This window comes from Oppia nitens, unplaced genomic scaffold (assembly GCF_028296485.1).
Source record: "Oppia nitens isolate AA-2021 unplaced genomic scaffold, nextdenovo-longstitch-racon4-pilon3 scaffold18_pilon_pilon_pilon, whole genome shotgun sequence".
Taxonomy (NCBI): Eukaryota; Metazoa; Arthropoda; class Arachnida; order Sarcoptiformes; family Oppiidae; genus Oppia; species Oppia nitens.
In genome coordinates, this window is record NW_026533197.1 from 630,830 (window position 1) to 702,918 (window position 72,089).

The window sequence follows — 72,089 nt, forward strand, 5'->3', positions numbered from 1 at the left end:
GAGTATAGTTACCAAATAATCAATGTTCACCTGAACTCTTGTAAATATGCAAATTAATGTTTTATTAATAATGCAATTCTAAAATAAGTTAAAATAAAAACTAAATTATTTATATTAATAATTGCACAAAAACTTAATTAATTTGTATATGMAATTATAGATGATTTGATGGCATAGTGTAAAATGTCCAGAAATAATATAGTTTAATTTGAACACTATAGGTCAGAGCTGCTCCTATTTATTGAATATATATTATCTGAATATCTCTGCAAACAAAAGCAATATCTAATTCAGATAACCCATAGCCCATCCGTATAACTAATTCATCTAATAATCAGTGATCAGTTGATATATATTAGTATTGCCTTTAATTATGTTTCACGTGAATTAGTATCTCATTTATTGAGATCTTGACATACCTTTGAGGGCATACACACTGTTTAAGGCAGTTATTGTATTAAACATAAACAAGTATTAATCGTAACAGTAATACAAGTTATTGGCAAACGATCGGCACCGACATCTCATATATTGTATATTTATATAATGTATAGAATATATAATTCTAGTATATATTCAACAAGTTTTTAAATATGTCAGCATTTAGTCATTTATTATAGACTGAGAGCACAAACAACACAATTTTAGTTTTGACATATAATCACACACCCAGTCGTTAATAAGTTCAATACATTAACATTAATATTATAATTATATTACTACTAGTAGTTACAGTAACACTCATAATATGCTCATTAAGTTTATTGTATTTGAAAATCAAAGTTTGTCTATTATAAGACAATAATTCTATATTATTACAATTTATAACAACAATATATAATATACTGTATAAATCTGTACCTCAACTGTATATTTTATAAATTTATAGATACAGTACAGTGTAATGTAATACCTGTATGTATAATACTGCATAACTACTGTACATGTATTGTACAGTATATATASAGTATATAAAAACAATAGTTATTGACTGTATTGTAGTGCACATCAATGCTTTTTTGTAATATTTTTAACAAAACATATAAATAATACATGTTTTCCTAGAAATATAATTACATCATATTTTATGAATTACTACAATATTTATTTACTATATATGATAATAGTTACTATACTTTAAATAAGCAGCAATATTATATTCAGTTACAGATTTCAATGAGGGTTATATGAATGTATGCGTGTGTRTGTGTGTGTGTGTGTGTGTGTGTGTGTGTGTGTGTGTGTGTGTGTATGTGTGTGTGTGTGTGTGTGTGAAATAGAGAGAGAGAGAGAGAGAGAGAGAGAGAGAGAGAGAGAGAGAGAGAGAAACAGAGGATGAGAGATGACTGAAAAATCCGGGCATAAAAATGTATGGTTGAGTTGAGTTCGCGTGAAAGCAATCATTGACTCGTTTCCCCAAAAATCGCGACTAATTTAACGGCAAATTACACCACTTTTTTAGTGAAGAGTATATCTGTGTGGAGGTGGAGATGACGATACCTCCTATGGTGTATATCCCTATGATTAGAGCACGTATAACATATGCAAAACAAAAATAACATAATGTTTGCTTATTATGTTTTGAAGACATTAAGCTACAACTTATATTAGTAATAGCTTATGTAGGTGATTATCATAAACTGTAGTGTACTATCCTTACATACTGTATATTCAAGTAGTAGTGAKGTATACTCCGTGAACACCGGGCCTAAAGAGTACCGGTATGTGATATGATGTATATATGACTTGGTTTGTGTTTTTCAAACCCAGTTTTTTCTTGTTTAACATTTTCTCAGAACAATCACATAAAACAATAATTTTCGTAAATTCATATTTGTTGTACAAAAACATTTTAAATCTGTGTTTTAATATTGGGGTCATTTGCCTACAATATAATTAATAGTCATTYAAAAAAGGAAAGGGATGTAAAAAATCACTTCTATTTTAGAAAGTGCTTCTTATGTTTGATAGACAGTAAAATATAGTACCGGTCGTTACAATACACGTGTATTCACCACAAAAGATAGACTTTATTTTATTTTTTATTATATTTCTTGAAGAGTAAAATTTATTGAAAAAAGTAATGATCAAAATTGAACAAAAAATAAATATAAAAATATTATCTGTGATATTTCAGTCCAATGGCATGTATTACAAAACCAGTCGTCAATTACGATGATTGTCTACCCGTCCTTTAAACCATGTCCACAAAAATTTCATTTTTATATAATTTTATTTGAATCTTTTAAAGCAATTTTRCATTATTGATAGATATTATACTTTATATCAAAACTATACTTTTTCTCTCACTTTTCTCTTTTATTGAAAGTAAATGACACCAGAAATCACATGAAATTATGTTTTTGTGAATATTGTTATATTGAATGGTAAGGGCAGCGGAAAAACTGGGCATAAATTTCAAGTCACAGCTCACTAAAAAAACTCAATTTTATATGTGTTTATAAAACATAGACATCATTGCATAAGTTATGTTATATTGTTATATAATTTTTTCCATAAATTTTAAGTATTATAACTACTGTTCAGATCTTGTTTGCTAAAGGAATGTATAATTTTAAGGATTTTTATACAACAATATATCAATATATATGATCAGCAAAAAAATTTGATCGTTCAATAATTAGGATCGATCGGCCCATTTGCTGATCTACCTGTGCCTTAAGTATTATTGTTCCCACGCTTTTTGGCGTTTTTCTCTAATTTTCAATACATTTTATATGATAGGGAGTCACTACACTCTATCAATTGGGCTCACATTTTGATCATTAATTCATTCATATTTAACCTGAACTACCGTATAAGTTAACTTCACTACAGGTAGAGTTGTGTATAAACTTTATTTCATTTTAAATTAGGGAAAGTTAGGATATGACAGAAATATTTATATAGACTATAACTTATGGATAGCAAAAGCGATTGAACTGCAATACATTTGACTGGAACCGTACCATTACATCAATTATGGTCACAGGTTTAGACAGATATGGTTTATATGACTTTCCATTGAATACAAGTGCTCGACATTTGTCAAGTTATAGAACTGGACTTGACTTTGAAAAAGACATCTAATTTTAAACGACAGCAATAGAAAGCAAAACTATGTTTAGCCCTTAAGTCAAAAAGTGTCTGAATTTCAATGACAATTATAATCACATCACAGCATTGGTAGTCATAGTAGTGGTTTGTGTTACAAAATAAGTCTTCTCTCACTTCAATCTCAGTTGTAATGTCTATGGTTTGAATGTTTAGGTCGGGTCATTAAATTGCATAACAGTGCTGAAGGCTTGGCATCAAATAGAGGATAAGGTATGGATTTGAAGTGATTGTCAATAGAGATAGTCATAGAAAAGTCGCTGTTAAGCACACAAGTCTCGGTGCCGTATTTAATGACAATTGCGGCACTCATATATATTCACATAAACGACCAACTGTCCACTCACATTGCAGACTAAGTTGTATTAGTTTATGTTTTTGTCCTTTTTATAGTAGTACTTCTTAACTACCTGTCCTCTCATTCAAGTATACGTTTTAAAATAACTTATCGTTTTTGACATGACTGTGCTTTATCAGTGATAAAAAATGCTTCATTATGTTACCAATAGTTAGTCCGGTGCCCACAGCACTAGCCATTGATGAAGCAATGATAGGGGCGCAGCCATTAACTAATTAACAATTGAAGCAAATATACATCAAATCACTAAATTATTTSTGTTATTCCCAGAAATCTAAATAAATAATGAAAATGCTTTGACTAAAAAAACACAAAAAAGTTTCTGTAAATAAACTTTTAAAATATGTGTTGACTTTTATATTTTGTGGAAACGTTTGCTGTTTTTTGGTGAAATAATAGAGATAAGGATTTTTTTTAGTGACATTTGCTATTCAATTGACAAGTGATTGTAAAATCATATACACAGTAGACATGTAGGACTTGGCTAACGTTTTTTAAAGTAAAAAACAGTCGTGTTTTCTGACAAACATTTAACGATTGAAATATTTAAATTTTTAGTTTTTGTAAATTGCAATTTAATTATATATATATTTTATGTAAAAAGCAACTGTTTTTGTATTATTTGTTTGATTCATTTTTAAAATTATATTATAAGTACAAAGAAAATATTATAAAATAGGAAGTCATTGATTTTGGTAGTCATTGGTTTGCAAAATGATGAATAAGATACTGTAAAAGCATCTGCACTACGATTGAACACCAAATTTAATATAATATCAATAGATTGTGCGCTTAGTTATGCAATCATCTTATATCACGTAATTTTATCAACCAAATACTGCATGTGTCGACACTTGCCCAGTGTGTCCGTGCGATCCATTGAAAGACATACATAATAAAAGTCAATATAATAGGAAAACATCTGCAAAGGACCAAACATAACATTATCGCCAGAATAATAAGTAATATTAAAAATAATAGCAATATTAGAGAATCAAAAAGTTATTACAGAATTACTCTCTTCTTAAGGAATGTAATGCTAATGGAAATTATGTCTCATCTGTTCAGACCATAAATAAGTTAGTGTTTTGCTTCAAAGCTCAGGGATGCCAATGACTGAACCAAATGGTAAAATAAAATAATGCCTTAAAGTAGAGTTTACTTTATTACTGATATATGTCTCACATAATTATCTTATAATTAAAGGGAGAATCAAATTCAATGGTATGGTATAGTTGTATATATAATATGTATAAAAGATTAATATATACAGTAGTACAGTATATATAAAATTGAATAGATTGTAGCCAACGGTATGTCCAATAAGTAATAAATAAGTGGCTCTCATATCAAATAATTTTAAAGCAATCACTTCTGGATATATATTAGTCCAGTAATGTGTTAGTGTATATGTTTAGCTAAGAGATAATGATAATGATGGCAAAGATGCCAAAAATCCATCATACCTTACATAACATTACCATTAAGTATCACATATAATATACTGTAGTATTGATGCCATCATTTTTTTGTTGGCATCGATATCATAGTCCCCTTTGATCACATGAATTATGCCTTTAGGCCATAAATATTGGCCAATGATAGCAACTAAAAGTAATTGTRTTGTGAGAGACTTGTGTTTGCACTGCTATTTGGACGGGTGTTTGGATGGTTGTTCTCGTTATAAATTCAATAATCCCATTTCAATCTCTCACACTATGATTTAAAGTGTCACTTTATATTTTTGCCTTTTATTTTTTATTTATATACCAATATTTATAGTGGCATACAATCACTACTTATAAAACACAACATCCAATGCTGTATATATACACAATAATATACTATACTGTATATACAGTGCTTATCAGACCTGTTTGTTATTGATATGAAAATCAAATTGCTTTTGGGCTCTAATTATGCATTACATCCATAACACGCTACTCATCCATTCAAATGTAGACACAGATGTGCCAACTATGCAGTTGCCGACCCTTTTTAACCCAACCCTACCCTCTTTTTTAAATAAAAATATACGCTTTCTTACTCTATTTTTTTAATGCTACTGTTTTATCAAACAGTTATTATGAGCTTATATTTTATTTTAAACTACTGTATTTCAAAAGGTATGGCTTTAATGCATTGCATAAATTAATATTTACTCTCACAGAATCTGATATACAAATAATATATTAACAAAATTATATAATAAACGTAATTTTAATGTATTTTTAGTATAGATATTTGTAGATCTAGTTTATCATCAAATTTAATCTACAAAAAATTGTTTTCAAAAATTTAAAATTAATGCATCATTTTGTTTGAAATAATAATAATAATTATTATTATTATTACTRTATAACTAATAAAAAATATGTAAGCATTAAATAGTCAATTTTGGAGACAACTATAGTTTTTAATGACTAAATGAGCGAATTTTGTAATCAATGGGTTTTATATAATAAAATACAAAGAAACTTAAAGGTCTCAAAACTTTGACTATTCATAAGGTATACTCTAATACCAGAGCCAACACTTAAAGTATATACMACTTGTGCTACACTTATGTAGCACTGGCTTTATGTTTGAGAAGAATGCACTAATTGTCTCTCTCTCTCTCTCTCTCTCTCTCTCTCTCTCTCTCTCTCTCTCTCTCTCTCTCTCTCTCTCTCTCTCTCTCTCTCTCTCTCTCTCATACAATGTAATACTATGCTCTGGTATCACCTGCCGTATCATATACTCTATCGATATAGTACGGTGTATGGCATGCACTTTGATCCACAGGTTTGCAGGTAACTAATACAAAATATATGAGTGCAATAACATAGTCTTATGCTATACTTTTTTCAAGTGCTCGTTAATACTTTAATTTTATGCCAAAAGGCAGACCCAAAACAACACATCAATCGTTTTGAGTGTTGTGGCCATCATTAGTGACGAACAKATTTTTTGAAAACATCAAAAAAACGTTATATATATTACATTACATTTTACTAGACTTGTGACTTGTTTTTCACGATTTAATGGGATCTTTATACTAGAGGACCATCAGTTAAAAAATTAATTTACAGTACATTTATTTGTTATCAGAATACTTGACATAAATTTAAMATTAATAACATTTATATATTTAATAATAAATATAATAAATTTTTGTAAAAAATGAATCATATTTTTTATAATAACATTATATTATCAATAAATACAATAAATGATATAATTGAAAATAACATTATTAATAATTTAGTCAACTAAATATWATTAATTTTAAGACGAGTTCCTTAATAAGTATATTTATCTTAATAAAAAAATAATATGAATTAAATTTATAGTTTAGTTTAATTTTTAAAAATTTAATTTAAAATAATATTATAGTTTATTTAAAAAACAAAACAATTTAGAAAATATTGTAAATCTCAATAATTAATTATAATACTTAAAATTGTTAATAATAAAACATGTAATTTAATAATTACATTATTTTTATACCGGTATAACACATAAAAGATTGGAAAAATCGTGATAAAATTTTGAAATATTTTTACACTAGTTTATATTTTTGCTGAAATTATAACAAATATTCTCTCTCTCTCTCTCTCTCTCTCTCTCTCTCTCTCTCTCTCTCTCTCTCTCTCTCTCTCTCTCTCTCTCTCTCTCTCTCTYTCTYTCTCTCTCTCTCTSTGTGTSTTTCTTTCTTTCACTCTCTTACTATATATACATATAAATATACGGTAAATGTCTATAATCTAAAGGTATATTATTAAATAGATACAAACAGTATATGTAGTTCATATAAAGTAAAATATGTTATAAAAATATACTAATAGAGATAATCTCTACATTTTGATTATATGTCTCTAATTTAGATGATGTTGTGTTTTAAAATCTTATGTTTTGATATTTATTGCATTAAGGCCTCCAGTAAGTCATACACACACACACACATACACATACACACACACACACACACACACACACACATCATACACACACACACACACACACACATAAACTACCATTAGATAAAGGACTGTCGACTTTGCACAATCATCTATATGACTATCACTTTGTGGGAATAGTGTAACATAGAGTCCAAGTGCTCTCACAAACATAGCTTTGAAAATAGTAATCAGTTAAAAGTCGTGCACCGACCCAACCGACCCAACCTATCCCAGAGCTACTGTGCTTTAGAGAGACATAAGACATGAAAAATATGATTTCGTGAGATTCAAACTCAAATTCTTCATTTCATATGATGAATGAATGCAACTAATCATGTATTGAAACCAATGCTACAAATTCGCCACAAAAATCACTTTTTAGTTGTCTTTTTTGATGCCATTATAGAAATATATGGTAATCCCATATATAATGGGTCTTTACTATTGATTTAGTAACAAAAATAATTTAAATAATTATTAGTTTTTTTTTGTTATTTGTTATCTTAGTTTTGTTTGTCTGTAATTTTATATTATTGCTTCTGCTTTTGCTTACCTCTGTGTTAATGATTTACTGTTTGAGAAAATAATAAGAAAAACAAAATTGAAATAAAGAAAATTGAAATAAAGAAAATTGAAATAAAGAAAATTGAAATAAACAAATTTTTAGTAAATAAAACTTCAGATTTTAAAATTAAATTATAAATAAGTATGTATTAAAATTCACATAAAAAAATTAGGACCAAAAATACTGTACTATAAATGACACATTATTTGTTTTGATTGCAAATGTGCTTAAATATTAGGACTTATATTGATTTTACTGGTAATTATAAAAATCAAAACATATGATGCTATTAATATTTCCAACAAATTATACTTCAACTATATTTATGACTTATACTGTAGTATTTTTTAAACATTTTTTTATTAATGAGTTAAAATAGATTTAAAAACTTTATTTTCTAAATTTGTTTTTTATAAATTTATTTATAAAGTAAAAAGTAAACAAAAAGTTTAATTAATTAAAAAATTATTATTCAGAAAGTGTTTGTAATATAAAAAAGTGATATATATTTGATTTTATAACATAATTATAAAACTATCATTTAAAACATGATTTTTCACTTATACTACATTATAAAAACATATACAGCACTCAAATGATATACGATGTGAATCAAGATTTCAGATATAATATATAAAATATGACTTTTTTTGTTTTTATTAATTTAACGTAATTTTTATCTCATTTTAATTTACGCTTATATTTATTATTTAGATCCAGTATTTGAATTAAAAGTTCAAAACTTATGGTTTTCTCATAAAGTACAGGGACTGACATGTTTTGATGTCAATAAAAATCTCATTAAAATTGATTTAAAATTAACTTAAATTGATTGCAGTTTTATATTTACTTATAAACTTTATTTGATATTTTTTATAAATTTATAAATTTTCTCTCATAAAATTTTTTTTTAAATAAAGAAATTATATTAAAAAAAATATCAATGCTCTCTACTTATATCTGGTAATCATTGCATAACATTGCGATACAGTATTATATATAAAAGTTATTTTAGTAACTATATTATAACACTATATTATAAAAGTGTATCATATGACAAAATTATAAGTTTAGTCAATTATTGACATAAAATTAAAATAATATTAAATACAATACTTTAATATACAAAATTTTGTTGAAAATAATTAATTTTTAATTAATCAACATAGCATTATATTATTGTTGTTTACTTTTATTGCATTAATATGATTATTATTATAATTTATTTTAATACTAATTTAAAATATATTTAAAAAAATTAATAACAGGTCTATATAAAAATTATTATATAATTTTATACTTAAACAGTTATTTTGATTTATAAACTGTGATATTCTACTAACTTTATAACACATAAGTAAAATATCTCTATAAATATTTTTTTATATATTTAAAATTTTTTAATGATTATAATATACTGTATTTAGTAAAAGTTATCTATGTTATGTTTTATTAGAAATAAAATATTTTATTAACAACTGAGCTTTTATGTCAATAAATATGAAAATTATTATATTACCTTATAGTTCAGTTATTGAAAACTAATGTTATAATGATGAATTTTTGATAAAACCTTATTTAACTTAAACATATTTAACTTAACATATTTAACTTAACAAATTTAACAGATATTTTATAGAAACTTTTAAAATACATAAAATACTAACTTATTGTCAATAAGTAAAATAAACTCATATAATTTGTATTAGTTTATATGTGCAATTAAATTATATAAAGTTTGTTTATTGTATAAAGTATTATTACAGGTGTTATACTTATTTAAAATAATGTATAAACTTACTTATTTAAAATACAGTGTGTATAATATATACAAGTGCTCTACTGTAGTCCAGACTCGAGTCATACCTATTTTTGACGCCCATTGTTTGTATCATTAAATTGATGGCAAAAGGTCTGGCGCAAGCCATGATCAGGTATGTACTCATTGATCAAATGCACTGATAGTCTAATTGGCACTGGGATTGGCTTTTGGAGATAGTAAAGCATACAATAGAGCAAAACAAAGATTTTTCAGCCATACCTCACATGTATATCCTGTGATAAAGATTTTTACAAAAATAACTGCAAAATTATATCATAAAATTTTAAAATATATTTTTGTATATTTTAAAACCATATATAATATTTATAGCATAAATATATTGTACACACAAACACTGTACTAATATGATATGTACTCATATATTGATAATAAGCTATTGAGAGATAAATCAAATATATTATACGCTCAATCACTCATTTATTATATAAATACAACATTATGTTTTGTTTGAAATATAAACTTAATTGTTATGTAATCATATATTTTGTGCATTAAATGTTATTTTATTTAAAAAATAAAGATTTTTGAATTGTTAAAAATGTAATTTTCTGACAGCAGGTGAAACCATTGTTTTTCATCTGCATATTACTGTTATCTTTATAGTTATGGATAGTTTTGAAAATATACATATTATGTTATGTATGAACTCAATTGCAATTTCAAATATTGTCTTTTTAATGATAAATTTATTTAACTTATAACATATAAAATTATAATTTTTGTYGATAACAAMAAAATTTGTACTGTATAATATATATATATATATATATATATTCAAGTAAATTAAACTTTTCTGTGGATTTTGAGAAAAGTTAGAAAAATAATATTTATAAAGATATAATCAAATTATAACTAAAATAATTTTTATARCATCAACAAATACATAATTTAATCATATAACTTTAAGTTAGGAAAATTAATCAAATATTTTATTTATATTTTTTGATTCAACAAAATTGCAATACATATAATCACTTGTCTTATTGAAGACAAAACAATTGGGTCGACTTATATCACGCTATATATTCCAGAAGCGTTCAATTGGTATTAAATATAATAATAATATAATGTATAAAACTATATCAATTGTAAACATATATTAAAAAATATATTATTAAATTGAACCGATCAAAAGTTAATCTATAGATAAATTCTAGAGTACAGGCGTTTGATTGTAATTTATATTTTTATTATTGATAGCACTGTTGCTCTTATGAAAAGATATGAGCTTTCAATAGACACGCACTGTTATACAACTTATTATATATAAGTAAATCAGATATACAGGTATCATATATTTCATATGTTGTGCAATATATTATCAAATAATATATAGTAAACTATATAATACTAGATATATTGTAATATATAATCAATGATTTTAATGAACCTCATTATAACCAATAGTGTTTACATGTGATATCATTAGTACAAAATATGAATCGACAAAGAAATATAGTATTTATTAAATGACTAAACTTTTTATTTTATTACTTTATTCATATACTAATATATTGCTTTTATTTCAATTATAAACATTATTATATAAGGATAACAACTTTTTCTCGTCAATTGAATTTCACGACAAATGAATGAATAAATTACTTTGTAATTAGTTTTTTATATTATATGATATTTGAAATTATAATTAAAAAATAATTTAAATTTTATTATTATATATTCCAATAAATGACCTTAAATTAAGATTTAATGTTTAATAGAAGTTTTTATGTTTCTTATTATACAATAGATTGATTTTTAAAAAGAGATATACTGTCAACACTTATATTGTATAAAAAATGCAATAAATGTTTCACTATGTATATGATATATTAAAAATAAGAAACTATTATTAAGGAAAGATAATTAATATAATATATGTTTTTAAAATGAAATTTTAAAATTGAAATTTACAATAAATAATATACAAAATTGTATGACTTGTCTAACTCAGGGTGTTTTAAATAATGATTTTTGTTAGTAATTGTTGGTCTCTGTGTATAACACACACCACTACTATCATTAAGCACGTGAAGTGCAGCTGGACTTTCAGGACTTACAGGACATTCAAAAACAAGAGTATTCATCAACAATGAGATATATATTAAAACAGAGACAGGGATTGTCCACTATTTATGTTATATTTTTTAAGAGACTAACAAAATCAGGTGAAAATACAAATACTAAGAGAGTGAGTGAGTGAGTGAGTGAGTGAGTGAGTGAGTGAGTGAGTGAGTGAGTGAGTGAGTGAGTGAGTGAGTGAGTGAGTGAGTGAGTGAGTGAGTGAGTGAGTGAGTGAGTGAGTGAGTGAGTGAGTGAGTGAGTGAGTGAGTGAGTGAGTGAGTGAGTGAGTGAGTGAGTGAGTGAGTGAGTGAGTGAGTGAGTGAGTGAGTGAGTGAGTGAGTGAGTGAGTGAGTGAGTGAGTGAGTGAGTGAGTGAGTGAGTGAGTGTGAGAGAGAGAAAAAAAGAGAGAAAGAACTATTATAAGAAATATCATAACATGTAAATCATTGATAATATATAAATAGCAATACTATAAGTACTAAAACAGAGAGCAGGTGTGCTCACGATCTATGCCAGTGTTTGCTACATATGATAGTCTTAAGCAATGTATGGCTCAATATCTTTATCCCATATTTTTCAGATCACGATAATTGTCAGCTAAAACTGTTATTTAAAGTTTTCAACTACTGTTGAAAACATTATCTCACAATTCGTCTTAATTTTCTCTTTCTATTATTCTCCATACCTGTGCTGATAACTGATAAGCAATTATATAAATATTCGTTACACAAAAAGGTATCGCCAGTACTCGTGTTTCAAAAACTGTGTGCCGGTCCTCGTGTTTCACTATTTTATATGTTTTACTTACGATTATTAAGGAAAATCGAGACCAATAAATGTTTGTTATTAAAATTGTTAGCAATTCAAACATACAGTATTGGTCCCACTTCTAGCTATTTGATACTTTTTTAAATATTTTAAGCAAATGTTTATTGTTATGCAAAAATCATTGAAATGACTAATAATGATTTAAGTGTTTTTTATTTTATTACTATTGCGTAAACTTTACATTACTTATTTATTTATTTACTTATTTACTGATTATTATCCATTGCAGTACTTTTGAGATATTCAATGGATTTTACTCAAACAAAAAACTAAATCTGATTAACGACTAATATATCCTTTTTTGTTTTTAACGACTATTATCTAAAGATAAAACAATTATTATTTTAGATAAATTAGATTTATTTGAGACAAAGTATGCAAATATATATATAATTTCTTCACATTTATTCATTCAAAGCAACAAAATGATAACAAAGTACAGTATAATGAATTTACAGCATTTAATATTGAATTCTCTGGCAATTATTACCTCAAATCTCTGACGGCTGTCCACTAATACTATACGTTAGAAAATTAGACATTTGCTGAGATATTATATGTTTGTAAAGTTTTTTAGGAAATAATCATATGTTTTGCTTAATCTGCTATATATATATGTTATGTCTGTTGAAATTATTGTTTTGTTTTATGTTATTATACTTTATTTACAAGGTTTTTGCGGGTGAAGGCAGTACCGTATTAGTCATTAATACTTATGTTTTGCAAAAATGTTAGTTATATAGTATAGTAACGGCCGGTTCTCTTATGTTATAGACTTTTGAGATTTTATACTAAGTATCAAACGAGAGATGAGAAACATTTTTTCTGCTAAATTGTATTACAAGTATTAATGTAATAAACAATGAAAGGGCTTACTCTCTCTCTCTCTCTCTCTCTTTCTTTCTTTCTCTCTCTCTTTTTTCTCTCTCTTTTCTCTCTCTCTTTCTCTCTTTCTCTCTCTCTCTCTCTCTCTCTCTCTCTCTCTTCTCCTTTTTTCTGAATGAGTTCATAGCTTTTGATACAAAAAAGACTTACCGCTCAATGAATAGGAATGTATGTTTTTCGGGAGTGATTGAGAGGAATGGGGTTGAAATGGTTGTGCACTGGAATTTGATGTAATATTTGCTGTCTTTATAATTATTTTAATGATAATAAAGTACACCAAAGACATAAAAATACGTTAAGTTAAAAGTCATTAAATGCATAAAAAATATTAGCCTAATAGCTGATGGAAAAGTATCTATTTTTAACATTATTATTATTATTTTATTATTATTATTTTCTTTGATGCCRTACTTTAACTTTTTAATATTTCTTAACTACAGGTGCTTACATAACTATTTTATAAAATATTTGGTTGAAATAAATGTTGTCGTTATAGTTATTTCTATCGTCAATTATACTGTATATTATTAAACATATGTGAAAAATTTTATGTAAATATATATTGTATATATGGACTTAATGATTTATCACTATAATATTGATTGAAAACTAATTGATATTCATTATGTTTTTGTTTTATTAATATTAAGTTTTTGCCAAACAATCCACAGGAAAATAATTGTAAAACTACTGATTATTATCCAAATTGGAAATCAATGACATTGAAAATCATTGACTACTTTTTGGCAATTTTTTCAATGCTATCTAATACTATACTATTAACTACCTATACAAATAAAAATGATTTTTATTTTAAGACACGGTTAATAAATATTTATGAAAATTTAGAAAAGAGATTTCAAATGTTATCGATATTATTTGAAAACAGGAAAAGTATTAAAAAGTTATTAATATTTTTTTATTTTGTTTGTATCTCATGTCATATAGTAAATATTGTGTAACAAATATTGTAAAACAGTTTCTCACACATTATATTTCAATTGAGAGGCTATTGGTATTGAATATATGAATAAAATTAACATAATTATTTTTATCTAACAATTGACTTTTTTCAACTTTATGTTTGTAGCGAAATACTTGTAATTTAAATTATGTTTTCACTGATAAATTGTTATTCAATTATTCAAATTATAAAACATTTAGTGGTCGAGACTTTTGGGCACTCTTTYTATGGATGACTGATATGTGAGACTATAAGACTAAAAAAGAGAGAAAGAAATGATTCAAATATGTTAAATATAAGTGTGTCTTCATCTTAATCATTGTTTTCATTATTATACAGTATATGTTTCTAATAAACCTTTTAGGGGATAGTAGTTCAGGTCATCCAAAATTACTTTAAAGAGTTTTAAATCACTGGCTTTCAGATTATAGTATGTATTATGAAAATAATTGCAAGAAAGTCAAAGACAAGTGCAGTACTTGAATATGTGATATCAAAAGTCTGTCATTAGGGAGACCTATGATCGGTACATACACAYAGACAGACAAACAGACACACACACACACACACACACACACACACACACACACACACACACACTAATAGTTTATATGTATTGCATTTTGTGGTATTTCTTGTCTTGAGATGTGGTGATGTTTTGCCTCTGTTTGAAACTTAGAGAAAGAGAGACCATAGATAGTGACGCCACAGATCAGTAGCTCTAATGATAGGTTTAAACCACAGACCATCACAACAACATATGAGTGAATATATGGTATTGAGATTGCAATGGTCTCCATAAATATATATACATTTAATATATAGCTATGAATTATGATTGCTATGAGTATTATTGCTGCCATACATTCAAAGCTTTATGGTTTGAGGCATATATCTATACATATAAACTATCAAATCATATATTTAACTGTTGAAGAGGTATAGTATCAGTGAAGGCAAACTTATTTTTTACAGCAGAGTCGATGAGATAACTACTACTCATCAGCAAAGATACAGTTTAGGGGCTTTGAGAGAGAAATTTATGAATAAATATAAACATTATATTTCTCTCATATTATAGCCCATGGCTTAACAATTGTGTGACAGAAATAGAAACGACTGCTTTGTCTGATGATTACCGGCGCTCCCATTGGATGTCAATTATTTCATATATTATTTCATTTCTCTTTAATTTATATAACATTATATATGTGTATCAAATTATATATACAGTATATATTCCTTGTATATATATATATAGAAAAACAAATGTTTTATGCAAAAGTATAATAATATAGTACAGTATATTATCAATACAAGTATTGCTTATAATAAACTTTAATTGTTATTTTTATTATATTTTAAAAATCATAACTTAATATTAGGAAAAATTAAGTAAAATTTATTTGTACTCATATGTATAATATAGTACTTTATTATAAAATAATATTATGGTACATATATTACTATAATATATTTTCAATATATTGATGTATATAACAGACCATTTATAGCAATATATATCCATTTTATATTGGATTGTGCCATAAAATTTTGTGGAAAAACAAAATAAAATACAATAATTGAATATAATATACATTATATATGATATATTTTGAGATTTTGAAAGAAAAATCTAAATTAAATTACTATTTTTTCAATGTAAACGTGAGAATCAATGAAACAAAAGAGTCAGTCCTAAGAATAAGCACATGAAGTGTCGGCACGTTTTCTCTATCTCTTCCCTCTCTTGTAATTGTAATATCTGTCTGTGAGCTCACCTTTTGCTTGTCGTCTACCAATATATGGATAACCCATAGCACAGGTAATCACACACATAAACACCGGCAGTGAAGCGTAAGAATCTTTTATTATTTGTAGTTATAAAATGATATTTTCTATTTAAAAAATCTCTGTTTGTGTGAGAGACCTGTCATTAAAAACTATTCATTTTTCTGGTGTGCACTCGGCGTCTATAATAAAAAAATAGTTTCTTTATTTTGTCAAACACTTGCATAATATCGCAAATTTTTGTTATTGGATGGTATGGGACATAGATAAGTCAAAGTCGCACCAGTAGTCCTTATGTTTGTGCCTTATTTGTGATGAGCGTATCATTTGTTGAGCGGCAACTCAATTAAAAGTTATTAAAACTTATCTCGTGTTGAGTCGACAGTCATATCATAATTATATACAAATCTTAAGTGAAATATCAATAATGCCGTAAAGATAGTAAAAATAAAACTTAAAAATAATGTATAAAATAGAGTCATATATATAATGCCTCAATATTTTCAATTATCGTCGCCTCTTTACCTCCATTTCTACTCTCTATTAGTTGTCCTTTCATTATCATTGTATATAATACCTATCAAATCGGGAGTTAATGTCGATGTGACAAACAACTAACTGTGCTTCACTATTGACTAACTAACTAAATGCTATATCATATGAGCCGGAAAATGCCTGTCTCTATGATTGACAAAACTGGGAGTAATATAGCATTTAATTGATTAAGCCTTCGAGCTAAAAGTGCAGAACACAGCACCCAATATATATAATATACATTTTTACTAAGTTATAAAAAACATATACTGTTTGTATTAACTAATAAATTAATATACTTTATTAATATATAGATATTGTAATCGAGGTCATTGTGAAAAATTGTTATTAAATATTTGCAATAATATAGTTAACTATTGCTACTATAAGAGAAATTGCCACTTAATTGTTGCAAATGTTGTGACTCTTAATAATATATTTGAAATTTTGAATTAGAAAATAGTGTACTGTATTATTAATACTATAAAAAAGATTTGTCGACAAATGTTTTTTAATAGTTTTAATGTTAAAATTCATTAAGTTTTTCTAAAGCAACTATAACTATAATACTGTATTTACTATTATTAAACTTTAATATACTGTATTGTTGTATATTTGTGTGTTTGTGAAATTGAAAAAAATATGTAAAGATAAAAATACTTTTAAATAAAAAATATTTAATTTTATTTCTTTAAGATATACTTTACGGTTATAAACCTGTAATTCATAACAAAAATCCTTCAAAGACAGGAAAGAGTAGAAACAAAGGAGCGCTTGAACTTGAAATTTGATTCAATTAAATATATAACATATATTGATATTTATATATTTCATTAAATCATTTAGCATTTAAATTTTAAATTAATTAGATAAATATTTATTGTTACTTCATTAATTTATTTTAAATAATTGTAATGTTATAAATATATTATTACAGTATTTAATTTAAAAATTAATAAAAATATTTTCTGATGTAAAKAGTAATAAAAATTGTAAGATATTATAATCAAATGCATTGATCCGTACATAACTTAAAAGTTTGTGTTATTTGAATAAGTAAATTATYTAATAATAAATTTGTTTATACATGATATTATATATATATTACAGTAAATTTATTAAATTTAAAATATAGTAAAAAGTCAATAAATATATTTAATGTTATTAAACATTAAATATATTTATTGACTTTTTACTATAATAGAATATCTATATATTTATATGAATGCATAAAAGTGTATACTGTAATATATATATAGTGAATATACATATAAATATATTTATGATCTGGCAATTAGTATAAATATAATATATTTTTTATCAATAAAATAACACAAACACATGATTAGTTTACTTAAGAATAGATTTTCTAAATAAACAAATTGTTTTTATAAACGAATTTTTAGTTTTATTTTAACAAAATTGTTTTTTAATATATATTTCATGATTTTTCAATTGATTTCTTAAATCTATTTAATGAGTTATCATACCTTAAGTAAACTAAGAAATATTGCATTTATAGTATATTATATAATACTATATATAAAGTTATATATTCGCATATTATCCATTAAAAATAACATTCAATTACTGTTGCTATTTTTCATTATAAATAATTGTGTGCTAAGAAAAAATGCAAAGTATATACATATATATATATATAATAAAACAAGAATAATAATAATAAAAATTCATTTCATTTGATGTAATAATATATTTGTTATATTAATATTTATTTCAGCAAATGACTAACAATAGTGTTTAAATATTGTCGTGTATTTTCAGATTATTATAACTATAGGATAGGATTGATGTGAAAGAAAGAGAAATACAACAATAATTATATAGGAATTAAAGAAACTGCAATCAAAACAGTGAATAACATAAAAATTATTATTACTGTTTATACTGTTTAGAAAAAACTATTGTTTATAAAGACYAGAGATTCAGTTAACGAGAGAGAGAGAGAGAGACTTTGTTGAAGTTTATAGACTTTTGTTATATAGCATAATAAAAGTCTTATAATATGATATTTATATTGTATTGTATTTTGAATTGCATAACACTTGTAACATATGAGTGCAAAATAGTTTTCTTAACAAATAAATTACTGTAACATTAGCTTTAAATGCAATAATTTTTTCAAAGAACAGGTATATAATTATAAACGCAGGCTTTTGYAGAGAGAGAGAGAGAGAGAGAGAGAGAGAGAGAGAGAGAGAGAGAGAGAGAGATGTTTGCAAGTTTAACATTGTATAACAAATAAAATAAAGATAGACAACCAAATGAAAACAATGTATTAAAATTACTTTGCTTTACAATTTTAAAACCCATATAAAACAAAACTTTACTGTATATTATCGCATTCTCTCTCTCTCTCTCTCTCTCTCTCTCATTTTAACCGCTATATTACTTATACTTGTAATATAGTAATGTAGAGTATAGTGAATATAAAACACAATAATTATTTTAAATTTTCAAATCACTTTATTGTTTTGCTTCATTATTACAATTGTTACATAAAATTTTGATTTCATGCTAACAAAACATTTAATGGTTTTATTGTCAGGATTTTACATTTTAGTGTTTCTTTCTCTATCTGTTTCAAAAAGCACTTTACTTTACTGGTAAGTCATGAGATAAATAGAGACCGAAAATTACATTATACTATATRTGTAGTGCAATAAATTGAGAAAATTAAATGATAGCAGAAATAGTGTATTAAAAAAATATTAGAGTCTCCAACCGCTACACTAATGGTGAGAATTTCTATAATTATTTTTAATATAAAAAATTATATTTTTTACTATATATGTATATAACTTTACACAAAACGTAAAGGGATTGATAAAAAAGTGATATAATAAGTGGATTAATGTTTGATATATACAACAGTCTATATACCACTGACTGTGAATATATATATATAATTTTTGAGCAATAATTCTCTGRTATTATTAAAGATCTTAATATATCTTACAACTACTCTAAAATATATTTTATAATTTTTAATATATAATTGAATATTCGGTTAAAATTGTACTATACTTTATAAAAGATTTRTGTGTTTTTATATTACAATATTAATTAATATAAATTTTTGAAAATTATTTTGTTTTTGTTTTTAACTGCTTATTATTTATTTTTATATTTATAAAAATATATATATATTACAGTAATATTTATATATAAGTAGATTATTATTTGTATTGTGAATTTGTTAATAGTGTCTCAACATATATATAATAATGATAAAAATAATTATATGAGATGAGTATTAATGGTAGTAATATTAATAATATTATATATAAAAATAATACATTTATAACGTTTATCAAAATAGTTATTTTTAAAAATATTAAATTATGAGATTAATATAATTATGTTTAATAACGTTACTTGTATTGAAATGTGTGTTGAAATACATATGATTTGATTGATTCAAAATATATGACAACCAGATCTTTGGTTTTTAACTTTTTCTTCTCAAAAGTGGTATTCCGTGACTATTATGATAGCACTCATGACAGCATCCAAAGGTCACGAGACCGGTGGCCGTCGGGAATTCCCGCGAACAGCGCAAACACTTCTCGTTTTGGGGCTCTTCGTGTGTCTTGAGGTGAGCCCTCAGATTACAGGCCAATGCAAACCTCTTTTGGCAAATCTCGCACTCATGCGGTCGATCGCCTAAATCATACATTCAATTAAATTATTTTAAATTACTTTTTATATATATTTAACTACAATAGTATTATAATAATTATTATTTAAAAAAATTATTGTTAGGCTATATGTCATATATATTTGTTATTTAGAAAATAGGGTGCAAATATCATTAAATAATATTTTTATTGTTGTTTTGTCTCAACATACTTAAACATAATAATAAATGTTATAACTAAGTGTTAAATACTTTGTTAATGCCGTACCTTTTATAATGATTTTCATCTCATTTAATAGATTATAATCTTTAATCTATGACCATATTTACTGACATAATATAATTTAGGCAATGATTTTGTGTGGGAGCACATGGCATATACACCATACATACCAAAAACCCATAGTAAATGGGATGTATAATCTGACATTTAGCCATTTAGCACTACTATTTAGGTAACTGCTAAATGTTTTTTAAGTACAGTATAATTCACTAGTTTTTTTTTATAAATTTTATACTTAAAAAATGTTATTTTTCAACAAAATACCAAAATTTCACTTAACATTAAATTATATATTAAAAAAAACATTTTTTTTCGGTTCTTTGCGCTTGAATTATATGCTCTGCTATTAGTATTCTTATCAGGTCTTAACTGTTAGTTTGAAAAATTAGTCTCAAATCATATGTGCTCTACAGGTAGGTATGAGCTACTGGTATATTATATTAATAACATTACTTTCTACAGTATGTATACAACGAGTAGTAAATATTAGTTGTAATAGTTTGCAGTTATTAAAACAATGTATAATAATAAATGCATTTATCTTTTATTATATATGCATAAAACCTTTCTCCTCTATTGCTTATATATATATTTATGCTGTACTTTACAATCATAGATGCATTACTAATATACTATGATAAATGCAATGATAATTATATAATATAACATCAAATGTGACTTTAAATTAATTTAAATCATATTATATTGTTATTCCTATGTATTTATTATTGTTTGTCCTATATTTAATGTTGGTTTTTCAAATGAAAAATTATTTTATTATAAGTGCTTATCACACCATTTAAATATAAATATAATAACTATTTTTTGTCATTTAAAAATATAAATGTAATTAATATTTTTAAACTTAATTAAAATTATTATATAATGAATACTAACCGGAATGTAAGTACATCTGTGGTCAGGGAGACGGAGACACATAAAAACAAAACAAAATACAGTTCATTAGTCTTTATGATAACAATTAATATATTTAAATATCTTATTCATTGAGAAAAAGGGATTTTAATGAATAAATTGAAAGTTTCAAAGATATAGACAGACAGATGAACAGACAAATAGAAGACAGAAATGGTAAACAAAAATAAGTCATTTACTCACATGATTTCTAAGGTTAGTCTGTTTGCTGAAACCGCGATTACATATTTTACATTTGAAAGGCCAGGAGCCGTTGTGAACATACCTAATAGATTAGACAGTCGTATTAATTGATAGTTTTGACAAAAAAAACATATATGTATTTATCTATGTTTAATACATTGTGTATTTAATTTTTATGTAAATTAATATTGAATTAATTGTGCGAATAATGTTTAACTCGTCAATCATAAAAAAGATTGAAATCTGATTCATATAAATCGGTTTTAAAAATATAAATAATAGTAAATAAAAATTTATAATTTTGTTTTTAAATGAAATATTTTCAGTTCATATGCCATAAAACTCTTTTCCCATAAAACAAAACAAATAATAAAATCTAAGACTAAAATAAACTTAAAATTTAATCATTTCTTTTTTATTCTTCTTGATTACCACTAAAATATATGAGAAGTTCTTTAAACTTAAATAAGTTTTGTATTTATACTTAATATATATGTGAATCATAGCATATATTCAATAGTAAATGAACTATACTTACATATGACTTTTCAAATCACCCGGAGTTGGACTAAAACATTAAAAAATAAACAAAAATAATTAAAAAATTAAAAGCGGATCCATTAATATGTGATTTAATAGAAAAAGACAAAAATAGATTTGAATTTATAGTATATACAAGTTTGTCAACCAATAACAATATATATCATATTTAATAGYTATAATATTTTTTAATCAAAAATTATATTATATGATTTTTTATGATTTTTTCTAAAATTCATAATCTAATAAAATTGCATTTTTAAAAAACATTTTTATATCATAATAACATATATGTCGTATTTATAGCAATATGCATACATTATATATATATATATATATATATAGTATATATCAATGTATATTTATATAAAGGTCATTTAAGCATAAACATTAATTAATGATAATTTTGAATTATATATACAAATTTAATTTTAAGCAAAAAAACAGTTTAAATATTTTAATACTTACAAACTTTTGCTACAGAGCTGACAGGCGTGTGGTTTCACCTATGGATTTAAATCAAAACACATTATTAAATAAATATATTTTTAAAGTATATTAGAACTAATTGTATATAAAAAATCTTTCTTTTTTTATTACTTTGCATTTAATTTTATTTTCCTTTCAAAGACTATCAAAATAATTAGATTATTATTTTTTAAAGTTTACTCATATTTTGCTTCATTAGAAATGTTAGCAAAAGGGAAGAAAAATATTTTAGAGATATTTATTTTTCTGTGTGTTTTAGCGTCAATGATGTGTGGATGCAGTGAAACAAATAATTTTTGTGATGAGATTTATATGAGAGATAACAGTGACGACTCATTAATTAGATAATGTAATAAACAGTGACTTTATGTTTGCAATCAAATGAAACTAACAAAAGGCACACAAAAATTAAAATAATAGCTCAGACATTACCTGAATATTACATATCATTTAAATGGTAAGTGTTTTGTACAGTTTATTGTGTGTTTCTTAAAAAATTAAATGATGTGATGTTTTGCTGTGATTAGTGAACAATGTATTGTGTGAGAAGTAATTTATTTAAATAAAAACACATTTAATATTTCTCAGAGCTTGCAATAAACTACAATAATTATTTTGGTCTCTCTCTCTCTCTCTCTCTCTCTCTCTTTATTATACAATATTATGTAATATATGTTATGTATATATTTGTAGTTTAATACAATAGACGACTTGAGTTTTATTTCGGTAACAAACATAAAGTAATTTTCTTTAGCTCTTTATTATTCTTGTCGTGGATTAAGCGATGCTCTACTTGTGATTAATGTGTTTAAGTGAACACTAGTGTGTTAGCCCTTACCTGTGAACTACATTATTCAATGAATAAAAGGAGGGATAGACAGGTTGATAGGGAGTAAAGGTTAGGTTATTAAATGAAAACAGTGTTTTAGTTGAGATGGTGTTACCAAGTCATGCAACAAACTTTTATGTAATACATCTTTTAATACACAATAAAAGTATCACAATTGCCTCCAAGGGCTCCCCAAACATAACTATCCGTCCAATTACTGGTCCTAAATCAAAGGTGAATAACTCACTACTGTTTATATGTTGTGCTGTGTTGTGTGCGCTCCTGTATTAAGAGCACACCTGAGATACTAAAAATGATGAGAAAGAAACAGAGATATACTGTAAGGGACTGTGATATGAGAAAAAATCGTATAACAAAATAGTAGAAATTGTTGTGTACTCTATTGCTAATGTTATTATWTGTGTGTGTGTGTGTGTGTGTGTGTGTGTGTGTGTGTGTGTGTGTGTGTGTGTGTGTAATAGAGAGAGAGAAAAAAAAAGAGAAAAAGAGAGAGAGAGAGAATGTCAAGTGATAGAGAAAGATAATTTATAATACACACACATACACACACACACATACACACACATACACACACATACACACACATACACTCACTCACAACTATATTAGCCTAAGGGCTGGTAGTTTTCTTGTGTGCATTTATGTCATTTCGTGCACTTYTCTGTCTCATTGATATTACACATAAGGATTGGGATTCTGACAATAAAATTAGATGACTATTTCATATGCATTATTGTCGTGAAATACACTATACATCGATTATCTCTTACAAAATGTCGTGTTTTTTATTATTTTGTGGTTATTTTTAAAATTTAAAATTCAAAACAAGTGTTAACTTTAATTTTAGAAATAATTGTATTTAATAACAGTCTGACGTCTCATTTTTAGTCTAACTTAATGTTTATCTTATTTTATCACACATTGAGCTCTCTTTCCTTTTCTTAGGGCTACATTTTTTATATTACGGTTATATTAATATTAAACATCAGCAAAAATGTTTTATGAATTTTATTATTAATATATAATGTGTATGTGATGACCATAGTTTTGAGACCATTATTAATATATTTATTAAATATATGTATTGTCTGCATAAATAAGTTTTAAAGTCAAAGACCAGAAAAATTGAATAACAAAAAATGCCACAAATGTTAGTTTAGGCAAACATTTAGTCATTTAATTGGAATATCAGTGTTAAGAGAAAGAAAAGGGCAGTTCAGCACAGGTAGCTTAGGATAAGAAATACTTATTAGATGTTTGGATTGCGTGATCAAACTGTCAAACGTCTAACTATATTGAAAACTTTAATTGACCTTTAATTCAAATCACGGTTTAGTTTCCAATATATATATATATATATATATATATATATATATATATATATATATTACAGGTATATATCGATGTAAATATTTAAAGCTCATATATGTTGCTTCTGTGCATCAAACTACTGACCACCCCTCGCCCCGGAGGCACTGAATATAGTACAGAGTAGTGCACACCTACTAAAAAGGGTGAACCCATCTTTCAAAAAGATTTTTTTTTCAATCATATTATATCATATCGATTGCCATATTATGGGCAAAGCACTCGTCTAAATAATTTGATTGTCTTTTCAAATTTAATTTATAAATATATTTAATTTATAATAATATAACATATAATAAATAGGATAAATAAGTTTTTAATAATATATTAGATATAAATTTATAATATTAATAATTATATTTTTATAGAATATAAAAATATGTCAACTTATGAAATACAAATAATTAGCATAGTAAAAATGATTATATTTTAATATTTATAATAATAATAATAAATAAGTAAAATATTTAGAAAAATTATATATTTAATAATTAGCAATAAGTGTATACATGACATGATGTGTGATATAAAGAGAAATGATGAAAAAATATATTGAATAATAAATTAAAGCATAAATTTCAAGGAAATTTTTCTGTGAGAAACAACGTAAAAATTAAGACAAACTTTTAGTTTTATATAYATAAAGATAGTGAGAGGCATTATTATATATTTTATTAGCAAAATTTATTGAGTAAACTATTTATTTGGTCGATAATATTGAAAATAATTTAGTGTTTCGATAGAGTTTCTCATTTTTCTTGTTTCTCAATCTCATAGTCTGTAATGTCTGTAATATTGGTTATAATTTGGCGAAAAGCCTTTCCTTGCCTTCAAATTTCGTGCATTTCATATAAAACGAGATATTTTATGCCAAAAGAAAAATGAGACTAAAATCGATACGCTTTGCGATCACAAACCGATTTGGGTGTGGACTCAAACATATTTTTGATTAAACCTATCGTGGGATGGCTTTCCATATATATCAATACAAGTATGCTTTGTGAGCTACATGTACTGTATGTGCTCTCACTACTAATACATGTTACCTATCAATATATTTTGAACATTTATGTCGAGAGGCATCTAATAATTATCACAAAAGCGATTACAAGTTAGCATTGAATTGAATTTATATGAAATTACAAGTAAAACAACAACTTTTTATTAGTGCTAAACTTAGAAATCATATATAATTAGTAATTATTAAAAGTCACTGAAAAAGAGTTGTTTAAATAAAAAGAGTTGTTTTCCAAATGACAGTTATTCATTGGCACCGATATTGGAGCTCATGTATGTAATTTAGTATATATAGTATTATATATATATATATACATAAATGTATGTCCCATTGGAATGCAGTCAATATTTCCTCATTTAATTTTCTTTATTATTATTTCAAGAAATTTTTCATTTATTTTTTATTATGCATTTGTGTCTTAACTTTAAATAATTATTAAAGCATTTACTTAATAAAGCATATATTCATCGATAATATATTTCTATATATAATACACAACCGTATGACTGTATGGGAAAAGCAGCAAAAATATTACATAAAAATCAAATCAAAATTATTTTCAGAGAGAATTTGAAAACAACAAAAACTTTTACTGATTTTTCCATTAATTTTCGAGACATACTATTGATGGTCACATTGATTGCATGATATTTCTCTATACTTACATTCAGATTATATTATACATGCAATTAATGGCTCATTATTGGCGCTCAGACTTATTAACGATACGGTAATAATAATTACATTGAAGTTACTCCTAAATATCAGGTACTGACAGTACTGAGCACTGGCACAGTACAGCTTACTTGTCAAGTGTTATCATTAAAATACAGGTACAGACTTGTTATTATTATTGTCATTTCACAACCAAATTAATTCAAATCTTTTTTTCTCTCTATTTTATAAAAAGGTTTTTATACTTTATGTCTCTTTCTATCTATAGTTTTATTTATGTTTATTATTGCTATTTAAACTTATATTGCATATCATAGTATAGTAAACATTAAATTGAGTAAATGTTTTGTCGTTTTATACTTTAAATAACAAAAACAAAAATACAAGAAGTCATCGATTGCATCGCTTATAGTTTAAAACCTTTTTTATATCTGATTTTATTTAAAGATTTTCTTGCATTTCTAGGTATAAGTCAACACTTGAAGACATCACTAGTAATTGTCTGATATTTTATTAGTGCCAGTAATGAGTCGTTGAGGAAACCAAACTTTCTTTCTTTGCTCTATCGGTATATCAAACGCTTTATCAGTAAAATAATAGTATTTTATTTATAAAAAATAAAAAGATTTCTTTTTAACTCAATTTTTCTCTTTTACTTATTTTTTCTTAAAATAGTGGACATTATTCTTAGTCAACGATTTTTCAGATAAGATGACTGACTGCCCATTAGATAGTAATTGCCTTAAAGGCTAATACAGTCTTAATTTAGTTTTTAAACTTTTAAATGATTTCAAACTTGTAATAATAATAAAAAAGATAATAATAATAATAATAATWATTATTATTATTATTATTATTATTATTATTATTATTATTTGCTATTTATGTTTTGYTTATGTACCTGTATTTTACTTATAMAATTTTATGTGTGAATGATATCTTAAAAATAATATCATATAGCATAAATTTCATTAGTAATCATTTACTTTTTCACATATATACTGTATATTTAAATGTGTGTATGTGTATGTGTATGTGTATGTGTATGTGTATGTGTATGTGTATGTGTATGTGTATGTGTATGTGTATGTGTATGTGTATGTGTATGTGTATGTGTATGTGTATGTGTATGTGTATGTGTATGTGTATGTGTATGTGTATGTGTATGTGTATGTGTATGTGTATGTGTATGTGTATGTGTATGTGTATGTGTATGTGTATGTGTATGTGTATGTGTATGTGTATGTGTATGTGTATGTGTATGTGTATGTGTATGTGTATGTGTATGTGTATGTGTATGTGTATGTGTATGTGTATGTGTATGTGTATGTGTATGTGTATGTGTATGTGTATGTGTATGTGTATGTGTATGTCTGTCCCTTTATTTTTGTTAGTGATATCTCACTATTATATCTATAGCTCATAACAGTCATGAATGCACAACACTTTTGACAGACAACACCAATGGTTGAAAAGTCAGTCAAAACACTGGAAATTGTTTTTAAGTGACCTATCGTTTGAAATGAAGACTAAATACTAGTCTTTCAAATCTTACTTTCTTTCCAATCTTTCACTCATTTCTTATCTTTTTTTTGCATTTTTTTCTTAGCTTTGAATGATTTTGAGGTTTTTCAAGAACAATGTTTAGCTGATATGTATGTCTGGACTATATTTAAAGATACATAAGAAAGACAGTATAGTATGATAAAGCCTATGCATGTATGGCACTGTCAGTGCTGTATATACAGACCACTAGCTGTTGAATGTCTGCACGCAAGTAGTGATAGCTCTGCAACATATCGACTGCCAAAATGATAGGCTTTGCTCTCGCTTTTAACAAACGCATAGCACTTGTAATGTGGTATTGCATGTGATTCTTGTACTCAAATAGTGCACCAAAAATAATGACCCAAACTATACAACTCTTAAAACTCGAGACAACAACTAAATAACAACTCTTGAGTGAAGTTAATGAAAGATTTCAGCTCTCAATTTGGCTCAAAGAGAGACCCCAGACCTCCACACAAAYGATACCACTCATCAACTTATCGCATCTCCACCTCGTCTTATCACTACAACAATGCCATAGAGCACAGGGAGGCACACAATCCAGAAATTGTAGGAGAGTTACTTWGAAATACAGAAGTTATTACTAAGAGAGAGAGAGAGAGAGAGAGAGAGAGAGAGAGAGAGAGAGAGAGAGAGAGAGATAACGTTGTCTACACTATTAGAATAAAAACTGTTTATTATATCAATAATATTCTTATAATATATTATATACTTAAGTTTATATACACAATATTATATATATATATATATATATAGCCCACCGCCCAACCAGTAGTGCCAAACCCTAAAAACCTTTYAAGTGCCCCAAAAATACAATATTTTTTTATAAACTTTATTCATATATATATATATAAAGTCATTTTTTCAGCTTTTGGATAGCATGGAGATAGCAATAGGTTATAACTTATGAGATATAATATAGAAAATACTGATCAAAGGAGTTCCGCACAGCAGAGGCACACATTGACCACAGTTGGAGACCATTGAATCAAAATCACTTGTCATAAACACTATCCTTTATTGAGAGCACAGAGAGGTCTAAAACAGAAACCAGAGARAGAGAGAGAGAGAGAGAGAGAGAGAAAGAAAGAGAGAGAGAGATTAGTTATCTCTGTATATAATTGACTTTCAAATACCAATCAATTTGAGTAACACACAAATAATATTGTGTTAATTCATAAAACAGTAGAGTACATAGAATTGCCACACATGTACTTACAATATCATAGGGCGCTGCACAGGTAGCAGCAGTCATATGGCCCCCAAATATTGTGTCAAACATTTGACACTTTATTACAAATCTCATCTTAAATGGTATTATATTTGCTTTTTTCTGTTATAATATTGTATGCTATTTATAATAGTAATATAATTTATATCCAATTTATAACTCACTGTAATGAAGCTTATAATGTTATATAACAGTGAAAAGCATTAAATCATAGAAAAAACAAAATTATAGTCTTTGATGGTCTCTATGAAACTAATCTTATATTTGGTTTACATTTTTTTAGTCAAACATAAACCTGCAAAACAAAACACAACTAAAAGTGAGTCCAGACTTAATGACTGCTGATTTCAAAGTTTCTAATATCATACTGACTCCAAATATGCTAATTTGTCCGATACATGTAATCATTGTGTGTTTGTCTATATGTACTATATTTTGCACCGATAGCTACAATATAATAAACAGTTCGGAAGAGAGAAGAGAGAGATTTAGTTGATGCCATAGTAGCACTGGTATCCACTTTTTATGGGATGCAAAGGTACACAAAAGTTTGGGTGTGATATAACTGGCAGCGACTGCACCTTCAWAGCCATAGCTTGTTATAAGCATAGGAACCGCTCCTTGTTTTAGCTTTGAAACAGTCGTTATTTTAAGACTTTTTAGTTGAAGAGTTTGCCATAAATGCGATCAATTACTTGTATTACTTTTCTGGTACATTATGGCAATGATAACATAGATAGAGGATTGGCTTTAGTATAGGATCTCTATGAGCAACGGTCGGTGTGCGTTAAACACACAAAATTATGCTGAATAACAACACTAAGACTATAAAAATTAGGATTGTATGGGCACTGACATAGGACAGGCACAGTGTGCTAGAAGTGTGCTATTGATAGTAAAAAATGTTATCCGAAAAACATTCAAACTTTAAACACATATCGAAATGCATCTCAAGATAGAGATTATAGTCAAAACAGTTTAACGTCTCTCTCAATGCTCTGAAAACCTGATTATCAATGACTTTACAATTATTACAAAATAAAATAAAGATCTAATAATAAAACACAAACATAAATATACACACTTTATATGAATATGCAAAGCATCGACACCACACCCATAGCTTTTTATTAAAAAATTCAAACACTTATGTCAAACCCAACTAAACATTGCTCTCTCTCTCTCTCTCTCTCTCTCTCTCTCTCTGAACTGTTTTTGTGTATTTTATAAAATATAACTTTTTATAATATTATTTGTTTAATACTAAATTCATTTTTTAGAGTATAGTATCACAAGTGTTGATGAAGTAGATGTAAATAAATACATTAAAGGTAGAGACATATATAGCATTTATAGACAAAACATTAATCACAAAACACGTTCCTAAGCTTAGCGTCTATTACAGTCATACTTTAAAACTATGTGCTTATGTACTGTAATTTACTGTTGATTAAAAAAGGGAATAACCATTTCTGGATATACAGGTGACAATTGTTGAACAAAATTGTCAAATAATTTTATTTATATTATATGGCACACAATGGTGTATATGTTTTTTATTTATTAAAATTATGAAATAACATATAATTGCCATTGTATTTGTGTTTGTATTTATGTTTATGTTTGTCAGCGCATCCATGCCTTGCACTCGGCTTTCAATGTCTTTTCAATTCATGCGACAGACAGTCTGCCAACGCTTTTCTCGATATTAAAGAAATAGCATATTATTACACAAAACATATTGTTTTCCAAATCATTCAAATGATTCAACACTTTATACTTATTTTTTTACAAAAATATATACAATTATTGTGCTGATAAAAAATGTTATATTTTTATAATAACATGTATCAAATTGTTAGTATCAATTGTATAGCAATTTTTTATTTGATTTTTTCGATAAAATAACTTAAATAACTGGAAAAAGCAAAATAAGCTTCTTAAATTCAAACCTAATTTCAATATATATATATATATATATTATATATATGTATATACAGTATATATATAAGCATAAATGTGAGATAGTAAAAGCTATGTATTAAATAGTATTATTATTATAATGAAAAAAATTATATACAGTACAGTATACTTTATGTGGTTATATCGCATACATCACATGTATATTTATAAAACATATTTCAATCGTAAGATTGTTGATAAAATATAATGGATTTGAAGGAAACTTTAGAGATTAGCAATTATATTGTTTAATGATAGATATGGCAATTCCGTGGTATTAGTTCATGATTTTCATTGTGAAACACCATTCAGTAAGTCAGTCAGTCATATAATAAAAACAATTCATAGAGCGTTGAAATGTATTCAATGTATTGTGTGATACTGTATGTATATATTGCAATAATATACATATAAATTATAGTCGAGTATAGGGATAGCGGGGTATTATTGTTTGCAATTGTTGTCAACATGAGAGGTGAGGTATGATATTAACTCAGGTATTGTGTTGGCGTTTGATCGCATGTATTGCACGCTTACATAAACAACAAATTAACTCTCAAATGTAAATGTAATTTAAAGTGTTGTTTCACTGTTTTATGTGAAAACAACCACAACTATGACTACAGTTTAACAAAACTAATTGTAATAGAGTTCTGGTCTCTGATTTTTAAACACCTTTTTAGTGAATATTTTTAACGCAAAGCAAAATTAATATATATTAAAATTTAGTTAAATAAATGATTTGTTTTTACCTTATTATGTGTCATACGATGATAATAAAGGTTAGAGCTGGCAGTAAAACGTTTGCCACAAATTGGACCTAAAAACATATATATTATATTAACTGTTTKTTAAATGTCTTATTATACAATCAAAATAATTACAATATAGAAATTTTAAAGTGAAAACATTAAAAAATAAGGGTAGCATTCATTTAACATATAACAAACACAAATAGTATATTTAATGAATGTATATATGAGATATGCATAGGTATGCAGGTATGTATTAGATAAAAGTAAGGTGCAGGTATAATAAAGTATAGTACATTGTGGGCTTATGGGTGATATGGGATATGACATGCTATCTGATGTCTCACTGTTTATATTACTGTATAATTGAAAAGTAATGAATTCCCACAAATGTTATTATTATTACTATTATTACTAACTATTGTAAGCATTTTGATTCTTAAAGTCATTGTTTATATTCATACATATATCTCATATACATTCTATGTATAAAATATAATTTTTTATGTTTTAAGATTTTAACATTTTATTAAAAGATAAGATTGAGACAGTAAGTGAAAGTAAGTTATAGTTAATTTAAGAAATGTAATGAAAATAAGTGTCCCATTAAAAAATGACTTTTTATGACTTACATTGATGTGGTTTTTCTCCTGAATGTATCCGTCTGTGTGTATTCAAAGAGCTGGATGTGCTGAACCCTTTGCCACAAACATCGCAAACATGAGGCTAATAGACAATACAATCGCATCATTTAAATACAAATAATTATATAGTGTTGTAATAAAGTGATGTTTTTATTATTATATGATTTATAAAAATCTAATACCTTTTCACCGGTGTGTGTCCTTAGATGTCTCCTTAAAAGAGATGGTCTGTCAAAAGCTTTACCGCAGTATTCGCACGGCAACATTGTCCTCTCCCGTGGTTTCTTAACCATAACTGTGGTTACGGGAGATTTAATGATTGGTTCGGTAGTTGCGGATGAGTTGAAATTTATAGGTATATCGTGGTTGCCGTTGCTTTTGGCGGCAAGAAGTTTAGATTTTAAGCTATTAATCTTATTGTGTAATATTGAATTAGATGGCGATAACGATGACTTAGATTTTGCAGACAAATCAAGTATTAAATGGTTTATTGGCGATGGCTTTTGATTTTCATTTTGCGATGAGTTGGACAGTGATGACGACGATGACAACGATGATGCAGAGGTTGGAGATGCCGACGCTAATGACATGGACAGATCCAGTGGACTGTCTGTTATGTGATATCATGTAAAATAGGACATTCCTGTTAGTGGTCACTTAATTAACAATAAACTAATTACCTTGCACTGCTTGGCGGCATATAAACTGATGGTGATGTAGGGATCGCAACAATGGTGTCGATGCTAACAATGATGGATATAAATTGAACGGTTCCATCACCGGTATTTTTCACATGTGATACTAAACAATAAAACGGGAAACAATTCAACTAAATATATGAAGCACTGGTAGATCAGAGACGTTGTATTGAATCTCTCGAAAGATTTTCAGAGCAATACTAAACACATATGTCTTGTGAGACAATTTTTAAAGCACTGCACGAAATCTTGAAGCATAAGGAATCGGCAAATACAGAGCACAGGCAAACAAACACACCTTAAGTACTTCATTGGTTGTATGAGCGGTCGGTATGGAGATGTGAATCGAGAGGTTGTGCTAGTGTTAGTAATTGTGTAATGCATTACATACTAACTGTGCCCATGCGGCTCATACTCTCTACTCTTTGAGGACAATATGTGTGCTCTGTGTTCCCCACCCTTGGAAGATATGTCTACACCTTATGTATAAAACTTTTCCTACTTCTCTCTCTCTCTCTCTCTCTCTCTCTCTCTCTCTCTCTCTCTCTCTCTCTCTCTCTCTCTCTCTCTCTCTCACTGTCTATCTATCTATCTCTTCCCTAATAATAATAGACTATAAGAACACCCATATCTCGTGTCGTTTACATAGAAATAAAGGCATAACAGTGAACTAACTACCCATTCCCTTATATTACAATATTTTTGCTTTATTAATGTATGCATGTTATGTCTATACAATCATACAATCCTTAATGATTAATATTAGTTTAATCGCTTGCCATTTGTCACTATTATTGAGTTTAGTATTATAGTTAGCTATGAATAAAGTGAATGACTATACAATGGGACTAATATATAGACAAACAACTTTACTTCACGTGTTTGTGCCCTAACAGGTGACACAATATTATTAATCTAAATAATATTTGATTAATAATAACAAAGACAATGTCATTGAAACAAAATACAGTATAACTTATTAACTAAATTTCTATGTAAACTAAGACGTATTGTTAATATTGTCCGCATGTAATGTATGCCATGAATTAATGAAAGCCATTCATTGTTTGATAGAAAAATAATTAAAACTTTAAAACAATAATAATTATTGACTGATATTGAAGTGAAACCAATTTTTAGTTGCAGTTAAAAAATAAATATTGTTTACAGTAAAATAAATGAAGATTAGTTTTAAAATAAAAACTAATTGTGTGTTTGGTTGCAATTGCAGGTGATTTTAGTGGCGACGACCGATAAACGATTAGACAGATTGATCTCAAAAACATAGAGAGAGAGAGAGAGAGAGAGAGAGAGAGATGAGAGAGAGAGAGAGAGAGAGAGAGAGAGAGAGAGAGAGAGAGAGAGAGAGAGAGAGAGAGAGAGAGAGAGAGGAGATATGCAATAAATTTATCTAAGAATAAGATATCTAAGCATTTTCAGTAAAAAGCTCTTCAATCTCTCTCTCTCTCTCTCTCTCTCTCTCTCTCTCTCTCTCTCTCTCTCTCTCTCTCTCTAACTTTCACTTTCTCTCTTACTTTTCTCTCATTTACTCATTTAATTACTCACTTATTCACTCATAAACTAAATTAACTAATAAGTTTAATATAGATTATGTATTAAAATCTGCATATTAAATAAAATTTTTAAATTGCAAAAACACTAAATATTTATATATTAATTAGAGTATACAAAAAAATTATCTTACAATTAATACTAAAAAACTTCAACAAATTAAATTGTTATTATATTATATGMARTATATTTGTATTATTCAACTCAATTTTACTTTTTATTCTTATTAAAAGACTATAATAATTTAATCATATTAAATTAAAAACAATATTTAGTCTAATATAAATTTTATAACAATAAATACTTACTTAACACTTAATAATCTGTGACAAAATATTGCATATTTAAACTGATGGGTTTGTGACTATGAAAGATGATACTAATAAAGTAAATACTGTAATAAAGTATATGTCTTTAATTTTTGATTCAATTTAAATAAAAGAATTTGCATTTTTTAATTATTTTATAATTTATAAACTATTTTTTGAGACAATAAAAACATTCTCAATATTGACTGTAATTTTTTATTGACTAAATTTCAGTGTTTTCAGTTAAAACTCAAATGTTTCATATGGTTGAATAAAATTTTGTTTTAATGCTCTTTAAAGACAACGTTTTTRAAGATTCACTTTATTAAAAAAATAKTTTTGCTTCGATAATGACAACTATATAATTTTTAGTTTGTTATTTACTGATAAATTAAATTTTTTTTCTCAAAATTGACTTATTCTTRTTATTTATGTATTGCAATATTTTGTTAAAATATAACACACACACACACACACACACACACACACACACACACACACACACACACACACACACACACACACACACACAAAGCCTTCGGTTAGAAAATGATTATTAAATTAATGATATATTTATAATAACAAAAGGCTCCGATTATTTTGAATCTGAAAACTTAGGAAAACTTTTAACACACAATTAGAAAGTATTGTAATAACGTTTAATAATTAATGAGATTATTAGACATTTCTATGCCATAGATTGCTCTAAGCGTTAATACCTTAATATTAACTTTATATACGTTAATATGTTTTAAAATACAGAATATATACAAAATTTATTGGTAACCAATAACAAAATTGATGGCCAAACTATAAGATAATAGTGATTATCATAAAGGTTTGGGGAGATAAACCATTTTTATTAATCAATATGTTTGTTGCTTCGCTTCAATGGTTAGATAGGTTTTACTGTTCCCGTGTGTCTCAACTAATTTCGCAGCAAATGGTTTATGCAAATCACTATAAATTTATAGTAAAGGAAAGACAKTGTATATAATATTAAACGACTCATAAATTTCATTATATTATTTGTTATACCAATTCTTTTGAGAGACACATGTTCTTCATTAAAATATATAATTGTCACACACATACACACACACACACAYACATACATACACACACACATACATACATACACACACACACACACATACACACACACACACGCTCACTTACTCACTCACTCATAGACTAGAGCTGACAGTAACTCATCCCTGAGGTATTTTTACGTGTATCACGTATTTAAAATGCATATTCATATACCTGTGCTGTTGTGTTCAATAATAACACTAATGTTGTACGTGTAAAGTGCAGGTGATTTTACTCTATGGCCAAACCTAACCAGAAGTCTAACTATATTTTAAAATTTTAATGCATTTGTTTGATGCATATATACATACAGTTTTGGACCTTTTAATGAAAGTTCTCCGTAAGCATAGGAAGCTTTCAAGTCATATGCGGTCAAAGAGAGAGAGTCTAACAAACAGTATATTAACTATAATTATTTTTAAGAGAAAATATACTGTAATTTATATTCAGGTAAAGTTATTTATATAATAAATTGTTATGTGCTGTTGAATGCCTGTCCCATCTGAGGTACAGTGATCTCGAAGGCATAACGATATAGAGAGCTTCTGGTGTCGAGAGTGGCACAAAATGTAAGGATTATTATTTGTTAGTATTTGTTATTGAGATCTCTGTTTATTAGTGTATTTAGTGTACATCTCGCTTAAGTCAGACTCCCAGGTGTTTGTGCTGTTGTGTTGTAGATCTGACAGTAATTTTCGTATCATTCACTCGTTTGTGTCTTTCATACTCAGCTGCCATCACCAGTGCCACCAATTTTCGATAGTCAAACAGTGGACACGGTTGGCACCGGTGTCTGTTTTTTAGACACTCACTTCCAATGCTAACCTTGTGCTCGATATAAGTGCTGAACACAAGTGCAATCTGCAAATGTTTAACATTGAGACAAACAAAACAACTCTAGTTTATAAATACATAATAATGCAGTTTATTATTAATATATTAAGTTAGTTTGTGTTAGTAACAAATAAAAAATGGTCCATCCAAACGATAGTCATACAAAATATAGCTACCGGTGCTGATCCACGCAATGCCACTATTTGTTCTGCTATAGCACTCCATTGCTATCTTATTGTGTAAAAGTAACGAAAATTCATTCATTTCTTTAACAATTTTTTCTCTGAACATACGTTACATACAAAACAATAGCAAAACAATTGCAAAATACAATTAGAGACTTGCATTATAAACAAATAACAAAAAACTAAATGAGTAAACCATTAGTTTATTACATCAGACTAATAATTGGGAACTCAAAAGCAAAGTCGGGACTCAATCAAACATAAAAGCATTTCTCACTTAATATAAGTCATAATATCAGATGAGTTAGTCTGAGAGGTGCTATGCCTTGCCTACTGTTGTAATACACTAGTTTATTGTACAGGTAGTAGTGGTAGTGATAGTAGTRRTAGTAGTAGTAGTAGTAGTAGCCCTGTGGTCTCTTATACCAAACAATAAATGTTTCATATTTTTTCATTATTTGCTACTAAACTCCTCTGACTGACTGACATATGGCTTATGGCATTTGGATATTGTTTAGTGTGATGTGTAGTGTTTTATTATATGTGTTACACATTAATCTATATTATGAGAATTGCATTTATATATAGTTTATTATGAGTAAAGTGAGTGATGGAGAGTGTGATGGATGAAACTTATTGAAATTTCATGGATCACATTCAATATAATGCACGCGCACACAATAAACAATACATACAACCAACACATCAGCCAACACACACACACAGCATAGCACAGGTAGCTGAGTAGTGCTACTCAAACCTAAGTGAAAGCCCGGACCAATTGTAGAGATAAGAAATGTTTTTTATATTATCGTTTAAATGAATGCACGACTCACTGATCACTGACTGGTATGGCTATTGTATAACTCAACAACAGATAATATAATGCATAACATATATAATGAAAAATTGTTGGGTTAAGGGATAATTCAAAAAAGCCGAAGACTTGAGACGGCATCCCAGAGTTTATTTTCATTTGTTAGTTCACTACTGTATACACTAATATTGTATTCCCCGGAGCACTGGCCGCACACCAAACACACACACAGGAGAGCCATCACAACAAACACCAGTTGTTTATAGTTTTTATATCAGAATCTCATCTCTACTTCTGTTTCAAGAATTCTTACGCACAAAATATCTCTAAAAATAAGTTAATAATTGCATTGATTGTAACTTTTGTTTAGCTATTGAAGTCTAGTATTTTTTGAAATAACAAACTAAACTAAATTTTATCTATTTTTAAAATTACTGGTCATAGAGAATGTGCGATAGCACTGGTATGTAACTGATGTCCCAGTAATGATTCCAAAGCATTCTTTATAAATATTAAAATTAATTTTTTTTAAATTACATTTTGTCAAAATATTACTAAAATTGTCAATTAAATTAACAGTTTGTATATAAAATTTTCTTTATTTTTATACAGTTTATACATTTTTTCCAAAAGTATATCATACATATTACAGACTGGCAAAACTAGGGGATTAAAATATATTTACTTAAGTAAATATATACAGATAAAAGGATTAATATATACATGCAAAAATTAACAAAACAAAGATACTGATGTCATATGATATCAGTTAATATGATAAAGTTAATATTATATTTAATGTTAATATTAATATCAAATAAAATGTTTAAAAAATTTAGATAAAAATATTGATAAATATTGATTGATTTATTTAAATATAAGTTAATAGTAATAGTAATAATAGTAATAATAGTAATAATAGTAATAATAGTAATAATAGTAATAATAGTAATAATAGTAATAATAGTAATAATAGTAATAATAGTAATAATAGTAATAATAGTAATAATAGTAATAATAGTAATAATAGTAATAATAGTAATAATAGTAATAATAGTAATAATAGTAATAATAGTAATAATAGTAATAATAGTAATAATAGTAATAATAGTAATAATAGTAATAATAGTAATAATAGTAATAATAGTAATAATTGTCGTGTTAACTTTTATTATAATTATTATTTAAAATAAATTTTTTATTTTTAAAATAAAATTTTGTATACATAATATTTACTTATACTGTATATATGAAATAAATAATTATATTCATAACTTCCCTACTTTGCCTGTCTGTAATACATATACATAAGTTAAATGAGTTTTTATTTTTTATTTCTTTATACCTGTAAAACACTTTTTTGAAGCAAAGATCACTTGTTTAGTGAATACTAATAAATAGATTTGAAAACAGGTTTTTTCTCTTTTTTAAACTTTGACTCAATTTTTAGTATTAATGTTTGGATAAATAAAGTAGCTGTTCATACAATCATACCATAAGTTATATTTAGGTTTTTTTTAAAGTAAAACTAAAATAAAGACTGCTCTCTATTTTTTTAAAGTTTTCATATCTCTCTTGAAAACGATTGTTATTGGAAATTATTATCACAAACACATATTATTATTTTTGATGGCACACAACAACAACAACAACAACAACAACTTGAATAGTAATGATAACAATACACCACCGTTTCTACTGTCTATGCCCTCTATTACTTGAAGCCGTATATATGTAATGATATTTTTTTAAAAGAATATATGTTTGTATGTGTGTGTGACTGAGCTCTCATGAGATGCTCTAATCTATTATAGAAATAACTATATATGAATAGATTTGCCATTTATGTCTACCGGTGCTTATTATTAACTTATCTTTTTATTTCATATATTTTATAATTTTCTTCTTTTCAATTTTCACATCATTTTATATAATCTTAAAATTAAAGAAGAAATTGTATTTTATTGAATGCATTAAGAAAAATTTTTTTATAATAAATTTTTTGAATGACTTTACAATTCAAAGAGAGTGTTGTTTGTAAAAAAATAGATAATTTACAATAAATCGCTTTACTTTAAATGATCACAATTTTGTTTAAAATGATCCGTAATAATGGATTCTATAATACAATAAAATAAAAAGATTAGTCTATTTTTGGTGGTAATACTGACGGTTCTAATAGAATAATACGTTTATATATATAATAGTTTGAAATATGTCTTGTTTTTCATGTCTATCTCATAACATATACAATATTAATGAAATAGTGACCACTCATAGCTCGCCACACCAGTGAAATGCCGTGCATTGCATGTCTTATTATTGTCTATCATTAACATTATTTTTTGTGAAAATAGATTATTTTTCTGATTTTTATATTTATTACACACAACACTCAATCTTAACAGTAAAGAAAAAAGAGTAAATCTTAACTAAAGAGCCAAACCATAACTAGAGTAACACAAATAAGTTAAATCATTTTTTTAAAAGTTTAGGTTTTTGTATAATTGGGATAATAGTGAAGCAAATATCCAATGATGGGTCGGTTGTGTCCAAATGGCTCATTGCGTGCCAACTCGTCATCATTTGCAGTCATCTCTTTCTCTCTATGAGCTAACCATTTATGCCATCGTCTTATCGTTTTTTTGTTGAAAATAATTACCCAAATTTTTCTCTGCTTTAATCTCTATTCACGCTATAAGAGTAAAGGCATCTGATTTGGTGACTATCTTTCAAATGTTTTTTTTTTGCTTTTGTGACTAACTTTTTTCAAACACTTTTAAAATAATAATATAATATTTTTGTTATTATCAATGACTAGACTTATCATTAAATTTCCGATTTAAATTTTTTTATATTTAACACTAAAATACATTTATAAGTATTAATAAAATTTTATATTACTATAAAAAGCGTCTCATTATCGACAGTACTTTCACACGTTATTTTATCTTTTAAAACGCCTCAATAATGTCACTTTACAAATAATCTCTCTCTCTCTCTTTCTTTCTCTCTCTGTCTGTCTGTCTATCTCTCTGTCTTTCTTTCTAACTCGAGCTATCTGTTTATCATTTTTTATAATATCTATCTTTTTTCAATGTTGTTATTATTTAAAAATACATTTTAGTTGTAATTATAATCGATTAAAGCAAATGTTAAATAATTCTTTCCGATTCGTTTGCATTGATTATAATAACTGATACCTAACCCATAAAACTGCTTTCAAAATAACTTAATATTTAAGTTATATTATAATATAGAGTAAAGAATAGTAGAGAAAAATAATTTGCAATTAAATTGAGGCAAACGTTGTTTTGGTGGGAAACAGGAAGGAAATTCTTGGAGAGGCATACAGTGCCTTATGATTGGACTCTGAGGGACATCAATGTGTGAGAAGAGAGGCACTGATATTGAGACAGTAATTGACTGAACGATAGGCACAGGTATGAGAGCTGACTAAATGAATTGATTTTGTTTTCTCATTCACTTAAAATCTGAGAAAAATTTATTAGACTTTGTTTTGCTCTTAGAAAATAAGGCACGTCTTAGATATGATATATACTGTTGATTTATAAGTCATAATATATAACTTATAGTATAACTAAAGTGTAAGTAGGGAACCATTAGATAAACTATCTACCTGTGCTATACTATTATAATAAAGTCACTAAGGGTGCATAAATAAGGTTTGCTTGTTGTTTCAATTATGATATGTGGATCAGTTTATTTTGAATTTGGTAGCACTCTATGGATTATTTTAGTTGTCTGTCTATCTCTGGTTTGTTGAGTGCCTATTAGTGCTATCACTGTCTCACAGCAGGCTTTCAAAAAACATTTGTTACATTTGCAACCAAACAAATATCTTTACTGTTCATCACATTTATAGTTATGTAACAAAAAAATTATCGACAAAATCGTCTCTCGAAAAGTCATTATAAACGACTTCCTCGCGCTATAAAACGTTTACTATTTATAACAATTTTTTATATAAACCTTTTATATGCCTTTTCTTTTACTTATTCACTCTCAATAATTATTATAACTAAAAGTTGTGGGAAATTAATTTTAGAGATATGCTATTTCATTGCATGTATTTTACAATATATGCTTTACATTTAGTATAATATCTATAATACATATATTGAAAACAATTAAGAAGTTATGTGAATAATTATTATTAATAACTAATATTAATAACTTTAATAATAACAAAATAATAATAATAATACTATTTAACTCAAAGTAAAAATAGGAGACATTGTTTATATAAACAGTGTATTAGTTATAATAGTAGTCAAACATTAAGAGATGGATTGAGAGTTAAAGCGATTCTTCAAAACATAAGAAAAGTTTAGACGTTTTGTTAATTTAAATCTAATGTTTAGCCATGAGATTCGTGACTACAGTGGAAAACCTGCTGCTCTGATGATGATTACTACACATTTAAGGTGCCCATTGCCCTCTATCTTTAATCTACCTGTGCTTCTGCTAGTACTACAGCTTCTGGTTTACCTGCCATCGCCTAATGATTTTCACCAATGTTGCTGATGATGATCACTACCAATGCAAGAGCCACACCAGTAATGCCAGTGCCATAAGCCAGAGAACTACTGGTTTTGTGCAAAAAAGCATTATTTATAATATTAAAAATGTTTTCTCTCGCAAAAACCTGGTTAGGTTGGGTTTTTCATATATATATACTGTATATAAAGTGTATGTTGTGTGCATAACCTGTCTATAAAATATGTAATTTAATGTTTCATGTTTTATATGGTGTGGCATCACATTCATCAATATATAATATAAGATCATTTAAAATAGTTAACAATAATTGAAGGACAGGTATTTCGTGCGATACATGCATTGCACAAAAAACTTATCAAAAGATCAAACAGTAATCAACACATGAAATGCTTTTTTTAAGTCTGTAAACCAATACATTGAAAGATCAATAATATCGATAATATGAGCAATAATTGTAATGCAAAATGTCATTATATTACAGAGTATATTAAAAAGATTCAAATATTGGTTTTCAACTGGTTTTTGAAGTACTTTATCTTATAGTTAGGTCGATGATTGGCATCGGTTTAGTTTAGAAATATCAATACTGATCAGCATTTTAAACAAATTTTGAATAAAATATTTTTATCTCAAGTTAGAGTTTATGTTATTTTTTAAATTTTTTAAATAGTAAATTATTAATAACAATTTTAAACATTAAAACAAATATTGAACAATAATATATTCAATAATACATTTTTAAATGTTCCTATTTAGTMAAAAAAATATATTTAAATTTAATAATTTTCACACACAAGTTGTATAAAACAATACATCAAACCCATATGACACGTATTTAGTCCAACAATTTTCTAATATTTAGTGCTTATATCAAATAAAAATTATAATTTTTTCTAATACAGTATATTCATCATTATTTTATAGTAATTTTAAAAATGATTAAAAATGTATTAGTTATAAATATAACATAATTTGTCCTAAACTTAAATTCATTACTGAAAAATACAAAAAAATTATTGGCTAAAAATAATTCAACTAAAATTCATTCGATGAAAATAATATAAAATATTGATGTAGTTTACATGATGTTAAATTTTATTTTAAAAATGTTTATTACTAAATTACTAAATAAAAAATAGTTTAATAATAATAAAATAATCACTCAAAAACTATTATTAAATTCATAGATTTTTTATTACAATTGAAATTATTGTTCCTAATATATTATAAAAGCAATAATAACTATTATATAGTAATTTTTGTAATAAAATTAGTGAATAATAAATTACTTTTCTCTTTTAGGGTATGAGAAATTGTAAAATCTTATATATATATATATATATATATTGTTACAAATTGTTGTTGATTTGTACAAAATGCCTATATCTAATAATATATAACTAAAAACATAAAATATAAAAATAAAACAAGTTTAAGTTTTGATGTTATTTAAAAAACAATTATTTAAAATATAAATACATCATAATTTATTTTTGTCAACTTTATAATAAATTTCTTGTTATTGAATATTCAGATTTAAGATACTATTCACTTAATAATTATGTTTAAACAATTAAATTTCTTATTATTTAAAATATCAATTTAATATGTTATAAATTACACAACATATTTAATATTAATTTATATATATATATACTTATGATATATATACCGGTATATGCTGTAAACTAGGAAAATAAACATAAAATTTTAGTAAAGTAAAAATAATTTTAAAGATTAGTAAGTATTATATTTTGTATATTAATGTAAAAATTTTATTTATTTATATTTTCAATATGATTTGTAAACTTATTTTATTATTAAGTTTATTATTTAAAATAGAAGTATGTTTATAGAAAATATTTTTTCTTTAAAATATATATATATATATATTTAAATTTTTAAATATTTTATAAATATATAACATTATAATTTCATAATATTATTCAATAAATTTTAATAAATATTTTTATAAAATTATTATTTCTTAATAAAAAACTATAACAAATGATATTTTTATTTAAATTTATTCTTAAGAGACAAACTATTTTGATTATATTTAAAGTTTTATATTTTTAGTTAAATTTAATAGTCTTTTATTAAATCATATATAAAGTTCAAAAATATATAATTATTTATAGTATATTCATTTTAAAAGAGAAAATTAAATGAAATATTGGTTTTTATTATTTCAAACTAACACATCATTTATTATCTCTCTCTCTCTCTCTCTCTCTCTCTCTCTCTCTCTCTCTCGTACACAGAGTTACATCTATTGATGAAAATTAGATTTTTTTAAACATCTTAACTTTAAAACAAAAATAATAAATAGTTATAAAAACTTATTCGAATAAAACTTTTTATTTTATTTTTATAAATGAAAATATAATTATTTATATAATACAAGAAATTTATTATAAATTCAAATTCAAATATTTCTTAAAAACTGCTTTATTGGTTATCGAAAAATTTAAAAAATAATAATATATAATATTTGAATTAATAATTTTGAAAACAATCAACTGATACATAAAGTGATAAATAGTTGTCAAATAATTGGGAATCGCCCTAAACCTACAATATTTATATTTTTACCAAATACAGTATGATTTGACAAAAATTTACACAAAAAAATTAATTAAATTAATACAATAAACGAAAATAATAAAAAAATAATATATTTGACATTATATAGTAATAATTTACTTCATATAATGTATTTTTAAAATAATGTGAAATAGTTTTCTGATCACAAAAGTCTAGAATATGTGAAATACTTTTAAAAATAATGTCATAAATAATAAATTGTAAAAAATTCTATGAAAAACAACAGTTTAAATAAATATTCAATTAATTATATATATATTATTAAAATATTTTTAAAATGTATTGTTTATAATAAGTTATGAGAAAATATACAGTATTTCATTATCACATTCAATCATCAGTTTATGTGTGATGAAAGTTATGGTTATTTTTATATATTTAGTAATAGTTTTTTCTTGAGATTCATAAAATGACTTTAAATATTTATATTAAATTAGTTTCATTTTTCATTTACATAAAAAAAGAAATAAATTACAAATATCTGTTAATTAATAATAATATTTAATAAATAAAAATATATAAAACATTAATTTAATTATAATTTTATATAATTGAAAACAAAACAATATATAATATAATAATAGAAATATTGAAATATATTATAAATTAAAACCTTTTCTTACTTTAAATAGTTTTTGTCTGTATTTGTCATCACATGATGTGATGTATCGGTAGTTCAATGAATGAAAAGTCATATAAATGTTATGCAATTGTTGTCCCATAGAATGCGCTTTTGTATACTTACTGTACGACTATTGTAGACATAATGGCAATGAATTAGTGTTTTATGTCAACAAAAAAAACATTTGTTTCAGACATTGTTCTCCATTTTATAGCAAACAAGTGTTGCATCAGATCTGTAGTCAAGTCTTAACCATTGATYGTCTTTAAAGTCATTTGTTTTAATCACTTGAATACTATTGCAGTGATATATTAACGGTAAGCATATCATAATTAWAKTAATTATCATTAAATTAGTTGTRATTGTTGTCCRTATTAAGTAATGGCACGAAGAGGTCGATCATCTCCGTCACCAACTCGTCGTTCTGCTCCTCAGCCATCACGAGCGGCACCTCCTGTCCAACAGAGAGCACCGGCACCCGTACCGCAACAGCCAACAGCTGTAGCTTCACCAGCACCTCAAGGTCCGGGCCTTTTGGGACAAATGGCTGCCACTGCTGGTGGTGTTGCCATWGGTTCAGCTGTTGGACACACCATTGGTCACGCACTTACCGGTGGATTTGGTGGTGGCTCTGATGCTCCGCAACCGGCACCACAACAACAGCAATATGACAATCAATATCAAGAGCCAACTGGTCAGCCAAATGCCTGTCAGTTCGAGTTAAAGCAGTTCCTCGATTGCACCCAAAGCTATGACCTCACTCTTTGCGAGGGATTCAATGAGGCTCTCAAACAGTGCCGACAAACCAATCCTCAGATCAGGCTTTGAGACCATATCATAGACATTGCAGTTATGGTTATCACAACAATTGCCTATTGATCTACTAATTCAATAGAAGATTATAGAGTAATAATAATATTATTATAAAATATGTTAATTAAATATATTGTCAACATTTACGGTAGTTTACAATTGTTATCAATTGTTAGTATTTAGTGATTATTTGAGTTATTAAAAGATTGTTTTTAAAAACTATTTGTGTTATATTGAATTATTATATAAATATGATTACAGTTAATATTGTTTGAGTTAATCTTTTATTTTATTAAATTTACAAAACTTACAATAATTAGAGATTAATTTTGATAAATATTTATTAATATGATTGTCTTGAAAGTAAAGATTACTGTAACTAATGTTATCCAACAATATTTAGTACTTATGGACCCATTTATGGCAAACTACAAGTACTACTATTCAACAATAAATAGGGTTCAATACATGAAATAATACAGTGATTAAGTTATACTAAATAATTGATTATTGATTTGATGTTTTAATAATGTTATTTATATGCAATAATTCGATTCCAATTAAATATATAATAAATTTTTATTTTGTTTTATAGCATAAGATATTTAATTGAGTCCTAAATTTCTAATATATTTGATTTTTATTTTGTTATTTACAATACTGTATATAAATAATGAACTATTTTTAAAGAACCGCAATATTGGTTATAAAGATATTGATCTGATTGAACCCTATAAACCTGATTATACCTGTTGTGTACTACAAAAAGTACAGTATATAGACATAATATAYATATATATATATATATAAATTAATGATATTATTTTTAGTGTTTAAAAAATTAGAGAAAATATTATAACAAAATGTTAGAATATAATAATAGTAAATAAAAAATTATAAAATTAGAAATACTTGATATACTGGTAGTAATAATGATAATTTGAGTCTACAATTAATCCATTGTTTGTTATCGACTTAATCATTACATAATTAGATTTTTGTCTCATTTGCCAATAATATGCCATTTGATTGATGTCTTCTAATTGATTCAGATATTAATCGATCAAATATTTCTTGTTTTTTGTTGATATATTTAAAGCCAAACATTCCAACCATCGATACCCTCAATACTCTCAATACAATTATATTTACTATACATTTACCAATCGCTATAAGATTAGCATAAAATATAGATTTTAACTATAGATAGCATACTATGGGATGCAATGAATTAATTGATTTCTCACAACACAGTAGTCGTGATGTTTGCTTATAAAACACAACAATCAATATAATTATGACTATTATTATCATTTTTTGTTAACAAACCTTTTAATCAAATAAAAAATATTTTTTAATTTTATAATAGTTCAAATAAACTGCAAGTTTATAAAAAAGAGTATCTTACCGCTAATATTTTATATTTAATAATTTTAAATGTAATGTTACAAAACATTTTCACAATGTCTTATTTTGTATTATTTTCAAATAATAAGAAAACAAACAAAATAGCATAAAATTTTAAAGTTATCATCATTGAAATATTGTGACCAATCATTTATATATTAAACAGTTTTTTTAAAACTATCATAATATACAATTTTCTGTGAATTAAATATAAATTTTATTTTTCTATATATATATATATATATATATATATTATTAATTAAAATTATCTGAAAAGATATTTAATATTCAATAGTAATAAAAAATTAGTATAAAAGTTTTAATATGAATAATATGAATACAATGTACACAGTAATCAAATATCACGATTTAGTATCTCATATAAAATATTACTCATTTAATGGTCAAAATTAAAAATTTAATAATTAGTGATTTTTATATACAATTTTAATGAACTCATAAATTAATTATCGATATGTATAGCCAAAAGCCACAACATTTTTCTTTTGTAAGCAATCAGTGATTGCAAAAAACAACAATAAAATAATGTTAATAATCATTAAAATAAGTTAAACATATTTACCGATAAATCCTGACTGTTATCTAATCATATATTCAAAAAAATAAAATTATTTGAGAAGTCATCCATTAATTATTAACTAATGCCTAATCGCTTAACTAAACTAATAATAGAGTTTACATGTTATCGGCATTTGTTTAACGGTTTAAAATACATAGATTTTAAAACAAAACAATTTGTTTTATATTTATAATCACTATTTTTTGCTATTAGTAATCAAGAAACAGCAAACATTTATCTCATATAGGATTATATAAACATGTATTTTAATTTTTCTTTAAAATATATTTAATATTATGWTGTTATTTTTTAATTTTAACTTTTAATTTATTTATAAGTTATTTTACTATAAGTTGGATTTATTTTTACATTGCTGTAAATAATATTTGACAATGTTTATTTTTTAAAAATCTACTTAAAAATAACAATATTAAAATAACATTACTAACTATAGTGTAAAAAATAATAAGCAATTGATAATTTAATTAAAAGAAATTGTTATTTTTTTTGCAAATTATTAATGACGAGTATCAGATGAATACACATTATATATTTAGTACAGTATATATWTATATATATAATACAATAATTTATATTATTTACATTTTATAGATTAGATTTAAATAAATGATTATTTATATACTGTTATAACATTATATTTATGATATTTTTATTTATAAAATAAAAAAGTTTTGTTAAAAACATATTCTCTGTATTTGTCTCACAAGGAATGTGATTAATCTCTAGGTTATGACGAGGAGAGGGCTTATAATTAACCCATTTTTTATTGACTACTCTATATTCAACTAAACATTTGCTGTTATTTTTATTTTGTATATTATATTAGATTTTTATTTAGTTATTAATATTTGGTTGCAAACCGATAACACTGTTATCAGTCGATAAACTTTAAACTCTTCTTAAACTTATCAATAAATTAATAAAAATATAAATATAAATAAATATATGAATGAATGAAAAATATATTTGACTTTATTTTTAATTATTTGCACTACAATTTAGTTTCACAATCTGAGTCTAATTCTATAATATTAGATTTAGTTATTAATCTGACATAAAATATATCTTATAAATATATTTTTTAGTAAAGAAACATGAATTTTGTTTTATTGTTTGATGGGATGTCAAACAATAGTTATAAAAATATTGTGATTTTGAAGTCAAATATAATCTATTTGTCGACAAATAACTTCTTACATTAACTTCAAACATATTTTTACTTTTATTTTCACTAATACTTAATTTTGTTAAAGAATTAAAATTTTACCTAAAAAAGACATTTAATTAACTCAAATATCATTAATTTTATTTTATAAAATTAATTGCAATTAATTTTCGTTTATATTTTATTTTTCTTTAACTTTTTAACACAACTACAGATTTTCCTATTACTATAAACTAATAGATTTTGTAATTAGCGTTATTTTAAATTAAAACTTTTATTTTATATTATTTTCTATAACTTAAGGAAATATTTTTGTTATCCGATATTTTTTCTTTCATTTAATTTGGTAAATAAAAATATTTCAAAACTATAAATCAAATATCTACATAAATCAATACAACTCAATACAACTCAATGCAACACAATAATAATGTGTGTATTATTTTGKCTTAATAAAATAAAATTATATCACAAATTGTGTAAGATATTAAAAATAATTAATAAGCAATCAATAAAGAGTAAAATTGATGCTATTTAAACAGGTCAAGTTAATGTAATTTTATAACAAATAATAAAATGTTTTAATAAAACTAATACTAAGCCATAGATTTCATGTTTTATAGTCACCGGTATGTCTTTTGATGCTCAAAGACATAATAAAAATAAATAATATTAAACAATATTAATAAAAAAAACTGTTTCCATTTGTTTTATATTTTGTTAAATTCAAACATTTTCAATAAATTTTCTTAAATTTATAATACTTTAAAGAATTAATTGAATGATTATATTATTATTTAACATTTTTATAGTTATAACAATTCATTGGTTAGCATWGAATTTTTGTTATAAAAGCTATAAATTAAAATAAAATTATAGAACATTTTAAATATTTACCGATAATTAATAAATTATTTTATTAATATAATAATATAGTWTAATATGTAATCGACAATAATTTAGTTTGGCTTAATTTTTTTAAGAGTAATTAGCATATAATATACATAAAACTTATTTAATAAATTCTATAAAAATGTTAAAAATAACTATTAACAATAATAATAACATTAAAAAAATATTTAACTTYTTATAAATTATTATAAATTATTATATATATTCGTGAATATATAAATATAAATGTAAAATTAAAAAATATAATATATAATATTTTCATGATTTATTTCACATATAACTTATATATAAATATAACAAAATAATTAGATATATCGATTGATTGAAAACCAATAATTATAGCAAAAGTTTTAGTCACATAAACACATATAACAAATAAATATATATCAAATATTATCAAATATTATCTAAAATATCTGTTAGTTGAATTACATTTTTCTTATGTAATGTATTATAAGATAAGTAATTAAAAAAATGATTATCTACTTTATATTAATTATTTACGTTTTTTAAGTTTAAATTTAATATCAATAAATTAATATATAATTTTTAATAAATTTAAATAATATAAAATATTTAAAATGCAAATATAAATATATTTTTATATTTCATTGAATTAGTTACTATTAATTATCTACTTTAATGACTTAAAATGATTATCTACTTTATATTAATTATTTAATTTTTTCTATCAAATAATATAAAATATTTTTAATAATAATAATAATAATAATAATAATAATTAACAATAATTTTTCTAATTTTTAAAAAGAATTGTTTATAAGAAAAGTTATGATTAATAACTTAGTAATCGTATAATCATTTGATAACTATTTGTATAATTTATATYCAATTAAACTAAAATTGAATTTTAAAAATCACAACAAAATTAGATACAATAGTTATATAGAAAACTAAATTCAATATATTTAAATATCTATCATTTAATATAATAGTTTTTTATTAATTAATAATATCATACAYTAATTATTTAATGAAATTGAAACTGATTTGAATTGATTTAAATTAATMTATTTTYTGATAATTCATTTAATTAAACATTTATTTAAATAATAATTTGTTAAATGTATTGCAATACTGATAGCGCTATCTATTGGCTTATCAATTGACTCAACGATATTCACATTTTTATTGTTGTTATCATTGAATGAATTGTTTGACACATTGTGTCCAACACTTGACAATCAAATGWTTGTTGACATCACTCACACATCACATCCCAAACATCACTGCAATTATCTCTAAGAGGTTTATAAATATATTTATTGATTGTTATGACTATTAAGTAGTAAATGAATTCATTTTTATTGTCTGATTACAGATTTGGCCGATAATAGGGATCAAGTGTTTGCCGTTGAGTAACMAGAAGTACTTGAGTGGACAGCGATGACTCAAAATCTGGCWCAAGAGGCACAACTCAAGTCATACCAAAAGAGATTGAAAGATGACATTAACTCAATAGTAGAGAACTACACGAAGATCTTGCAGATGGTTCGCACCGATGCCGACACTCCAGTCAGCGGCAGTGAAACTCAGGCCACCAGTTATGAGATGTGTTGTCGGGCGGCAAACATGTGTCGGGCGGCGGAATCAATGCTGAAAYTGATTTGGGATATCAAACAGTTTCTTATAATAAATGACTTTCCGCTTATCAATGACAGTATATCCAAGAAAGTGGCCGACAATATGATAAATGTGGCCGATATTGACCACAAACTCATTAATCTTAGGGATGAAATCGCCAATGAATTGTATGAATTAGAGGACGAGTACTATAACTCTTTAATTAAATGATTTTTTATAATTTAATTTTTATAATTCATTTTAATTTAAAATATAATCTTTTGTATATAAAATATAATTTAAATTATTTTTTAAATAAATATATCAAATGATAATAACATTACGATATTTAGTTTGTTTGTATAATACGTGTAATTCAAATCAAATCAGTTTTTATTGATATCTCATTCAGCATTTGCTGGTATGCATTGAAAGTCATAATAACGTAAAATTAGGATTTAATTTAACTATTATTACTTACGGTATAGTTATTGTTGATTCAAGAAAAGCATTACTCAAGTGATCAACAATTTAATTGATGTAATAATTAAATTTAAATATATTTATTTATTTATTGATTATAATAAATGAATACATGATATAAAATATAATACAGTACTACTAAAATATGAATTATATTTTTAATAATTATATTACTTTATACCCCGTATAATATTACTTTGTCCTTTAGTTAATTTAGTAAAAATTTATTTAAAATCTAAATTCTAAATAATATTTAAATAATAGAAAATATAGATTAAAATGACCAATGTCAATGTTATAGACAATTTTATAATGAATATATTTATGATAATCAATCTTTTTTTTAATTAGTTAACCTTATAATTAAATAAAAATTATTAATGACATTACCATTATTTGCCATTTTTATATGATCAAATAAAAGAGTCTGATGCGGGTCTAATACAGCCATTAAAATACAATTTAAAATAATATTTGTTTTTCAAACATCATAAAAATGTGTTGTTTAGAGTTCAAAATAAGGAAATTTTGAAAAATGGGACAAAAGTGTAGCTAATATTAGTAATATTTTATAATAAATAAATTTTACTCAAATTGTTTAATTGATTGTCAAAAAAAGGCTATAACTCTAAAATGACATCTGAATTATGGTTTTATTATTTTTTAAGTTTTAAATATTGTATATTATTTATAAAAGATTAAATTTAACAATTTATATGTTATTGTATATTAAGATTATTAAACACATATTTTTGTATTAGAATTAATATCAATTATTATATATCTTTGCTAAACCTAACATCACTTATATCTATTAATTCAATATTAAATATGATATCAATTAGCCATTGATGATRAAGAGGAATGGATTTCTTGTYCACAAATATATCKCTAGTTTGTCGATAAAAAGTTATGGTTAACAAAATAAGCAATCATTACATTTTATAACATTTTATTTTTAAATATAAAAATTTTTTATTGCAATATTTTCTATTTACATGAGTTTTTTATGTAATGTGCAATCAAAATAAATTTACACATTAAATAATAATTGCTATATTTGTGAAATTATAATACAATAATATTATAATAATCTTTTAATACATTATATTACTATAATGTAAATTATTTGTTAATTTGTCATTTTTTTAAATAATAAAATTTATATGCAAAAAATTATAAAACATTTTTAAATGGTATAGAGATATGCAATTGAGTTAACATTTGATTGATTTATGATATTATGAGACAAAGGCTTTTGAGAAAACACATTGTGTTTGACAATTAGGGCGAAAGTAATATAAAATTGTTTTTTAATGTCATAATCAATAATTGTAATGATGTTAACAAACAGAGCTCTTTTGGCATCATTTTTATATAAGTTTTGAAAATATTTTGTATAACATTAACTTTAATTTGGCTTTTCATTGAGTTAATTGATGTAAAAATTTGATATTACATTATTCTCTACAAAATGAAATACACTGTATATTCTACACATTATTTCTTGTTTTATAAAAAATGTTATATAATGTATATATCAAATTGAACCAAATTTTTTTAGATAACTAATGATAGTTTGAATGTGTGGCACAAGTATTGATAATCAGTCTGTTATCCAAGTTTTGAATAAATTGGTAAATAATAAAGTCAAAAATTATATTAATTAACAATTATTGTATAATTAAAAACAAAACATTTTAGTACATTATATCAAAGTAAATAAAATCATAAAATAATAAGATTCTAATGAGTATATCAAAACAAATTGCAAGAATAGTTATTTAAAATGTTTTTTTAAACAACATATAAATTTTAGTAAATAAATATAAATTATACAATAAAATTTCAATAATAGCTTTCTAATAAATTATTATTACATATAAAATTACTTATATTAAAAACAATGAGTAATTAAATTATATTTGACATCATATTTAATTATTTAATATTACTTATTATTAAATTCCTTATGTATTAACTAAACAGAGGTTTCGGAGTTTAAACGAAAGACAAATTTATTAGACTTGGGATCAATAACTTCTTCAACAATATTAAAGTGTGGTAACTCGTGGACAGATACCAATAGTGAGATATCTCCCTGTCTTAACATAAATACAGTTCCCGTTTGAATCTTTCTCGACAGCATTATATCACAGACTAAACTCCAGGTCTGTAATGGTTTGCGTTCGTTATCCGACTGAAGTACAGGACTCGACACAAGATATTTCTCGAGAAATGCTTTGGGACTCAAATCAAAGCTCAGACAGAGAGCCAAGTGATCTAATATGGATTGCATTGAATGACGCGGTTGTTGTCGAGTGATCCGCAAATACTTCTGTAACGATCGCACCAGAGATGGGAATATAGACTGAGCCGCTTCTTTCGGATCCATAGGAATGGCCGGACCTAATCATATAAATTTCAAACAACAATTCATTACAATCATAAAACACTCTCATGTCTGTAATAATATAGTACCGGTAAACATAATAATAATATTAAATGTATTAAATGTATTAAATGTATCATTTATATTGATCTGTCATCTATTGATAATATTTCTCTACTTTATTATATTATTTAGTTGTAATAAATCAAATAAAAATGCAATAATTTGATGACTTAATTATAATTATTGTGTAAAAATTAAAGTTAATATTAGACACATAGTTGAAATAACTATGTTATCATCAAATATTCACTATTTTCTTTTCAAATTTAGTTGAATATATATAATATACTACAATACAGTATATAATCTATTGTTCAAAGCGATGCCAATGTATACGACAATCTACAGTATTATAATAACTTATGAGAGACTTAATGAGTGTCGGTTTACTTTCATTAGATATTTTAATATTTTCTTATATTTGATGACCACATCTCAAATAATGGTATGTCTTATGTAATAAATGTGTTGTTCACTATATACTTATAACTACATATACAGTATATATAGTATATAAGTTTTACTGATCATTACGTCAGAAGATAATGTTTATTGTTATATATTAACTCATATGGTGTTCATATTGTCAGCTCCTGTAGCTTTCAATTGCAATTAACAAAACCCAAACTACAAAACAACTAAAATGCTATAAAAACTGATATTAYGGCATATTGTATATAATAGTTATGTGATGAGGACATATATTGTCATTGGGCAGACATACATGTATGTTGACATATAATCATTTGGTGCGTTGGCTACCAGTGCTGTTCACTCCCGGGAAATAATAATAAACGTCTAACAAAGTGACACTAAACTAAGTAAGCATTTCATGAGTTTATATATACAATATATAGTGTATATATGAGCCAAATCTTTGTTCATCCGATTGTGAAAGACTCACATCTGAATTACTACTCTTTTGTTTTATATCACAGCAAACAAACAAAATATATAATAATATAAATACTATTATTTCTCAACTTTGCTTTTTCCCAGACTAGAGATGTATTCAAAAAGTAGATTTTATGAACCAAATTATTGATCTCAGATAACATAACTTAATGTAAAATAATAACCTCTCTCTCTCTCTCTCTCTCTCTCTCTCTCATTAATACTAACTCTTATCATTTAAAAGTCACATAATATGTGACCATTTGTAAGCATTTAATAATTTCTCAAAAAAATATTTAGTTTTTGTAATATTTTTTATGGAAAACCAGTTGGAAATGATTTTCAATTAGAGTCAATAAAGCTGACAAATAGTACACCAAAGCTTATGAGGAATGGTATGTTTGAGTCTATATGAGAGATAAGCCTGAAAGCAGTTTTACAAATGACTTAACTTTTAGCTCATTAATTAGTATTATGTTTATCAATAAAATATGTCGCAAAAGACTGATATTAGCTTAAGATATGATATCTTAGAGTGCAATACAAACCTCTGTCTTCTTGTACTCTCTTGATATGCGTAAAGGCGTCTTCAGTTGCGGTGATAAGTCTTGCCCTCCTTTTTCTAACTCTTCTTTCATATTCGTGTTCTTCATAGAAGCGCTCGTTGTGGTGATGATGGCTGTGATGATGACTAGATGTGTCGCCCCTATCCCTGTCTCGATCCCTCCTATTCCTGAGGTCACTGTTACCATTGATACCATTCATAAATCGGTTATTGTTTGTCATATTAATGCCCATTGATGTGGAACCAGCTAAAGATTGTGAATTATTATTAGGAGCACTAGTAATGCCTTCAATATCATAGTATTTGATGGCAGCTGTCGTTGAATTTATATGATTAGAGTTAACACTAGATTTGCGACTCTTTCTTGAGGGAAGTGATTCCAAGTATGGGTTATATATATCAAAGTCCTTGTAGTACTTCTCAAGTATCCAAACGGCAGCTCTTTGTATGCTTAACTGACCGCTATTATAGCTACGGCTCTTACCATCAGGAGATCGGACTACTTTGATGTAATACTGGGGCTGCAAGTGTCGGATCTCTATGAGTACAACTGCTAAATAATGAATAAATAGTAAGGCGTCCACAAGTGATACAGCGAACTGGACTATACTATGATAACTGACCAAATCGTAGTCATTGAAACGTTTTTCAGCAATTCTGACCAAATAGAAGAGCCAATAAGACACTATAAATACAAATACTAGAGCCATCACAACAGCCCGGTAGACGAAAATACGTGGCATTGTTGCACGTGGTTTGCGCACAAATATAGCCCAACTGCCCACTAATAATATCAATAGTTTAAATGCAAAACTAATCAACAGTCCATCACATTCAGGACCGCATTCAAGGGTTTTCCACTCCAGTGCATCCACTTTTGGCAACACTACCATCAAAATGGGTGATATAAAGGCACAAAATGATAGGAAAGCCGTCACTACACTTCCCGACCACATTTGACACCGAAATAAAAAACTTTGTTCTCTCCACAAGTCTTTACCTATTTTATTGATATCTTCAGCAGACACCGAGTGATCACTGGTATTACCAGTGATGGCAGTTGTGTTGTCGCCCCAGTTGTCATCTTGAGGTAATATTTGCACTTCAATCACTTCAGGTCGACCCTCATGTCTTTCATCGGGTGACTCCAATTTGCTGACAAACGCCCGGTCACTACGTGTCGACCGATGTGAGTGACGACTGGAACTTCTGTACGARTGATGACCTGATGTGTGATTATGAGAGCGATGGCTATTATGGTTACCATAAAGACTGTGATTGTTATTAATATGATTCACATGATTGATATGATTGCCAGACAAATGGTTATTCATATGATTCACATGATTCATATGGTTGCCTATCAGTACATTATTGCTGGCACTATGGGTCACACTATGTGATGCGTGACCCCTACTCCTCTTTGAACGGTCACTATAACCCGATCGCACCGATTCCGTGTCCACATTGACCTTAAATGTAGGCAATTGTATGGAACTGTTTAACGGTGATTGAATCCCTTGTATGTCTTGAGCCGTCCAAATGGGTGTTGTGTTCATCATAATAGTTAGACTTTGTGCCAACCCTTCCACCGGTTTATAATTATTTTTGATACATTCAAGTATCAGTTAAGTGATAAACACTTTATGCCCGTCCTATCGGCTAATGGTCTCAATCTTTAACGCCTACAATGAGTGTTGAGATTATCTGTAAAAAGGTAACAAAAAAATTATTAATAGTTAATAACATTAAAACATGTTTGAACTCAAATATGTAATACATTATATACTGTAGTTTATGTGTCTAAAAGTCATTAATGATTATGTATTATAAGTTTTAACTTATAACTAACTCTTCAATTTTGAGTTCAATAAATTATTTCTTAGTTTGCCATTCATTGAATATCACTTGAGAAATGTGCTAAAATATTGTCTTTAATTTATTGATTATTGTAAAAATTATTTTAAACTAATACACAGGATAACCTCTAACATAATTTACAGTAAATTCAGTTTATATAAGTTATATAATATAACGATACAATCCTAATACTATATATAAAAAAATTTTATTAAATTGATTGGATGTTAAGTATGTATGCATTGATAGACAAGTGCTGCAAACAAATGATATTTTAATGTATTTTGGTTCTCAAGTCATTATTAAGAGAGAGAGAGAGAGAGAGAGAGAGAGAGAGAGAGAGAGACACGAAAACAAGGCTTCAGTGAATTTGATGGGAACGGCAGGTAACGTATATATGTATATAACATATAAAGAGTACATATAAACAAAGAGATCGCCGGAGGCTATAATAAATGACCGAAAAGGCCTGTGTCTGCAAAATGGCTGTTGAGAGCCAAACATGATTTTATTAAATATAATCACTTCTTAAAACTTCAATCTTTATTTATCCATTTTTAACTTTTCATTAAAATTATATTTATTTATAATTATATTGACTTTATATACTGTATGAAAAATATTATATTGTATGCTTAGGAATACTAAAACTATTCAATAATAATATTAATAGTATAAAAGCGTATGTAATTTTCAATTTATAAATACAACTTAATAAAAATAAATATACATTTGTCAGAAAATATATCTAATTATTATATTATATTTAGCAAAAATTAATTAATATTATATCATACTATACTGTAAATATAATGTTTTAAAATGATTATAAATAACCAACATTAATTATTTTGTTATAACTTTTTAATGAATATAAAATACTATTTTGTAAAATTATAATACTGTATATTTATGATTTATTTCATATTTATTTAATAAAAATTAATATAATTTGATAAATTGAAGAATTAATAAAATTGAGCTAAAATATAATATAAATAAAATATTAACATAATATAATATCATTGATATTATTCAAATTTGTATAATATTACAAAAGAGGTACAGGAAATGTTATGATTGATTACTAACGTTATAGTGATGTACATTAAACAGGTATAACCATACAGTATTACCGGTATATCATTTGGTAATACATTGAAATATAACAACTCATATACAGTAATACTTTATATAATTACTAAAAGCATTTGATTCTTAAAAATAATATCAAGTGTTAGTTAAAACTATATATTTATTTAAAAATTAACTTTTCAACACATCAGTCATTGATAAAATGTTTAAATATTGCTAAACTTTAGCAAAACTAAAAAATATCAATATATACTGTATATATATATACTGTATATATAGTATATACTTGTATATAATAAGTATAACGTAATGTATATCAAAACATACCATTGCTGTGAATTAAGATTAGATATACCATAACATGTAAGAAGTATTTCTTCTAAATTATTCATCCATTCAATTACGGCAAACGTTAAGGTGTGTCATATCATATACACTATTTTAAATGCAGTCAAAAACAATAGATGTTTTGTTAAAACATATATAGTATATAATAAAATAAATTTACAAAACATTCAAAACATGTTTTGCTTTATAAGTAATTTGGATCAACTTATTATAATTATTTATTATATTCAATGCAACTAATAGTACACTTTCCAAATTAAATTTTATAGTTTAGTCTTAATATAGACAAAGCCATGATTACAGGCAACACATAAGCCATAAGTTGAATACATTGTAATTTTTGAAGACAAGTGTCTCCACACAAGCCATTAATTGGCGCACATTTGAACGTCTATTACAAGATATATATTACAGTATATACGGTATAAGTAAATCATTGGGTTTTTTGCATCAAAATCAACACTTAAATCATAGAAAAAATTAAAATACAATTAATATTTGGTAGTTAATTCACATAAGCGTTAATAGTGTGAGAATATATATATATATAATCATATATATACGGGTATGTTATCCACTGATTGTCACAAATGTTGTCTCAGAATGTTTGATCCGTATATCAAATGCTGTCTTGAAGTTTGTATCACTTTTTTGTATCCAATAGATAGACAGTACAGCAATATAAGCAATAAAAGTCAATTTTAACAATTGTTTTATTTATTTTTTGTCAGACACAACTCAAAACAAAAGATTAATTATCTTTGCATTCAAACAAATTAATAAATTTATTGACTTTCCATAAGTTATATATAAATAAAATAATTTTAAACAAGTTTTAACTTTGGTTTTAATGAAATATTTGTGAGAGTAATACAAAATTTTATACTATTTATACACAACTTCTCATGAAATGCAATCTCTGATTATAGTAAAGACTATCATAAAAGAAAGTTAAAGAGATAAAGGCATTAATGCGCTGATTATACCATTAAAAGCACAGCACAGGTATGTACAGCACATATAAGTAATAAAATATACAGCACTACAGCTCTGGTAGTGAGGCTATGCCTGTGAGAGCAGTGAACGAACTGTCGACCAAATACTACATTCAAGGGCTCGACTGACGAGTAGACGGCACTCAACTCCGGTATACGACTGACGGCGCCGATCGCACAGCCCTTCATGCGTTACCATCACTGATGAGAACCTGCTTTCTCTATCGCACGCCATCTGTTTGCTTGTGCTCAGTGTTGGCAACTATTTAGTCAAACATTTGAATACAATTATAAATATATTGATTAACAAATTAATTACAATTTCTTCATTTTATTTATATCTAAGTGTTTTGCATCACTCCATATAATTTTGTTAATTGCTTTTAATTTATTAAAATATTGATAAAACAATTAGCGCTGACATCATAAATAACAAACCACTAATAACTTATTAATTAATAATTTTTTATATAAAGCAAATCTATATAAAGTATATAAAATAATCAAAAATATTATCGTATTTATATTTTTAAAAAAGTATATAATAGAGTACTGTATATATGATATACAGTATAACTTTATATGCAATTAAATAATCCAAAGTCTATGAGAAATAATGTTGTTTTCCATAAAAATGAAAGAAATGTCGAGAAATTTTTATAAATCAATAGAAAAAAGTTAATAAAAATATTGAGCTCAAAGCCCAGGGTTTACTCGAGTTGGGGGGTCTTTAGAGATCAAAATATTTAATCTGTTTTAGAAATTGTTAAACAATTTTATAGATACTATAGTATTGTTTAAATAAAAAATTAGGAAATTTTAGATTTGTCGGTTTTTGCTGACTTTAAAATTTTGGATAAAAGATATTTTCAAATTGTTAGTCACTATTATCCAACCCTTCCCAGAATGGCTATACCCTGACTGATACACTTATCAAGTGATATACCAATATATGTGTAGATTGTGTGAGAAAAATAGTGAAACAAACAGTGAATTATTTTGTATGTTTCGCTAAAAGTCTTTGATGTGAATCAATATAAAAGGTTTTATTGATTTTTGTCTGTTTTGACAAAAACAAAAATGAAATGTATTTTATTATAAGTAAAAAGCATTTAAATATAGTCTCTATTTTTATTTTTTGATATCAAATATTTATATTAAAAACGTATAAAAGTTATGCAATTTATCTATAAATTTTTGAGACTCAAAATATAAATATATACAGCTTTTCAAATGTTTTTATACGATGTTATTATTAGTGTTAAGGAAACTATAGTTTACTATAATATTTGCTTTAATGTTGGGTTTTGTTTCCTACATTAACTCTCTTCAGTTGGATATTGAAAATACTTTTACTGTATTTTTGTTGAGATAGTCATCAAAAATTCAGTGATCTCTCGGGTAATCATCTTATAAGAGAAGTGTGTTTCCAATACTGCATCGGAATATATATGAGAAGGAAAGTGATATTATTATTATATAAAGGTATATAAAATGTAATACCTTTTCCTTTGTAGGACCAGTCAAATACAATTCAATAAATATTTAAATATATTTTATATAACAAGTAAATTGAAAATCAATTCTCATAGAAAAAGACAGACTTTACAAATAATGAGAAAACAAATATAACCACAGATTTTGATCACAAAAAATATATTCATTTTAGTAATCAGTTTGGGAATCATATATAAAAACTATTGAATTAATAATAGAGCCATAAAAACATTTGATTCACATTTAATAGAAATCAAAGAAWACAAAGAAATCAGTTCTAAGTTTRTGGCAAACGATGAAACTATTTCTCAAAATATGTTTTATCTAATAAAGTGAATCAAGTTTTATATAACACAAGAAATGGGAAAAAATTAAAGACAACAAAAAGGTTTGCGAGAAAAATGAATATTATTGTTGCGTTTGGCAACATCTGCAACACATCCTATTATTGACGCTTTGATGCTCTCTCTCTCTCTCTCTCTCTTTCTCTAAGTGTTTGGCTGCGGATGTAGTATTAAGCAATTCATTGGGACCAACCATATGAAACCAAATATAATGTTTGTATAAAACCATATACTATATACTGAACGGTATGTAAAGTAAAAATGAAAACTTTGGTGTTTGAGTACCAAAGATATGATAATGACTTTTAATTATAAAACCATAAGAGAGTACGCCATCCATGCATTGAATTCATGTCTCGCGCCTAATATTTCCTGTTTGATTGTATTTTGTTTAGTATTGTATATATTTATTAATACTATATCTTTTACATTATATAATCTATACTTAGTTTTTACATAAGAAAAGTAAATGTCACGAATTTAATGCACATTTGAATTCAATATAAATTCATGTGTAATTCACTATTATAATAGTAATTTATATATTATATATTAGAAAGAAAAAATGAGAGACAGAAAGAGAGAGAGAGAGAGAGATTGTATGATATAATTAAAGGTTATTATTCTATTTCCGTACTAAAATAATACGGTATAATATATTATACAATTCAGTTGTAATTAATTGTATTTTTATTTGTATATAATTTACAACAAAACCAATGCCTTCAAAATAAGCTAATGATATATGAATTAAAACAATAGCTTTTATAATAATGACAATTTGTGTTATAAAAAATGATTATATTTCATGAACTTTAAATGTATCGTTTCATAAGTCATGCATTTGCATATAAACAAACACAGCATATAATCATATAATATGTTTTAAATATAATTAAAAAAAATCAATTTTATTTAAGTAAACAAACTTACAATAATTACTATTAATAGAATATCGTATATTTTATTACATAAAATACAGTATAAATGTGATGCAAATCATTCAGCAATTGAAAAAATTTTAATTTAATAAAAATGCATACAAACTGAATTTTGAAATTTATGTAAATTTAATTGAAAAATAGAATWTAAATATTAAACAGTTTTAGTAAAAATTAAAATATATTGAATAAAAAAATTTTAAGCAATTTAATTATAATTTGAAAATATTATTGATATAAATATATAATAAAAACCAAAAGACAAAGTTGTTACGATTKTTTTTTGCTAATAATTTGTCATTTTTGTTATATGAAACCTTTTATTATTATTTTTATTGTATTCATAATATAATGTATTTAGATACTGTTTGTAACCATTTTATGTGTAAATCTATGATATTTTTATAAAAAAAATTATAGCATCAATAACAGTTAACTATAATTGGAAATTGTGAGAAAAATATTTTCTGGACTTATATTTTATGGTAAGCTATAATACTGTTTCCAACCAGAGTGACCAACTTTTTTTTTTGTCTTTATATACTTAATAACATAACACCGCAATATAACTAAAATATTTATTTAAATAAAATAATTACTATAAAATATCATTTATTGTTTATTTAAGATTATTTTTCTATTATACTTATTTTGTTTTAATAAAAATATTTTTTAGCAAAAAAAGACTCATTAAAATGCCGTACATTTAGTCACTCTATTCCCTATACACGAGTAAAAATAGAGTTATTAAAGCCATAAAAGATAAAATATTTAATATGTAAACACTATACTACTTGAGCTCAATAGACAAAAACATTATCTTTTATATTATGAAATGAAAGCACAATATTTCTATATTTATTCCCTGAGTTTAAGTCAAACACTTATATATAGAGAGAGAGAGAGTACAGTAGTATATGTCTCTCTTTTCACTTACTTTTTTAGTTTAATCGTTAAACAAATTATTTATTGCTTTAATTTGTTGTCTCAATGAAGACATATCTTAGAGTCAATTAATTTACTTAATATTATTTATAAATAACCCATTAAMCATTAACTATGAAAGTGATGCCTCTTTTTTAAGTTTAATATTGTCTGAAATATATATATATATATATATATATTATATAAARGCATAAAATAGTGCTAAAAAGCTACTGAAGTACAGTATGAGATGGCTTTTCCCTAAAGAGATTCATTGAGTGAGTTCATTGTCAATAGGGTTTCCACTCGTTTTAATGTCAACTAAATTAACGACATTTTTCTTAATATAAGATATTATGCCTCAAGTATTTCGCTTTGAGTTTTGATTAAATTTTTGTTTAGTTTACTTTAAACGCGATTTTTGGTTTATATGAGAGTAACCCTTACGTTAATTTGAGAGAATTTTTATATTCATTTAATGCACTGATATTTAAATTTTATGAATACCTTTAAAAAATTATTGTCTTTTAAAGTTAAATTATTTGAAAATTTATTTATTTATTATAAATTTAGAAAACATAATTTAAATTTTTTATTATTTGAATATATTCAAAAAAATTAAGAAATGAAATATTAAATAAACTCAAAATTATTTTTATATAAACATATATAATAATATAAGTATATGTTTTTGTACTTAAATATAATATTATTAAATCATTTTACATAATATAATAATTAACTTATTTAGTCATTACACTAACTAAATRTCGTTTTTAGTAACAAAAAAGATTGTATTATAACAAAAGTTTTGTAGTTAACTATATTTATGATAAACAATTGGAGCAAAAGTTAATTAAAAGTAAATCAATTGTGACAATAGAGATGATTAATTAAATAGTAAAAGCAAAATRAATTGACATATAATTGTWACAATAATAATGTTATCCATTGAGTGCATCTCCCGTTTCTCTTTACTATATAACACTCAACTGCCAGTGCTTACGAAGCTGTGGATGGATGAGCTCAACCCATGTTCTGGTAATTGTTGTCAAATGTGTTACTAATTTAGGTTTGGCTTTTTATTTATATGGTTTATATACTGTATATATATATATATATATATATATATATATAGTTGATAGTTTGGGTGGACTCCATGTGCTTACACAACCGGCATATCTATCATATCCAGAACTACTGAACTGTCTATTCATTCATATATATATATAATTCTTGGATTTCTTAGTTTTTCTCTTTCTATTAGGTTTACTCTAATGCCATCATTTAAAGTAAAAGATATTGAAGAAGTCAGTGGTATTGAGTTAATATAGATTTTACACTACAATAGAAGTCACACTTAAATCTATTGAATAGTCAATACTTGAGAGGATTTTCTATGTTATAACAGTATTATTGTTTGAATTCACACAAATTTTTTSATAGTGTTTAGCGTTTCTCAAAATATATAAATTATTTGTACAAAAATGTAGAGCAATGTTAGCAATGGTTGTATTGGTTTTAATGGTTCAAAGCAAACTAATAACATAACTGACTATTTGGAAATTTGTCAGTAATGTCCACATATGCACCGTATTTATGGCCTATTGGTTATGTATGACTACTATAAGCATACAAACAGATGCTATTGATATACAGTGAATACCAAATGTGTGTTTCCATCCATTTTAAGATATTTCTCTAAATAATTCACTCAAACATTTAAACACATTCTAAATATTTTTGTGAATTTAGTCTTTGTGTGTATGTGTTTATGTGTATGTGTTTGTGTGTATGTGTTTGTGTGTATGTGTTTGTGTGTATGTGTTTGTGTGTATGTGTTTGTGTGTATGTGTTTGTGTGTATGTGTTTGTGTGTATGTGTTTGTGTGTATGTGTTTGTGTGTATGTGTTTGTGTGTATGTGTTTGTGTGTATGTGTGTATGTGTGTATGTGTTTGTGTGTATGTGTTTGTGTGTATGTGTTTGTGTGTATGTGTTTGTGTGTATGTGTGTATGTGTTTGTGTGTATGTGTTTGTGTGTGTGTATGTATGTGTGTGTGTGTTTATTTACGGGTATAATTTTTCTCATTTAAAATGAAAAATTATATAAAACATGACTTGAAGTTAGAATATATTCTATAGCAAACAAATTACATAATATAACAGTTATGTTAACTTTAGGCATAACAAAAATATAAAAATGTAAATATATTAAAATGAAAGTTATTGCCATTTTTTTCACGTACCTTAACCTTATAGTTGGCCAAATATACCGGTGCCCTTAAGCATTGCAATAATACAGTAAAATAGCTATAAGTTTATGTTATTTATTTTATAACATTTTTTGATGTGCATATTGCATGGGTTTATTATTTTATTTTTTTGTGTAAATAAATGCACATTATAATTTGTTTTTGTTATAATAGCAGAGTTAAAAATATTTATTGTTTATCTTTAATTAATACTGTTTTGATATATTTTTATACACAAATTTTTACATAATAATAAATTTTAAAGCTTTTAAAAATTGTTTTTAATTTTATGATTTAGGACAGGATTTGCAAACACATAGCTAAGTATAATCCAATTAGGATTAATAATTTATTTAAAAATTAAATCAAAAACATATTTATTTGCTGATTTTATTCACATTTTATTATTTAAATGAAAAATTACTTAAAAATTTTTTAACATTCATTTAAAATAATAAATACTGTTTTATAAAGATAATTTTATTCAAAAATATACTCTATTTRCTTAATTAAATTTTTATATTAAATCAGATATCATTATATGTTAAGTACACACTACTTAATCATATAAATATAGATTACAACAATATTTGTATATTTTATGCCGTTTTAGTTATTATAATAGTTTTTTTGTCATTAATAACCAATTTTGTAATCATTTTAAACCATAAAATATTTATAAATTGTTTGTATTGTATTATATCTTTAAATTTTTACAACTTAAAATGCATTCACCCACTCATTTATTAACTTTTAATTTTAGTAACAATTATTTAAAATATTATAGAATTTACACAAATATTGACAATAGTCAAATGCATATTTAAATTAGTAATTTAGTAATTTTCAACATAAAAATTAATAATAAAATAAACTAAAATTTTATATTACATAACGCTTAAGATAAACGATTATAAATAATATAAAAAACAATAAGGGTTTATGTAATCTTTATAAGGATTTTAAAATAGGCATTATTTTGACATTTATTTTAATATATTTTATATTATTTGTAATAAGAAATGACAAAAATATTTCATTTAAATGTTATATTTAATAGTTTTATATTTTTAAAAATTGAAAAAATCAAAATATTTTTTTATGCGAGAAAAGCAAAATATTATAAGGATATGAATTAAAAATTAAATTTCTTTTCATCTTTTTTTAAAAGAAAAGACCGGAATTTTGTGTGAAATATAAGTTGTGACGAATCAATAGTTTTGTAGTGATATTTATTTATAGAAAATCATAAGAAAAATAAGATAAAAATGTAATAAATCTTATCAAAAAATTTTATAAACATGTTTTCTTTAAGTATATAAAAAATACTTATACGAAAAGATATTTTTTAAATGTATAATGAATGATACATTTGTTCAAATAAATATTCAATGACCTAACAAATTATTATCAATTTGATATCATTAAAATAGTTGTCTGATTTCTAATTATTAATAATCAAATAATATTAAATACAGTATTAGTGAATAGATTTGTTTAAAAATTATAAAAATTCAATATTAAATCTTTGCTAATAATTAAATATTTATATTATAGTATTATAGCATAAAATAATACATTTATTTTTTAAATTTACTTATGTAAGATATTTAGTTTATCAACTTAGTTTATTAGTTAGTTTAGTATAAATATAAATTTAAGTATAAATATTGTCAATATTATAACTAAACTAATTTATATCTTTTTATGGTTAAATTGACTAATTTAAAATAGCCATTATTAGCATATATTAACCATTTTACGGTATATTTTAATTTACATAAAATTATTAATGAAAATAAAACTAAGTGCATTAATATGTGATTTCTTAATTAAAATTACATTTAAAATTAAATTTTTAAATTAAAATAAGTAATTTAAAATATATTTAATAAAATTGAAAGATTCAATTTAATATAAATTATTTTAAATTTACTGAACAGTATTATGATATATATATATATATACAATACTATACTTAATATCTCGTATAATACAAATTTAATATAAAACTCAAAATATAAAAATAACAAAAAAGAAATACTTTACAAAATTATATTTAACCTACAATTTTACGTATTATTTGAAAAAATGCAATATTATTGATGAGAAAAGACCTCATATTATAAGATAAGTCTGTGGACTATAGGGACTCCCTGTGTGGTCGAGACTGACTGACTGGCAGTGACTGCACTGGTTTTCACTCACAATAGGTTTGCTTTCAAATCTCATAATGATCTCTATATATATATTTATATACTGTATATAATGTAATAACTCATAATCATAATAATAATAATACTATAATATAATAAGGAATAAAAATAAAAAACTACAAAATAATATATATTTTAGTGTTGTTGTCATATAAAATATATAGAGAAAAAGTAAATTAAATTATAAACAAAAATAAGTGTCGCATCAAAACACAAATATAATTTTATTTTTATCTAATATTATAWATAATAAAATACACACTAATTAATTATTAATAATTTATTACTCATTACACTTGAATATTACAATGCAAAAGATACAAATTTTTTATCATTTTATAGAAAATATATAGTAAATTGATAATTTCTTGTATAAGAAATTATATTTTAATAAATTATATATATATATATATTGAGTACATATTTTTGTAAAATAATAATAATTTTTATTTTGCATTCACTTGCAGTTATTTATTATATAAATGAATAGAAGACTGATATTCAAAGTAGAGACAAACATATTATATAATATTTGAATGCAATGCCAGATGTAAATCGTTGAAAMCTCTCTCTCTCTCTCTCTCTCTCTCTCTCTCTCTCTCTCTCTCTCTCTCTCTCTCTCTCTCTCTCTCTCTCTCTCTCTCTCTCTTCATTCATTCATTCATCTATTCATTCACTTGAAGAGCACTTATATTATTTTGAATACAATTATTTTGATTTTTTTTGTTTGGTTCACAAACTTTTTGAATGCACTTACAAATGGATTTTTTCTTTAAAGAAAGCATTTTTTGGTCACTACTATGTTATGTCTCGTTATTTCCAAAACAACGCTTCAGTACAACAACAACAACAACAACAACAACATCATACTGTAGTGCCATAACCTCCCACTCCCTTCCCAGTGATTGACCATAAAATGTGATAATTTGATAAATAATCTAATGCTTTGAACAAAAAATAACAAAAGAAAAACAAAGCTTATATTGATTGTGATGAATAATATTTGTATAATAAATACTATTAAATAAATATATATTTGTGAGATAATTAAATTGTTTAACTTTAACTTAATTTTTAGTAATTATTAATATTTATATCTAATTATATAATCAAAACTATATTACAAATTAGTATATTGTAGCAAACGAGTCATTTTTATAACTAATAGAAAACATATTTCTAAATAAAGTTTATCTTTCACAGTCAGAATAAGCTTAAAAACAATAATATTAAACTTACAATAAAATCTTAGTTTAACTGAATTACATACTTATGAGACATAAAATCATGTAATATTTCTGTTTATTTCAAAAAAGCAATAAATTTCATTGCCTTTCAAAATGACATTGAATTCCACAAATGTTTGACTTTTATAATAATCATAAAATAATATTATTTAACGTCAAATAAAAATTTCTAAATATAATGTTTTTTTACAACAAACAAAATTGTAACAAAAATAAAGAAAATTTAATGATTTTATTTGACATCTACTATATAGGAAACATATTTTTGATTGCCTATTAAATTGTTACTTCAGTACTATTTTTTAAAAACCATTTTAAGAATATTTAAGGATTAGTTTTAAAAAGTAGTTTTAAAATTAATTTCCTAATTAAAGTTATAATAGTAATAAAAAAGAGAATTTAATTACATAAAACAAAAAACAATAAATTTAACTTAAATAGGAAAACAAAACAAAATTGTTAACAAAAATAGAGCGATAAAAGAATTAATTATAATTTTTGCACATTTTATTCAAACAAATATACTTAAAATACTTATTGCATCTCTATTTTTATTAAATTTTCTCATAATATAAGAACTTATAAAAATATTAACTCTTTTAGCTAAAAAAGTTTTTGTTTTGTATTTAAATTCAAATAACATTTTTAAACGACTTCTAACTTATTTCCTTATATTTACAATAGTTTATTACAATATCTGATTTATTGATACAATTTAAGAACGACAGACTCATAAATAAAATCGTAAAAATAGTTAATTAGTTTGTTTTGAAAGTAAAATTTAAATATCCATTACATTAAACTTTTCTAATACTTTATCTAAACTTAATGCACTAACTAAATAATTATTGATATTTAAAAATGAATCAAATATTTATAATTTATAAAATTACAAAAATATTGTCACATATTGTTTATTTGTTTAACACAATATTATTTAATGTATTATTATTAGTGCATCAAAATATATTTAATTAAATATTTTGTGTTTTTAGTAAATATAATTAAATATTACAACTTAAATCTGTAAAAAAGATTATAAACTACTAAATACTGCAGAGTTTTTGCTTAAAGTTATAGTTTTTAACGATCAGTAAATATATACAAATTACTCTATGATATAAAAATTAGAAAAAATATTAGTCAAAACATAATTAGTTGTGTTAAACATGTGAATGCAATC

The 72,089-nt window shown here is 24.9% G+C and overlaps 4 protein-coding genes across 6 annotated transcripts; 2 read left to right on the plus strand and 2 right to left on the minus strand.

The window, feature by feature from the left end:
- Positions 1-20,359: 20,359 nt before the first annotated feature.
- On the minus strand, positions 20,360-33,979 carry LOC128965835 (putative zinc finger protein 735). Its single transcript, XM_054312612.1, has 9 exons — positions 33,729-33,979; positions 33,231-33,658; positions 33,037-33,130; positions 32,405-32,472; positions 22,959-22,996; positions 22,489-22,518; positions 21,951-22,032; positions 21,729-21,744; positions 20,360-20,574 (listed from the first exon to the last, which is right to left on the minus strand). Exons 1-9 carry the CDS (start codon positions 33,823-33,825, stop codon positions 20,360-20,362), a joined length of 1,068 nt encoding a protein of 355 aa, XP_054168587.1. The 5' UTR covers positions 33,826-33,979.
- Positions 33,980-46,427: 12,448 nt separating this feature from the next.
- On the plus strand, positions 46,428-47,266 carry LOC128965974 (coiled-coil-helix-coiled-coil-helix domain-containing protein 2-like). The gene is made up of 2 exons (XM_054312768.1): positions 46,428-46,624; positions 46,687-47,266. Exon 2 carries the CDS (start codon positions 46,689-46,691, stop codon positions 47,133-47,135), a length of 447 nt encoding a protein of 148 aa, XP_054168743.1. The 5' UTR covers positions 46,428-46,624; positions 46,687-46,688; the 3' UTR covers positions 47,136-47,266.
- Positions 47,267-52,335: 5,069 nt separating this feature from the next.
- Positions 52,336-53,020, plus strand: LOC128965975 (mediator of RNA polymerase II transcription subunit 22-like). Its single transcript, XM_054312769.1, has 2 exons — positions 52,336-52,474; positions 52,548-53,020. Exon 2 carries the CDS (start codon positions 52,613-52,615, stop codon positions 53,018-53,020), a length of 408 nt encoding a protein of 135 aa, XP_054168744.1. The 5' UTR covers positions 52,336-52,474; positions 52,548-52,612.
- A 2,181-nt stretch (positions 53,021-55,201) lies between these two features.
- LOC128965992 (vang-like protein 2) lies at positions 55,202-60,595 on the minus strand. Of its 3 annotated transcripts, none has more exons than XM_054312789.1 (3): positions 60,469-60,595; positions 57,170-58,893; positions 55,202-55,681 (listed from the first exon to the last, which is right to left on the minus strand). In XM_054312789.1, the coding sequence occupies exons 2-3, from the start codon at positions 58,746-58,748 to the stop codon at positions 55,254-55,256; spliced, it is 2,007 nt and encodes a 668-aa protein (XP_054168764.1). In that variant the 5' UTR covers positions 58,749-58,893; positions 60,469-60,595; the 3' UTR covers positions 55,202-55,253. The 3 variants fall into 3 exon arrangements, with proteins under 3 accessions (XP_054168764.1, XP_054168765.1, XP_054168763.1); XM_054312790.1 differs by lacking the exon at positions 60,469-60,595 and adding an exon at positions 60,139-60,157; XM_054312788.1 differs by lacking the exon at positions 60,469-60,595 and adding an exon at positions 58,967-59,021.
- Positions 60,596-72,089: the final 11,494 nt, after the last annotated feature.

What these genes read in the sequence shown, in the direction of transcription:
- LOC128965835 (XM_054312612.1), bottom strand. Translation starts at nt 33,825, where the DNA reads ATGGAACCGTTCAATTTATATCCATCATTGTTAGCATCGACACCATTG. An exon ending in ATCGTATGACACATAATAAG is followed by an intron (nt 22,997 to 32,404) that starts GTAAAAACAAAT and finishes TTAAATCCATAG; the next exon opens with GTGAAACCACACGCCTGTCA. An exon ending in CAGCTCTGTAGCAAAAGTTT is followed by an intron (nt 22,519 to 22,958) that starts GTAAGTATTAAA and finishes TTAATGTTTTAG; the next exon opens with TCCAACTCCGGGTGATTTGA.